Source organism: Mus musculus, chromosome 3 (assembly GCF_000001635.26).
Source record: "Mus musculus strain C57BL/6J chromosome 3, GRCm38.p6 C57BL/6J".
Lineage (NCBI taxonomy): Eukaryota > Metazoa > Chordata > Mammalia > Rodentia > Muridae > Mus > Mus musculus.
In genome coordinates this window covers 30,718,074-30,790,162 of record NC_000069.6, presented here as the reverse complement: position 1 = coordinate 30,790,162, position 72,089 = coordinate 30,718,074, and the positions used below count along the sequence as shown (strand labels likewise).

General features: G+C 43.4%; 1 protein-coding gene and 1 long non-coding RNA gene across 4 annotated transcripts; one reads left to right on the top strand and one right to left on the bottom strand.

The window, feature by feature from the left end:
* Nucleotides 1–22,988: 22,988 nt before the first annotated feature.
* Samd7 (sterile alpha motif domain containing 7) lies at nt 22,989–43,870 on the bottom strand. 3 transcript variants are annotated; one of them, NM_029489.3, is made up of 8 exons: nt 43,776–43,870; nt 38,996–39,118; nt 36,939–37,063; nt 35,822–35,900; nt 33,415–34,025; nt 31,719–31,837; nt 27,914–28,024; nt 22,989–24,916 (listed from the first exon to the last, which is right to left on the bottom strand). In NM_029489.3, the coding sequence occupies exons 2-8, from the start codon at nt 39,091–39,093 to the stop codon at nt 24,722–24,724; spliced, it is 1,338 nt and encodes a 445-aa protein (NP_083765.2). In that variant the 5' UTR covers nt 39,094–39,118; nt 43,776–43,870; the 3' UTR covers nt 22,989–24,721. The 3 variants fall into 3 exon arrangements, 2 of the variants coding, with proteins under 2 accessions (NP_083765.2, XP_017175280.1); NR_028060.1 differs by lacking the exon at nt 36,939–37,063; XM_017319791.1 differs by lacking the exon at nt 43,776–43,870 and having other exon boundaries at nt 38,996–39,179.
* Gm33590 lies at nt 33,419–37,854 on the top strand. Its single transcript, XR_389645.3, has 4 exons — nt 33,419–33,544; nt 34,462–34,617; nt 35,295–35,359; nt 37,172–37,854. It is a non-coding gene; the product is annotated as a predicted gene, 33590 (long non-coding RNA).
* Nucleotides 43,871–72,089: the final 28,219 nt, after the last annotated feature.

Sequence of the window (72,089 nt, the reverse complement as noted above, 5' to 3'; positions counted from 1 at the left end):
TAGCCCTGGCTGTCCTGGAGCTCAGCTCTGTAGACCAGGCTGGCCTTGAACTCACAGAGATCTACCTGCCTCTGCTCCCAAGGGCTGGAATTAAAGGCATGCACCACCACCCAGAGGACACTGAACTGTTTTTATAGGACAGTTGATCTGTAAATGAAAACACTATTTCATTTAGTAGAGATGGAGTGCTTACTAAACTCAAAAGGTTAGAGGTTAGTCCACTATATGTTGAAGAATGTAAATTCCTTTGTGACTCTAGAGGAACAAATCAATTAAACATATATTAAAGGTGAATTTATTATACTAAGTTACATAATAACCTGGGTTGTCCAACAATGGCTGCCTCCCACTGGAGAAGATGAGAACCCTGGTAGTTGCTCTTTCCACGAGTTTGGGTAGCTAAACACTCCAGTCTGGTACTGAAGTCCTGGAGGATTCTGAGAGGTGTGTTGGTATACCTAGAAGAATCTGTACCCTGATATCAGTGAAGGAATGCTGCAGCTGCAGAAGCATCAACAGGGTAGATGAACTTCCCAGTGATAGTGACAGAAAGCAGGCAAGAGCAAAAGCTTCCTTCTGCCTTGTTCTGTACGGGCCGCCACAGAAAGGTCCCACTGACACTTAGGATAGAGCCTCTCTTTCGGATAACCTGATGAAGACAATTCCTGACAGGTGTCCAGTGCTTTACCTTCTAGTTGATTCCAGATTCAGCCAAGTAGAATATCAAGATTAACTGTCACGAGCTCCTTCTCAAACTACAGCTCATTACCTTCAGAAGAGATTTAATGATTTAATTTACTGTCTCATGATCTCCTTGCCATTCCCTCTGGACCACCGTTTGGTTTTCTTTCTCTCTCTCCTATCCTTATTTCACTTCTTAAGCTCAGTGTCTTTGTTCAGCTTGCATCATATTTAGTATTGGACAATATCCATATCTTCTCCATCTTGGCCTTTATGATATACTATGTCTTCAATCCATCCTCCCCACCCTCCTCTTTATTACCAAATCTTTGTTCAAAGACTTCTGTAGGCAACACTGTAGTGTCTTTGGAAAGTGATACTTATATTTCAGTTGTAGAAATTAATTTTTAAAAAGCATTTGAAGGGTCAATTTAGATGAAACAGAGTACAAGAATTAAGTTGATGGGGCAAAATTTGTGAGGGCAAATATAGATGACAGAGGTTTGAACACTGAACACTCATTTTTAGTGGTGGTCTGAAGAAAAGACTCTCTTTCTCCTTTACTCCCCACTACATAGCTTTAGTTTTGTTAGCTACAATATTGACTTGGTCACACTAGAAACCTTGAAAGTATCCCAACCACGCCTTCCTGTCAGCCGTTCACCAGCCAGCGATTACACAGCTGAGATGTTTGGAATTCTTCCCTTCCTTATCATTGTCTTCATCAGGTTTTAGTTACTCACTGAACAATTACTGTGACAGCCTCCCAATTGTCCTCAGCTACCCTCTCTGCACACCGAACTATCTTATCCTCTGGGTAGCCACTCCCTGTGGCTCCCTACTGTGCATAGCAGCATGAATAATGCCAATATTTTTACATGTAACCTAAGAGTTCAAGTTCTGGATCCCTCTTTGATTTATTACTCGTATAAAATGGCTAAGTGCCTGTTTGTGCTGTTGGTGGTGGTAGTGAGGAATTTCTCTGAGCCATTTCTTGTCCTGGCCTTGCAGTCTCATTCCTGTTTGGCTGCTATTTCTCTCCTAAATGAAGCATTGAGATGTGTGTGTGTGTATACATGTTTTTTTCCCTAAACCAAAACTACAAGAGACTTGAATGCAAGTTTTTTGGTTTTTGGTTTTTTGTTTTTTTAGATGAAACTTATTCATTGTTTTTTTTAAAATTTATTTATTTATTTTTATTATATATAAGTACACTGTAGCTGTCTTCAGACACTCCAGAAGAGGGAGTCAGATCTCATTATGGATGGTTGTGAGCATGTGGTTGCTGGGATTTGAACTTCGGACCTTCGGAAGAGCAGTCGGGTGCTCTTACCCACTGAGCCATCTCTCCAGCCCTATTCATTGTTTGTTAAGGGGTTGTTGCAGTGTTTTCCTAGGCACCGAGGAATATAATAATCACTCAGAAAGACTATCCCTGCCCTCATGGAACTTATATTTTAGGGAGAAGAACAGATAAAGACAGGAAACAAGTCGTGAAGTTTGTCAAAAGCCTTACAAAAGAAATGCAGAAGCGTGTAAGAGCTGCTTGCAGGCGAAGGAGAGTAGGGTTTAACTGAAAGAGCAGTCCTGCTGTTCCTTTGACCAGATCAAGACATGAAAGAGAAAGGCCAGGCAGTGCCCAAAGAAACTGTAACTACAGACAGAATGAATAGTACTTGTAAAAAGTGGCCCAGTCAGGTTGTATTTGAGCAATAATAAGGAGATAGGCTGCTGAAGTAGATCTAAAAGAAGGGCAGAGTCAGGGACCAAGGTTGAAGGAGATGGAGTTAGATTTACAGGATTTTGAAGACAGCTTTAATATGGGGGTTCACTCTAAGTAAAATGGGGCTGTCAGTCTACTTGTCAATGTGGGGTATGGCAGAGGGATGAAACGGTCTTTATTTTTCTAAGATTCTAGTTGTAATAAGGTAGAGCACGGGAGCAGATGCAGGGATTGAAGGAAGAAACTTCAGTTTAGAGGTTATTGCACCAAATATGTGAGAGATGAGGTCTTAAGTTGTGGGGTTTCTACAGACTCGGTAGAAAAATGCTTGGAGCCGGGCGTGGTGGCGCACGCCTTTAATCCCAGCACTTGGGAGGCAGAGACAGGAGGATTTCTGAGTTCAAGGCCTGCTTGGTCTACAAAGTGAGTTCCAGGACAGCCAGGGCTATACAGAGAAACCCTGTCTCAAAACAAACAAACAAACAAACAAACACAAAAAACAACAAAACAAAAAAGAAAAATGCTTGGGTTATAGGTTATGAACATGAGGGAAAGAGGAAAATCAAAGTGTCTCTAAAGTGTAATGACTCTTGTCGGATGCATCCAATAGCTTTTCTGAGCTATGCTAGAGTAACCTTCCTCTTTGTAAAACCTAAGATTTTTGACTTGATTAGAAGAATGAGCTTGCAACTTAGTAAAGTGGGAAAGATAAGACTGGAAGAGGTTTCCCGCGGGAAGGATGGGAATGAGGTATTGAGAATGTGGGAACTGGTGTTGAGAATGTGGTGCTGATGTGGAGAAGTCTAGTGAATATCTAAGTGGATATGTGGATGTTCAGCTAGCTATATGAGAAATGGAGAGACTATATCACCCAATAGTACCATGTTGGTATAAGGAGCATTTTAACCTGAAATGATTACAAAAACAGACACTGGAAGAGTTCTCTGACCTTCTATTATCTATCTATACGATCAGGACAAACATGTGCTTTGCTAGTGCTTCCTTCCCTTTCCCTGTAACAGGAAAGGGAAACACTCCTTATCTAACTGATGATGGAAAGAGCTCTGAGATGAATCTACACAACCTCTTTTTAGTAAGGACAATCTACAGCCATATGTATCTACCTCCATAGGTTTGTTGTTGTTGTTTGGTTTTTGCTTTTCCCCCTTTTTGGCCATTTTCTACAATTCTATCATTCTTTGTTAAAATGATAAATAAAATCTCCAAGTGTAATTACTATTTTGAGTTGTTGAGTGTTGTACTGTTTTCCTCCTTTTGGGTGTGGGGTATGCTGGGAACTGAATGGTGATCTTTCACTTCTTTTCTATTAACCTTTCATAATTGATTAATACAATTGTCTGCAAATCTCGGGTTGTTTTGTTTTGTTTTGCTTTGTTTTGCTAAAGGTCCTCATTATAGAACCAGAATGGCTGGTAGGCATGATTCTGAGGGTCATTTGCCCAGCCTACTGTGGGCAGTGCCATTCCTGGGCAGGTGATCCTGGGACATAAAATAAAGCAAGCTGACAGGGCATGGTGGCACACTTTTAACCCCACCACTGGAGGGACAGCGGCTGGAGGATCTCTGGGAGTTAGAGGCCATCCTGGTAAGTTCTGGACAGCCAGAGCTACATAGTGAGACTTTGTCATGAGAGAGAGGGGAGGGGGAGGGGGAGGGGGAGGGGGAGGGAGAGGGAGAGCGCAAGCTGAGCACATCAGTAAGTAGAATTCCTCTTCTGCCCCTGCTTCAGTTCCTGCCTCTGTGCTGTTGTGTTGAGTTCCTGCCATGGCTTTCCTTGATGAGGGGCTGAAACTTGTAAGTAAAATAAACTTTTTTCTCCCCAAGTTGCTTTTGGTCAGAATGGTTTAAAAAAACAACACAGAAGCAACACCCCCCCCAAATTGATATATGTTGTTAATAAAGTAATACTGCTGTCAAAACAAAAATAATATAAATTACAACAGCCTATTTTTGAAATTTTAATAATTAAAAAGAATTAATTCTTTGGATTCCTAATAAAAATGATAGTCAGGCATGGTGGTGCATGCCTTTAATCTCAGCACTAAGGAGGCAGAGGCAGAGGCAGATAAATCCCTGAGGTCAAGGCCAGCCTAGTCTACATAATTCCAGGGCAGCCAGGCGCACACAGAAACCCTGTCACAAAAACAATAAACAAAATGACAGAAACCAAAACCCCATAAAATCAAATAAATATGATGAAAAATACCACTGAAAAATTGTAATAACTAGCACAACTGTCCTCTGAGAGCTCAACCAGTAGTCAATGGGAACAGATGCAGAACTCACAGCCAAACTTAGGATGAGCTTGGAGAGTCTTGTAGAAGATTGGGAGGAAGAACTGAGGGACCCAAAGGCAATAGGGACTCCACAAGAAGACCTACAGAGTCAACTAACTTGGACCATTGGGGGCTCTGAGACTGAATCACTAACCAAAGAGCAAGCATGGTCTGGACGCTAAGTACCCCCACCCTGCATTTATGTAGCAGATGTGCAGCTTGGTCTTCATGCAGGTCCCCCAACAACTGGAGTAGAGGCTGTTCCAGAATCTGTTGCTTGCCTATGGATCTCATTCCTCTAACTGGGCTGGCTGCCTTGCTGGCCTCAGTGGGAGAGAATGCACCTAGTTTTTCAGTGACTTGATGTGTAAGGTTTGGACAATATCCAGGGGAGAGGGGTGAATGGGGGGAAGGGCTGTGTGTGTGGGAGACCATGAGGAGGGGAGGTGCTTCAATTGAGATATAAAGTGAATAAATAAATTAGTGAAAAATGTAGTAAACACATTTTATGCTGAACATTCATAAAATCATTTTGTCCTCTTGGCTGAAATAGTAATTGTTTCGTTGTTTGGAATAAAAAACTTAATGATATTTTCATTTGCATATAGATTTCTTTTGTTTTTTAAGTTTTTACTCCATATTTGTCAAGGTTCAGTAAAGAAAGAGAAACTAACATATGAATTTAATAAGAAAGAGTTGTAATTAAGGGAATTAGGTATTTTCAGAACCATTTAGAGGTTGGAGGAGTGGGCTGGGCCCGCTTGGATGGCTGTCAGGTCCTGAGGTGAGGCGTGAGTTCAACCCAGCAACACTGCTGGAGAGGCTGTGTTACCAGGCACTTACCAGGAAGGGAAATTTGTTTCTAGCACTTTTTTGTTTGTTTGTTTGTTTTCAAGACAGGGTTTCTCTGTATAGCCCTGGCTGTCCTGGCTGGCCTCAAACTCAGAAATCCGTCTGCCTCTGCCTCCCAAGTGCTGGGATCAAAGGCGTGTGCCACCACGCCCAGCGCTTCTAGCACTTTTGAGAATGCTCTTTCTCCACAAAGGTAAGAAAATGGACCGTGCTCCCTATATGGGTAGTCATGCATTTAATCAGATCGAGAAGTATAAAGGCAGCCGAGGAAATGAAGTGAGGCTTTGCACCTTCTGGTGTGTGCTGCTCAGAGGACGATGTGGCACGTACCCAATGCCACTATCTTCTAGGGTGATCGTCCCCTCCTAGGGATACATCGGAAATCACAGAGCACACTGTATCCTCCTGTAATGTGCATGTTCTTGACCATGCATTTTTGATATTTTTCTTTCCTGTCCTACTTGTCATCTGGCTCAGCTAAGTAAATACTTGTCGGGGAATGAAAAATGATAGGAATAGCCTCTGGCACTTAACTCAATTTTTTTCTTAGAAAACAGAAATAATTCTGTGGGGATGCTTTCAGTAATGCCCAAGGCTCTATAGTCCGTGTGACTCCTTCTGGCATTAAACGAGAACCATCTTAAGAGATTCCTCTAGGTTCGGCTAAAGAAACACTTCACTGTGCTAAAATCCTAGAGTCCAGGAATGAGTCACTTTTGCTTGATTCCACCTATCCCCCATCCCCACCCCCCACCCCCCCCCCACCGGGTGCAAACCTACCTGAGATCAGAGACCTGTGGAGAGTCAAACTCCCAACTCTACTCCTTACTCAGCAACTTAAGAGAAGAGGCAAGGTTTGGAAATCACCAGTCACAAAAGTGTCTTTGAAAATAAAAGCCAACTGGTGCTCATAGGTTAGCAGAATCTAGAACTTGATTTCTGTGCAAACTGAACATCTACAGTAATATGGGGAGACAGATGGGAGAAGATCAACTGGCACAGAGTTCTTAGGAGATGCGGGGACTGAGAGAACCAATGAGTCTACAGCCAGATGTCACATCTAGATTAGCATTGTCACCTTTCATTGTCCTTGACTTCTGCCTAGGTGCTGATGTTCACTGGCTGTATAGTAATGTCATCACAGGAGTTAAGAGGAACAGCACAGAAAACCACACAAGTATTTTATCTAGTTACCTAATTTGCTGTAGGCTGTTATAATTGGTAATTATTAATCTACCCTCACATTAAGTTATTAGTTATTCATGTGTTCCCCTGAAGGGTCTATTTAGGAAAATGTTAAAATAGAATTTCTTCTATTCTTTTTATAGAATTTATTTTTATGTGTATGGGTGTTTTGCCTGCATGCATGTCTTTACACCACAAGTGTGTGTGGGACCTGTGAAAGCCAGAAGAGAGGATTGGAAGCCCTGAAAATGGAGTTACAGGTGCTTGTGAGCTACCATGTGGATGCCAGGAATTGAATCTCACTCTTAAAGACCATCTCTCCAGCTCTGTGTCTTGTATTCTTACATGCATGTTACAGTTTTGCTTCCTGTTGCTCCATTCTCTCTCTCTCTCTCTCTCTCTCTCTCTCTCTCTCTCTCTCTCTCTCTCTCTCTTTTCTTTCTTTTTGTAGTTAACCCATATATTACCTCTAGGTTCCCCTTCCCCTGGTAAATGAAAACCCAATGCATTTGAAATGTTATACCTGGGAACCAAAACTCAAGTCCTCCTCAAGAGCAATAAATGCTCCTAATTGCTCAGCCATTTCTCTAGCCCCATACTTTTTTGTAATTCTTAAGGAAAGGGACTTGGGATCTTGATGTTTGCATCAGCCAAATGATAGTTTCTCCCCAGATACTCTTTCTAGGAATTAATAGTTTGAAGGATAGTATACTTAGCACTCAGTAGTTACAAGCAGGGATCTATTCTATTTACTTTGTACCAGGACAGACCAGGATTGCTAAAATACTTTCATACACAGTTGTTATCTTGACTTTCAGTTTTAGGTAATCAAATAAATGCTGAAAGTCCAGAATATGCTTTTAAAAATTTCCATATATTTTAACCTATGATTAATCAAAGGAAATGATTGCTTGTCTAGTCTAAGCACAAACTTCCAAAGGAGGGAAGCAACCATCAGTCCTACCCAGCTATGATGTTTGTGAACCACAATGACCAGTATGGCACAACAATCCTACAGGTGCAATCCTGGCATGCACATCGGCTGTAACCAACAACTTTCTAATTGGACTTAAGGCTCATTCTACAGGAGGAAAATTATGCCTGGCACTGGAAGCAGGCCAACTGCACAGGACCAATGAAGCCATGCGTCTTGAAGGAGAACCTACAACTATCATTTTACGAAGCCAGCAAGATCCTTGACTGTATTATAAATATTTGTCCTTATACCTACAGACAAGTACAGTCCTCACCCATTACCAAGGAAGCCCTCTTTGCAACAGATGGAGACCATTACAGAAACCACAACCAATCAAAATACAGAGTTGTGGAGCCCAGGCTCCAGGAGTGCATCTACAATACAACTCCCGAACTAAGTCTCAGGGACCATTAGGAAAGAGGGGAAGACTGTAAGAGCTGGGGGCGAGGAGGGGGGTTGAAATAAGGTTGTGTTTCCTAAGAACGTCAGAAATTTATACCCATAAAATCTCACCAACATGACTGCCTAAACATGAGCTGAGCAAGGACAACAACGTGGACATGGGACACGGACATGGGAAAGTGCATAGGGAAAGCCCTGCATGCCTCAACCCTGAGCAAAGAACTAGGCAGCTAAGGAATGCTGGTCGAGCTGGAGAAACAGTCTTCCCCAGGAAAAAGGCATGCCAGCTGGCTGTCCAACACCAAATGGTCAACACTGAAAACAGGCGTCCAAGTAACATTATACAGACTGGGAAATTTGTATCTGTGTATTTAGGAATACATATGTATTTACATATTGCCAAATCCACTATGGTATTGGTAGGGACAGACTGACGTGGTTCCTGCCCCTGGGAAGCAGGTATAAACCTCCATGAGTGTCGATGGCTGCTGTGGGCATAAGGCTTCTTTATATATATAATGTTCAGATTTTCATGTTCCTCCCAGGAATATTCTCCCTGTTAATGTTAATGATTCCATGATAATCAGAGACAGCACAAGTCTGGGAGCTGAAGGTGTGTCCAATGTCTCAGTAAATATTGGGACCTTTAGGACGGCCCTTATAGCTGTGGAGAAGAACTCTAAAAACACAAGTTTGAAATATATAATTTTTCAACTATGCAAAAATATAAGGATGCAATATGAATTGTATAAGGAGCTTCACAGATCTAAAGGACCAGAGACAGCTGGCACTATGAGCCAGCTGGTCAGAAAGATACAAAGTCAGATACAAATGCAGGCAGATTCCTGAGTTCAAAGTCAGTCTGGGCCAGAGTGGGCAAGGGCAAATTTAGGTCCAGGTGTGGTGGGAATGGTGATTGCAGGCTGGGGTCCCACCCAGCATCTTATTGTCTGTGCTTGTATTTGCTCACTCTCCCTACGAGTCAAGGGCTAAGGTATGGAATGCTGATTTGTGGGGTGGTCAAGAGGGGGCATAGAATAAATAACTGAATTGATCTGTAAATAAAAAACAGGGTTTTGGTCTGTAGGAGATGAGCTCGCACAAATCGACAGCACTTTTTTTTTTTTTTTAAAGGATTTTTCTCTATAGAGAACTAAACTGTCTGAAGATCTCTGGAGAATGAACACAGGTTGTTGGTATTCTGTCTGGACTCCACTCCCAGTTACCAGGCAGCAGCCAGGTAGGCCTGGCCCACTTTAAAAGGGGCTGCTTGTCCCTCCCCCTCCCCCTCCCCCTCTCCCCCTCCCCCTCTCCCTCTTGTTCTCTTACTCCTGCTTCTCTACCTTGCCTTTTGCCCCATTCCCTTCCTTGCACTCTCCATGTGGTCATGGCCGCCTCTGCTTCTCTACTCTCTCCTTCTCTCTGCCTTTCTCTGTGTCTACTACTCTCTTAACTCCCCTCCCCTCCCCTAAATAAACTCTATTCTATATTATACCCTTGTGTGGCTGGTCCCTCAGGGGGAAGGGATGCCTTGGCATGGGCCCGCTGAGGCACCCCTTCCCCTACACCCCCACAGAACATAGTCTTATACCCCTTTATCTTTTTATGATCACAACACAGGTCTGCTAGAATTTTTTCTAGCAGGCTACTTAGAGAGCTGGCACAGCTCTTCTAGAGTGTTTCTAGGTGCTATCCAGAGAAGGATGTCTGAAGAGCGAGCACAGCTCTTTACAATTTTTTTTCCCCTGGAAAACCCAAGACTGACTTCTAGAACTTTTTCTAGAAATCCAAGAATTTTTCATAGCAGCTTTTCTGAGTTTGGTCAGAAAACTTATGAGCTATTCAGAGAGCTTTTAGAATTTTTACTAGCAGGGAGAGATGTCTCAATCAGAGAGAGCTGTCTTGAGCAGATTGCTAGGGGTCTCAACCAGAGAAATTTTTAGAATAGCAAGATAAAGCTGTCCAGAGCAGTGCAGAATGGGAGAGAGAGAGAAAGAGAGAGAGAGAGAGAGAGAGAGAGAACACAAACTGAAAAGCTGTCTCCAGCAGACTACAGAGCCAAGAGCTATCTACAGAGCGCTATCTCGGGAGCCATCTTGAGCAGAACATAGGCCATCAGCTTGGACCCACAAATTGACTTTGAGTCACTTGTTTTTGACACTCCCAAATACCCCTTCTCTCAGAACCCAGACATAGCCAAGGCTGGTCCTTGGCAACATATGACTATATAACAACAATTAATGAAAAGAGAAGCCATGAATTTGAAAGAGAGCAAGAAGGGATATATAGGAGGGTTTGGGGAGAGGCAATGAAAAGGCATAATTATATTATCTCCAAAAATAAATAATGAAAATATTTTTAAAGAGTGAAGGCATTTTTCTTTTCTTTTTTTTTTTTTTTTTTGGAAGGACAAAGTTAATTCTTTTTTTTTTTTTTAATTTTTTATTAGGTATTTTCCTCATTTACATTTCCAATGCTATTCCAAAAGTCCCCCATACCCACCCACCCCCACTCCCCTACCCACTCACTCCCCCTTTTTGGCCCTGGCGTTCCCCTGTACTGAGGCATATAAAGTTTGCAAGTCCAATGGGCCTCTCTTTCCAGTGATGGCCGACTAGGCCATCTTCTGATACATATGCAGCTAGAGACAAGAGCTCTGGGGTACTGGTTAGTTCATATTGTTGTTCCACCTATAGGGTTGCAGACCCCTTCAGCTCCTTGGGTACTTTCTCTAGCTCCTCCATTGGGGGACATTTTTCTTAATTAATATGCATTCAAACTCTATATAAAGCAGTATTGTAGTAAGTGAGTGTTCAGCTGCATGTCCTCCCTCCCTCCCTCCCTCCCTCCCTCCCTTCCTCCCTTCCTTTCTTCCTTCCTTCTTTTCTGTCTCCCTCCCCCCCCCCCCTTTTGAGGCTCTCACTTTGAAGAGCTGTCTGAGCTGCAACCCTGTGTTAATCAAACTGGCTTCCAGCTCAGAGATCTGTCTCTGCCTCCCCAGTAGTGGGATTAAAGATGTTCACCATCACATCTGGGTCAGCTGCAATTTTTTTTTTTAAATTAAATTTTAATCACTTCCAATTTTCCCACTTGAAATCTTTTCAGCCTTATTTAGAACGCTGGAAAGTTGCGAAGATGGTGTGACGCGTTTCCATATGCTCCTTAGCTTTGAAAACCTGGTTTTTATAGATTCAAACAGCTTCCAGCATTTCTAAACTAGAAACTATCCTCACCGCAGCATTACTAAATAATCCGCATGCCTCCCGAAAACTTAGCTGTCCTCCCAAGGTCCTTCCTGCAGCTCCTCAGTGGCATGCTGTCATCCTGGCTCCTTGGTCCCCATCACACTTCACGTTGACTTGATCTAGAGATGGCAACCTGGGAGCAGTTGTGAATGAGAGTTGACATGGCGACCTTTGTACTGAGCTTCTCACGTCACCTAGCTTGCACTGTCTCCTTTGGTAGCATCCATGCTGGAGTGATTTTTGTCCCCCATTTTGGATGGGGTCTGGAAAAGAGCTTATGTGGGTATTATGGGGAGAACACAGGAAGCCTTCCTTCACATTTTTGGTAGCTATTGATACAACAGATTTCACAATATATTGATGCAATAAATGTTTATCTCGCCAAGGAAAAGCCACAGCACCCAGTGTGGACTGTGAACAGCATATTGGACACGGATATGAAAGCAAGAAGCACTTTGCCTCAGCATAGCTCTCTGGCAGTTCATATGCCCCTTAGTTGAAAGAATTGTGTATGGATGTTTTAGTAGTTTAGCTCCAAGCAACCTTGTAGTAGGGCTCTGTGCTACGGAGGCTAGGTGCACACTGGAGGGCGTGTCCTTCTCAATGTGAAAGATTAGCTGTTTTGATGACTAGCCCCGAGGGTGACACTTCTGGGCCAACTCTACCAGCACAACACAGGATGCTAGGTCAGTCTCCATTCCATGGGTCCTCAGAGGGAGCTACAGGCGTGGGACAGCTTCTGTTTTTGATGTATTCCTCTGTTAGAATAACTACCTTTGAGGTTGCAGAGACCCAATCCATCTACTAGAAAAGCAAATAATGACCACAACTGACATTTTAGCTCCCTGAAGATTCTAGCAGTTTTCCAGAAATAGGGACACCAGTAAAAAATAAAATAAAGTAATGTAAGGTAAAAATGAAAACAAACTCAAAACATAGCTGGCCTTTTACATATAGCTAAACAAGAGGAATGAAGTGCTATTGAGAATTGAACATCAATACCATGCAGAACTTTTTAAAAGTAGGGGCCTCTGTAAGCTAGAATGGCTCCAAATATTAAGTTTTCACGTATTCAAACTGATACCCATTACAACCATAACAAGAAGTGAAGAACGGCCAGTGAGAAATTGCCAGTTAACTCATCTGGACCTTTCCATCAAACCAACTGAATATATTTTCATTGCAGGCCTCTATCTTCTGCTTGTAAAGCTCGCTCTCTGACCTGATGCAGCAGAGGTAACCCTCTTCTGGTGCTGGGTGCTGCTCAATCTATGAATTGTTCTGTGCTCAGATAAACCCCTTAATATTTTTTTAAAACATTTATTTATTATATGAGTTCACTGTAGCTGTCTGTCTTCAGACACACCAGAAGAGGGCGTCAGATCTCATTACAGATGGTTGTGAGCCACCACGTGGTTGCTGGGATTTGAACTCAGGACCTCTGTAAGAGCAGTCGGTGCCCTTAACCACTGAGCCATCTCTCCAGCCCCACCCCTTAATATTTTAATAACCCTATGTGTAACTTAAATGGTGAGTGGGAATGGCACACACAAATGCATATGCACACGCATGTACATACACATTGTATACAGATATAAAAATAAAATTAGAAAAAAAAATCATGTTCTTACTGAGAATGAGTATGTGTGTGTGCATGTGTGTATGTGTGTGTGTGTGTGCTCCTTTATGTGTGTGTGCAGGAGCATATATACCATGGGAAACTGTGGAGGTGAGAGGACAGTCATCTTGGGTGTCCGTCCATGCTTTCTGCTGTACTTGAGACGGAGCCTCCTTGCTACCTCCCACTGTATGTGCTGAGTAAGCTGTCCCACACGCTTCTCATCTTCCTGTAGGGGTGCTGGGATCACAGAAGCTCACACTATGCAGCTAGGTTTAGGTGGTGGTTTCTTGGGATTTGAACTCAGGTCCTTACGTTTGCACCACAGGCACTTCTACCCACTGGATCATTTATCAGTTCTTAAAGTGTGCTGCAGGGAGATATCTCATTTTTGAGCCAGCCTGGTTTACAGAGTAAGTTCAAGTCAAAGCTAATTAGTGAGACCCTGTTAATAATCATCATCATAAAAGATGTATGGTTTGGAGTTTAAATTTCCTCCACAGGTCCACACGGTAAAGGCTTGGTCCCCGGGTGGTAGCATTAGGAGATGCTGTGGACCTTAAGGGATGGAACTAGTGACAAGTGTTTAGGTCATAGGGTCATGCTTTTCAAGGGGATCATGGGATCCATGTCTGTATCACTCTCATGTATTCTCTCTCTGTCTCCGTCTCTCTCTCTGTGTCTCTTTATCTCTCTGTCCTCTTTTTTCCCTCTCCTACAGTTTGAGACTTGACTGATCACTCTAATGCAGGTTGCTTCCCCCATCACTGACATTCCCATCAGAGTCAAGCCAGTGGCCCTCATGCTCTATCACAGACTTTGAATGTCCAAATCAGAGAATTAAATAACCCCCACAAGTACCCCTCATCAGGTGTTTCAGCGTAGAAAGCTGAAGAAAGAGCCCACGCCCACTTTTGTCCAGAAGGTTTGGCACAGCAGCAGAGCAGGGTTGGGATTCAGGCTCTGTGTCTATTTTCAGAGCCTTGTGATCACATGTCCTGATGTTTTTAGGTGGGAACTTCATGTGCAGTGTAACAGCCAGTGCTACTGAAGGCCAGAGAACACCTCTATTCACCAAGGTGGGGACTGTGGGAACTGCAGGTCTCAGAGGATGAGCATCTATCTGTATGGTGGCTGCAGAAGCGATAGGTGAGCCAGCAGCCTGGCCTCACCCTCTGGAATGAAGGGCGGCACTTCTTGTGAGGCCTGGCACTGGGGTCAAAATGTTCCAGGCCAGAGCAATGAGTAAGAATGGGGCACGTCACCCTACATGGGAACAAATAAGCCCGTCTATATGGCATTTGGGATAGTGGGTGCTCCAAAGATAAGCTTGTAATTGAGTGGGTCAGCGTCCTGGGAGTAGGATTGGCTTATCTTGACTCCTTTGGTTCCTCTTGAGCACATTCAATCTACCCTCCAGTCAACGGAGGTGGGCCGAGGAGATGCATCAGCCTGGTCCATACCATGCTGGAGACATTATTTTATTTTGTTGTTAATTTTTAAAATTAATTTTTAATTGAAAACTCTTTTTCATACAATGTGTTTTATTCTATTTCTCCCTCCCCCAATTCCTTCCACATTCTCAGTGCCTCCCTATCAACCCAACTTATGTTGTCTGTCTGTCTGTTTGTCTGTCTATAAAAAAAAACAATAAATACAAAATCAAAATCACCATCATGAGGGTGGGGGTGTGTGTGGAGACCACGAAGCAAAATGAGACAGAACATCTATAAAAAGGCTACTGAGTTGATTTTGTGTTGAGCAGCTACTCTGAGGCATATGCCTTTCCCCGGTTTGGGGTTAATGTACCCATTGAGACTCTGTTGGAGAAACCTGATTTCCCTATGCCAGCGGGTAGAGTATCAAACCCAGGTTGCTTCTTTGTCCATTTCCCTTCTCAGTTCTGGGACCCCACCTGGCTTGAACTTGTTCAGGTCTTATGCTTTGTCCACAGTCTCTGTGAGCTGATGTGTGTGTCATTCTTGTCTCTGGAAGACACTGTTTCCCTGGAGTCAACATCTCCTCTGGCTCTTACATCCTTTCTGCTTCTTCTTCCACCATAGCTCCCAGATCCCTGAGGGAGAGGCTTAATGAAGGCACCCTGTTTAGGTCTGGGTGCTTGCTCCAAAGTCTCTCTGCATGGTGTCCAGTGGTGGGTCTCTGTGGAAGACCCACATTGTGGAAAACATCCATTTCTAAATGTTCTCACAGCATCTGTGCAGGGTTTCAAATGTCTCCGAGCTTGGTAGGCAGCAGTGAGAGTGGGCACTGGTGTTCCGGTTACATCCCTCGCTCCAGAGGCTCCAGCTGACAGCATTTTCTCACTCAGATCTGTTCTGGTGTTGGGATTTCTTTTGCTTCAGTTACTGGGTTCTTCTGCAAAGTCATTGCTCACAAACAAGATCTTTTCTCTGCTTATAACCCAGAACACCGGGCGTGCTGCAGAAAGAGCATGCTACTATGTAAAGCTGAGATACAACACTCCTTCAGTTCTAATAGCCTTGAGGAGGCCGCCTGAACTACTATATTAGCCTGGAGGCAGGTGTCTACATACATCTTTCTGTTACATGTCTCACTAAGCTACTCATTACTAAGCCTTTCTAGCTGCAGTCTGAGGCAGGGTTCCAGCAGCATACAAACGGCACAAACTTTCCCGGGTGTTGGGAAGATCAAGGGAAACATCAAGATGTAGCTGTGGTTGGGAGTTTTGTCAGACCTAGGTCTGAAAGGATATGGAGAGGAGCCCGCTTATGAGAATCCAGGACTTGGGGTGGGGGTGGGGAATGTGGCTGTCAGTATGGGAGATGAACCCTTGGCTGAGCTGTGTGCTCCATGACGGATGAAGAGTGGGATGAAGGAATCAATGCTTCTATCCTCTTCCTCATTCCTTGATCTGGTGCTGGTTCCTACAGCAGAACCTGACTGGCATATGGGGAAAGGGAGGCTGTCTGATGGAATCTAGTGAAATCAGCCTTATGAGCAGTCAACATGATGGACAGAGGACAGGGAAGGATCATGGGCAACACTCTTCCCTACTCTAGATCCTACCACATTGTTTTACAAAGGGGTGTGGGATATTAGATAAGTTGTATACAGACTTTTATGGTCTTTATAACATACAGTGAGCGCCTTTCCCTGTCCAGCTGTTCAGTCCCACTTATTGAGTATTTCTCTATTTTTAAAAGATAATTTGACAAAGTACAAAGAGTTTAGGAGTCAGTTGCTGATCTCAATGGGTAACAACCAAGAGGTTGAGAGTTGATATCTCAAAAGAGCAATCTTCTTAAAGTTACTGCACTTCATGACATCTACCAAGACTCAGTTCTCTTTCCTGTGCCAACGTTTGTCAGGGTTCTAGAAAATTCATATTATCACTATCCTAATTAAAAAAAATAAAACCCTAATTTGTGATCTAAGGTGCTGGTAACTAATATCTCATGAGAAGTAACCCAATTAAAGTATTCATTTGGTACAGTTCTTAGGATGCGGGCAGGGGTAGAATGTTTGCCTAGCCTTTGTCAGGTCTTGGATTCATCTCCTATACTGGAAAAAAAAAAGACACCACAAAAGAAAATAAACAACACCAAAGGATGCTCTCTGAGAAGCAGGGAATGTTTGGAATATGTCTGTGAATGTCAGAGTTGGTGGAAATAAAATCTTAATAATATTCGTATCTTAATGTCTTCAGTGCATGAACAATTAATTATCAGGCCTGGATAATTACTGTTTTTTATACTTTTCCAGGACAGACAAACATGTCTTAGTCCTGGTTAGAACCACTCTTCAGAGCGGCTGATGTCTGTCTCACATCTGTGCAAAAGAGTAAATAAATGTTGACTGGATCATTCTGTTTCCTATGCTTTGGGGATTTATTTATCTGCTCAATTAAATGAATGGTTTTGTGACAAGCCCAGCCAGCCAGCTTGACCACAGAGGGAAGAATAGGTATTATTATTCTGTTAAACAGTGGTGTCGGTGTCAGTGCCACAGCAATGAACTGTGGTCATCATTTTACCCATGAGGAAAGAAGCAACTGTGGGGAAAGGCCTTTTGCTGCTTTGCAGAAACCACCCCTTCTTCTTCTTCTTCTTCCTCTTCTTCCTCCTCTATTGGCTGACCTGCATACAAGTCTGAAGAGAAAGATATTACTAGGGACACCAGTTGAAGTCTTAGACATTTCAGAGAACTGTTGTCGACTGCTACTTTTCAACTCAGCCTGGTGCTTTCTGTAAACACCATAATCTGTTTCACAGGTGAGAGCTGGAACAAAGCCCCATTATCGAAGCACAAGGCACAGCCTCTGAACCGGCTCCAGCAAACACTGTGTGCCCTGTGCAGAACTGGTGAACTCACTCACACAGATGTCAAGGAACAAGATGATCCCTGAGCAAATCATCAGCCTGGCCCATGTACACGGACAGAGATTTCTGCAGTGTGCACAGTTTCCAAGGTTCAGAGAGAACCTGGGTGTTCTAGTCAGGGTTCCAAAGTGCTAGAGGTACAGTCCATCTTGGGAGGGAAACAGATTTCTGGCTCATAACACAAGAGTCAATTCTGCCTTGTAGCTACTACTCAAAGGATTCTTTTCTTTTTTCCTAATTTACTTACGTATTCACTTCACATCCTGATCGAAGCCCCCTCCCTCTTCTCCTCCCAGTCCCATCCTCATCTCCCTCCTACCCCTCCCCTTCTCTGAAAAGGGAAGGATGCCCATGAGTACCAACCCTTCATGACACATCAAGTCATAGCAGGACTAGGCACATCTCCCAATGAGGCCAGACAAGGCAGCCTAGCAAGGGGCAAGGGATCCAGTGGGAGGTAACAGAATTAGAATCCACCCCTGCTCCACTAATTAGGGAAGCCACATGGAAACTATGCTATACAGCTGCTACATATGTGTAGGGGGCCTAGGCCCAGCCCGTGTGCTTTTTGGTTGGTGGTTCAGTCTCTGTGAGCCACCATGTGCCTGTGTTAGTTGACTCTGAAGATTATCTTATGGTGGCCTTGACCTCCTGGCTCCCACTCTTTCAACAAGACTCTGCAAACTCTTCCTAAGTTTGGCTGTGGGTCTCTGCATCTGTTTCCATCAGCTGCTGGATGAAGCCTCTCAGAGGACAGTTATGCAGTTATGCTAGGCTCCTATTAGCAGAGTTTCATTAATGGTTCTCAGGCTGGCCTTGAACTCACAGAGATCGATCTGCCTCTGGATCCTGAGTTTGCTGGAATTAAAGGTGTGCACCTCTATCACCTATCTATGCAAACAATTCTTAATTAAATAGAATTATAACACCATGGAAGAAAAACCCAGAAAGATAAGACGGAGAATTCAAAGACCAAGGTAAGTCAACAGAAGCAGAATGTTGGATTTAGTTACAAAAGAAAGGCCACTTTATACCCTATGATAAATAAAAGTTCATAGGTTGTGTATCTTAGTGTGTGAAAAGTAAAGGGATCCTGTGTGCTTAAGTCCATTTGCACATATTTCTCCAGCTGCTGGAGCTGTAAGTAAAAGCCTTACTGAGATGGCCACTATAGAAAAGCTGAACCATCTAAAGAAAGCATGGGTATCCTACTCTTATAGAGCACTCTGAATCTAGAACATGGAGGTGCAATGAAGCCATTCTGCTGTTAAGAAGGGGACAGACATCTATTGTGGTAGCTACTATTCCAGGCATTTGTTCCACTCCCGCGTTGCTTTTAAGTATCTACTAGGGGTTTCTACCTTACTTCAGACCATATTGTTCTCAGATAAAAGACAAAGAAACCTCTAGATTTACAATAAACTTAAAATCACCAGATGCTATTTTGTCTACTTCCTTGTGGTGATCCTAGAGATATCACTTGCTTTGTTCTGTCTGGGCTGCAACTACTCCATAGGCCAGCCCTCATGACCATGTGTTCACGACCTATGTATCCTATGTATCCTATGGCTATTTTCTTCTTCCTTCTCTCTTGCTCTCATTCATGCTCACTACCTGACACCCCAAGTCTGGGAACCCTTGTCTTGCCTCTCACCTGCCCAGCTATAGACTGTCAGCAACTTTTGTTAACCAATCAGGGATAATCTGGGAGCAAGGTTTACACAACAAAGGTTAGTGTACATGAAAACTTGTACACCAACTGCTCATTTTAGGGCAAGCAGATCTTGGGATACTGAATTTAGTATTTGAATACATAGCGACAGACCAAATTGCAATAGACATTCCGCCACAGAATAAGATTGTCAAGATTTCTAAGAATCTCACTAGGCAAAGCTATTTGGACAGTGTCTGCTTGCTTGGGAAATAAAGACAGAATCAATACTCTAAATGAGGAGACCTGCAAGAATTCCTCAGGAAGATGTGGCGGCACCAGAAAGCAAGAATGGATGACAGGCTACCAGTTATCCACTGGCATACAATCAAAAGCCCCCCTGCCTTTGGCTATGAGCCGGGGCAGGGGACAGGGACAGAATGAACTCTATAGGTAAGGGTGACCTCTGTTCTTTTTTCCTGTTGGTGATTGGAATCAGCTTAAGGGACTTACTATTACTTAGGTGATAGGTACTGTAGTTGCCTGGCTCTGCTGTTGCAACGGGTGGTCCAGGGGAGCAGAAGTCAGCAAGGGCCCAAATTCTTTTGTGTTTCTTTTATTTGGTTCTTTCTTTCACAGCTCTCTTTATTTGCAGGCATCTGGTCAGGCTAGAGATGGGCTGGAGATACTCATTCTGAAGAGAAAAACTTCCTGGGAGCTTTTGTTTCTAGAAAACTCTGGTGCACAGACTGCTTTACTCAGAGGTTTCTTTCTCTGACCTAGACCCATGAGTACCGGGCAGACAACACTCAGGGTCACACGTGTAACCCCCAGTGGAGGGCAGACGGTGAGGAAGGAACAAGATCCCTGGTGGCTATGAGGGCAGGCCTCCAGATCGGATTGCCCACAGATAGCTGCTGATTCCAGGGCAAGGGTGAGAGCGGGGCATGAGGCTTACTCTCTTGTGCTTCACACGCAAGCTTTTAGTTGGGAGGTGGAAGGATGTAAGTTGAGAAGTAGGGTTTTTAGATTCTTAAAACAACTGCCTTGCTACCTTTTCTGTAACTTCTCACCTTTTCTGAAGTGAAAACACGATATTTCTCTATATAGGACCGTGACTGTGAATGAAAAAAAAAAAAAAAGTGTATAGAAGCCCCGAGTCTTCAAAGGTGCCTGAGATTGCTAGATACATTTTATTAGCTGTTAAACAACTGAGAATGGGCTGACAGAATAGATAAAGAAAGGATTTGAGCTGATACTCTTTTCCTTAAATTTGGTTTAGCTAAACACACACACACACACACACACACACACACACACACACACACACACAAACACTATTCCCATTTATAACAAATGCTGTGATACATGAATCTCCTGGACCACGAGCTCCTTGAAGGTAGGATCCACTTCTTCCTCGTTCATTCTTGGCCTAAAGCACTGAGCCTGACCCACATTGTCTAAGTCTTTAAGTCTCTACTGCACAGAGGGATTAAAGGCCGGCAATAGTAATGGTTTCCCAGTTATTTTTTTTTGAGAGTGTTGAAAAGAGACTTGATACTATGCATGTGTTAAAAAGGATACATTGAAGTAGTTACTACAGAATGTTTAATTTTAGCAAAACAGTCTGAAGTACTAACATTTGAGTGTCTTGAGGATGCTAAGTAAGTGCTCTACCACGAAATTACATCCCATACCCTGACCAATCAACTTAATTTGATAACTGTTTTGGGAAAAGGTATCAGTAATATTTCCCTCTAATAATTCGAAAACAAACAGAAACTTATACATTGTATAAGTTATAAATACATTGTAATTTGTTTTCCTGCTTTTCTACCAAGGACAAAGGGCTAATTTGAGACTAAATAATAAGACTTTTTTTTTTTTTTTTTTTTAAGCAGTGAAAAGATGCTTGAAGCTCTTGCCTTGTTATGTTTGATGAGAGTATCTTCTTAACGCTGGGCATAAACTAATCATTAATTAAGTTTAACCATCAGTTTAGTACACTTAAAAAATTGAAACTATCAAAATAAAAACCTCCTGAAAACGAGCCAAAGATTCTAAATGTACTAAAAAATAATTTCTTGGAACTGTACACACAATCTATAAGCACATTAAAAACTGAGACCCAGTGGAGTTCACACGAATCACCTCCTTTACTCGTGTGATTAGCTTCTCACAGCCACACAATGACATCTCCTGGGTATCAGCAGACACATCCATCAAGGCCTTTTACGTGTGTAAAGAGGGATCCATCTTCCAGAGAGGAGGCTGGACAAGTACAGTGAATGACTACAACTCTCTTTAAACAAAACTTTCTCACATTCTGTGATGAAACAGCAATTGAGAAAGATCTGGGAGTGATTGCACGAACCTGTAATCCCAGAACTTGAGAGAACGCCTTACCAGATGGAGATGCAAGGTTGGAACCAGCCTGGCCTACATGGGAAGACCAGATCTTATTTAGCTCTCATGCTTTTAGAAGGATTTACTTGACTCCTCTGAGCAAAAATATTTCATAAGTAATAACATCCTGTTTATCAGATAATTCTTTTAGTGGTTGGTTTTCAAACAAAGGAGGTTTTCTATAGTTGTGATTTATCTTTGATTATTTGCTTATACAGAGTAAAGTTTGATCAAGGCTAATGGAGCAGTTAAGGAGTTAAAACTTTTCCCCAGGAGATGATGGCTCAGCAGGTACAGACACTGGCCACCTGACTGACTGACTGAGTGTGATCTCCAAGATCACATGGCTAAAGGAAGACAATTGATTCTTGCAAGTTGCCCTCTGACCTTCACTTACACACCTCGATGAAGAAACAGACAGACAGAAATGTCATACAATATTGAAAATTTAAAAATCTGAGCGATAACTGTGGTGGTTTAAATAAGAGTGGCCCTGGAGGCTCATGTACTTGATTGCTTAGTCACCAGGGAGTGACACTTTTAAAAGAGGATTAGGAGGTGAGGCCTTGTCAGAGAAAGTGTGTCACTAGGGGTGGGTTTCAAAAGCTTAAGCCAAGGCCTCCGGTCTCTTTTCCTGCTGCCTGTGAATCCAGTCGTAGAACTCTCAACCGCTTCTCTAGCACCATCCTGCTATGCCTGCTGCCATGCTCCATGCTATGATGATAAGACACTAAACTTCTGAAATTGTAAGCCAGCCCCCAATCAAATGCTTTCTTTTGTAAGAGTTGCCTTGGTCATGTTGCCTCTTTGCAGCAACAGACCAGCAATCAAGACAGTCATGTAAGCGAAATCACCCTTCAAAATCATCCCATTCACCAAAGTAGCCCCTTTTGTTAACTCCGTCCCAGCAGGGGCGGCACAGGTGCTTTTGTAGAGGGCAGAAAATCGCTTGCTAGAATGGCAGCTGACAACCATCCATAACTCCAGTTCCAGGGGACCTGATGCCCTCTTCTGACCTCTGTGGGCACCAGGCAATGCACATATGTGTATCCAGACCAGACACTCAGATACGTACAATAAAAATATATGAATCTATTCTTACAAAAATTATAAAGTACCCAAATAGTCTCTAACTGGAGAGCAGAGGGTTTTGTGGGCAAATTATTTCAAGCTCTTCTTTTGGGAGAGAGTCCTCAGCCAGGAGGACTTCCGTTACCATCTCCTGATTCCTTTTTTAAATGTCTGTTCTAAAATGAAGCACAGTGCTCTCTGTGGTGATAGTCTATGGCTGGCACACCAAAGCGTCTCCCTCTCAACAGCACGACACACATCTGCTCAAATCAGTCCGTTGCTTGCTAGCTCAGCAGACTCCTTAGCAGGAGCAAGAGATTATAATGTGGGTTGTAGGAGGTGATCCCTTAACCACCGGAGAATACCAGGTAAACAGCAGGTTTCGTCTCTCACCACAACATCTCCTAACCCACTGTGGGCTTTTCATAGACCTTCTGAAACCTGGGCGCAGTAGGTCGTCTGTCTAGACAGCTCTATACACTGAAGATTAGACGAGTAGAAAAGAGAGAAGAGCCTGAGGTATTTTTCGAGTTACTTTTAATTGAAACCTTGACACATGTTATCTACCAGCATAATGCCCATCTTAAGAAAAATTAATAAAAATTTGAAAGTTGTGGAGATTTTCTGCTTTTTGACTGTCTCTCAACAAAACGATAAAGAGCTTAAGCTAAAATTTTGCAAGTATATTTGATGGTCTGACAGGCTTTTGAACAATTAATTTTAAAAGTTAACATACTAAGTATTAGGTTTAATGATGAGATTTTCAAGCAGAGACTCTTTTGTTGATTCTCCCCCACCGCTTTGCCCTCCCACTCCCGGGACCCCTCGTTTCCACTCCCACCACACATGGCCACAGTCCACAACTGAATTCATCCAAATCTCTGTTTGCTCTTTCCAGTTTCAAAGTCTAAACCCACACTAATACCTGCATGAACACATAAATGACATAGATAAGTTTTATATGAGACCAAACCCTTGTCATGGAAGAAAGAAAAACCAAAAATTACCAAAACAAAACTAAATGAGAACTCTAGAGGAAGGGCTTGGATGCCCACCTTCCAGACCAAACGGGGAGTCAGTACTGTGCTCTCTGTGTCAGTAAGTTAAATCTATGTGTTTCAATTCTCCATGTCTGTGAAAGGACCCCAAAAAGCAGTGACTGGAAACAGCAAGTTTGCGACAACAGTTCTGTGGTCAGGGACTGAACGGAGGCTTGGCAGAGAGCCTGGACTAAGGTCTTGTGAGTTGGCATTAGGCTGTGGACCAAGACTTTCACATACCTGAAAGGCAGGCAAGCTCTGCGGTGTCCACTGTCAAGGTTAGTCACGTGGTGTCACCCAGGGCCTCTTGGAGAGGGAAACTGACGTAGAAATGGGACAGAAGCCACAGCAGGGATCCCTGCCGGGCCTTATGGGTGTGCTTAGGAAGGTGTGTTTCTTTGGTTCAGCACACTGTAGGGGAGGGGTATACAAAGGCAAGCACCCTCGACAATGGGTGGGCTATCTTAAAGGCTTTCTGCTAGGGTTTATTTACTTGAACTGAGAGTGTCACGTGAGACACATTCTCAAGGTTTACAATTCAGACCATTCAAAATAAGACCTCCTATGCTTGCCAGCCAGTCCCCTCTCTGATCATACTGTTGCCAGTGTGTGTGTGTGTGTGTGTGTGTGTGTGTGTGTGTGTGTGTGTCCCTTTGGAGTCATTCTGTCAAATGTTAAGTTGGAAGCCTGGACACAGCCACCTTTATCATCACCTCTCTCTCACTAGTTCCAACTTGTTACACACAGATAACTTTCCCCCTCCCCTCCGGTAAATCCTAACTTCCCCCTTGTAGGCCCCACTGCAGGCTAGACGCTGCTGTGGCTAGGAGATAAGGTGCTGTCTCTCATCAGCTTTGCCCTGCCTCCTCCCATCAGCACCTGCTGCTCCATCAGGGTTGGGCGATGGAAGGAGTGAGTAGAAGGAGGTTCCCTTTCAGTTTCTGCTCTCCACTTCTTCAGAATTTTCTTCACAGAATCATCGGATTGTAGCTTGTAAACGTAGTCTGTAAATTCCCCTCCCCATTCGCATTTTCTCCTCGGGGCAGTTCTTCAGAACCTTGGTGCTTGGTTTGCTTCGGCTTACCAGGAAGCCTGTTGGGTGAGATCCTTCTTCCAAGACATTCTGTGAGCATGGTCTCGCTCTTTTTGTCCACCAGTTGAAGGTCTCACACCCTGCTGGTGACATCTGGAACATCTGTGTCTTTGGGTGTTTTTAATTTCTCATAACGTCTTGCTCAGTTCTTTTAGGACTCAGTAGATCCTGGGGACCAGGAATGCTCAAACCATCACTCCAGGAACTCATGTCCAAAAGAGGGGATGTGTCTGCTGGCTGATCAAATGCTTGCCTTGCATGGGTGGGAAGTGAAGGAAGTTTTTTACAGAACATATTTCCCACATGCTGAGATACCTTTGAAGACAAAATAATTATAGTGATTAAGTCTTTGAATTCTTTTGATAACCCTGCATTAACCACGGGGGTGGGGGAAGCCAGGAGGCTGAGGTAATTTCAGACACGGATGTAGGAGGCCGTGCTTCTAGTATGTGGTAGACCTTGTTGTCTTTCAGAGCCATGTGATGTTTGCAGCTGTAAAATTGGCTATCTGCTGGCTCCACATTTCCACTTCTCCCCTGGTTCCACTGTGGTTCATCTGCTCCTGGGTCAATTCCATTCTCTCTGACCCTTTCACTCTACGAAACCACCACCACCAAAAGCCAACCAGATTTCCTTCTGGACCAGGCCACAATTCTTCAAACAACTCTAGCACATATGTGGTCAGCAGGGAACCACAAATGAGGCTGCTCTGGGTGTCGGTACCTTGACATTAACCATTGAGCTTCTCCTGTAGGGTTCCTTTACCCTTGCCTCAATAATCTTGGCCCTGGATGGAAACCAGGGCACATCTGCATGATTCAAAAATCCAAAGCACTTGTGCTTTGCATGCACACCACACATACACACACATGTGTGTGTGTATATATATATATATATATATATATATATATATATATATATATATATACACAAACACATTATATTTCCAAATCCCTCTCTTTGACTTGTAGGCCTAAATCAGATCCACCCTCTAGGCTTCTGTCCCGATATGGGGGTGGTTCTTTCCTCTTGATCATGTCTACTATCATGGGGACTGCCCTCAATTTCCATCTTAGATACCCAAACCTTCTTATCTTATTCAATGACAATCTCTTGCTTGTTTGCCCTCTGAACTCCCAAGTGGTAACTGGAGCCTTCCAACTCAACGACTTCAGTTCCCAGTGACAAGGACTTCATGCCTGTCTTCTTTGATTGACAGTTACCACTAACTAGGCCTTCTGCAGCCATCTGGTCTTGGTGGCAGATGGCACTTGGAACCTAATAGCTCTACTGGCTTTCAGGGAAGAAAAACTCTTCCACGGGAACCCAGAAACAAGCAACAGAAAGTCAAAGTCAAACAGAACTAACCCAGGAACTGTCTTTGTAAATATGCCAAGAGACATAGTATCCTCACTAAAGAAAAAGAAATCACTTAAAAATAGTTCCATATTGTATCCATGTTAGTTAGTACTTAGTTTTGACAATGTATTCTATTACATAAGATGCTATGTTAACACTTGAAAGGGCAGGGTAAACTTTCTGTAGTATTTTTGCAATGCTACTACTTCTAAAATTATTCTAAAAACAAAACATTTAAAAAAAGAAAACCTGCAACAGAACTTTGGTGAAGACATTAAAGTGTTGAGGTATTTGTAGTAGAAGCATCCTCTTTCTTTTCTATTTTGAGGTTGGCCTTGAACTCACTGTCTTTTTTCTCAGTATTCTAAATCCTGGAATTACAGGTGGGTGCTACCATGCTGTGCCGAACTATTTCCTGGCTGAAGAGATGGCTCAGTGGCTTAGAGTACTTATTGCTCTTCTAGAAGACCTGAATCCAATTCCCAGCACCCACACAAGCAACTCACAAGTGTCTGTAACTTCAGTTCTGGGAGATCTGATGCTCTCTTCTGGTTCCTATGGGTACCACACACACACATGGTACATAGACATACATGCAGAAATAACACCTATTCACATACAATTAAGATGAAAGAATTTCCATATCCTAAAAGTTTTAGACTTATAATAAAAATTATAATGATAGGGTATTCTCTTTTTAAAGTTGTATGTTTGTGTGTGCATGTTTAAGTGTGTGATGGGAAACATGTGGAGGCTAGAGACGTGTGCATGCACACCCACACACCCACACCCACACACAATGTCTTCCCCGTTGCTTTTCACCTTTAGTTTTTTTGTTTGTTTGGTTTTTGTTTGTTTTTAAGGAAAAGCCTCTCACTGAAGCTGCTCTAATTTGGTGAGAACAGGTAGCCAGTGAGTTGTGGGGACCTCTGCCTCTGCAGTACTAGAATTATAGGTACCATCCCCATGTCCAAGGTTTTTGTTTCCCCTTGATTGCCGAGGATCTGAACAAACTTTCTTAGGCTTGTATGGCAGCACTTTACTGACTGAGCCATACACTTAGTCACTTTCCTGACCTTTAGCCATGAAAGGACATTCTGAAGTTCTAGTCCTTACAGACATACATCTGCCTAACGGGTGCAGCCACTGTTACGTGAGTAACTCGGGTTAGGAAGAGAAGAAGGGAGAAAAACCAGAGGCTATAATCCGGTAATGAAGCCATCCAGAAACAGTAGACAGTACTGAAGTTGGCCTTGACAACTCTCAAAAGCCAATTATTACCTCTTTTTTTTTTTCTTTTGGAAATTTGCAAGCTAGTTGTTAAAACAAGCCATCTTTAAAACTTAAATAAACCTAAAATTAAGTAAATTATATTGCTAATGGAAGTAATGCATATTTAGAGTTCACCGATTCTTGCTTTAAACCTGAATTATTTATCATTATTGTTTATTACTATATATTTACTTAGGGATATTTATACCCAAGATACAATATGCCTGTTATATATAGTTTACTCTCCAGACATGAGGCATTGATATGTGTCTCTTCCCAATTCTGAATCCAGTGACATTTAGGAACTTGTCAGGTGCAGTGGGAGTCATTAACACCATGAATGTCACCAAGCAGGTTCTGTTCCCTTTATAAAGAGATAGAGTTGCTGACCATTCACCAGCACACAGCTGCTGTTGCTCCCCTGCCACATGGGGAACTGTGCATACCCCTCATCAAGTGCTTCTCAGTGTCCTCCCTTCTGTCACAGCCCCAATTACAGAGAGGGGAAGGCTATAAGTGGGCCAAATAAGTATTCTATATATCAATATTAATATTATATACATTATTGATATTATATACATTAATATTGTATTGATATATTAATATTATATACCAGATCATATTCCATTCCCTTGGGCTTTTCATCACTGCTATATACTAAATTGTGTGCAGTCACCATACCTGAGACTGAATTTTTAGTGCTGGCCCCAACTTGAGTCCCATGGTGCCTCGAAGATGCTGTTCTGTGAGAAGGGGCAGTGTTTCTCCATCAATCGCATGGTCCTTAAAGACCTGAAGAAACACAAACATCTTTAGCTTGGCCTCTGAGTCTTGTAGCAAAGTCTTTGTTTTATATGCAGATGGTTTGGTGTTGGACTATTTGCATATAAAAGATCACTTGAAGGTGACACAGAGCTAGCTATGTAAACCTTTCTTCCATTGCTGGTTTGTCTGGGCTCCACTGCCTCATTGTCCTTAATAATATTTGGAATGCTCTGTAGTTCTGCTTATTGGACTCACTTCAACCTGGAGTAATTACCCAAGGGCAACGGATGCTGCGGTCCTGAGGGGGTGTGGTGACTGTACATGCTAGGTAAATCAGTAAGTGGGAAAATGCTGGAATAAAGGGACGGTGGGCAGTGCCATACGAGACAGCATCCCTCCCTCACACAGGCAGATGAATGCCTTCTGGCTGCTGGGTTAAGTGTATAGTGAAAAGAGCCACTGGGCCTTTCCGGCAGGGCCAGATGCTACCCAGTGCCATGATGCCTTCCTTCCAGGCTAGGAAGGTTGCTGATGGCTAGAGTTTTCAGACAGGTAAGGCAGTGGATAAGAAGAAATGTTCTGCGATCTGAAGTAGTATAACCTCATCGCGTCCAACTGCAGCCTGCCTCACAAAGCCTTCTGTCCTCACCTCCGAGCATTCTCTTTAAATCTTCTCTACCCTCCTCAGACTTTAGATCTTAGAGGGTTCTTGTTCATTTTCAGACAACCTTCTAATTTAGAAAGAAAGGAAAAGAAAACCATACGCACAGTCCCTGTAAGTCTGAGCAAGGGCCTAAGATTGGGCACTTTGTCCCACTGCCCTGATTAGTAGAAGAGGGCTTGATCTCTGCATGCTTGCTCAGGCTCCTCATCCTTCCTATGACAGGGGTTCACAGTGGGAGCCCTTCCTTCATCTCCAACCTCTCCTCTTTGTTGTCCCGTTAACATCTAAGTGGGTCACTACCATTGGGAAATGCTGATGGGAATGATATCACACTCCCATACCTGCCTCTCCCTCTCTTGCCCTCACAGCCCTATTGATCAAGTGGAGTGGGAAGCTCTTGTGCCCATTCAATCACTTCCTGTCACTCTTCGTTCTCAAGAGTTCTGGGCTCTGCTCCCTGTCATTCTCCTAATCCTGTCTCCTTAGTTCTGTAGGTGCCTGTGCAGAACCAAACTCATCTTCCAGTCCCAGGTCCTTGTATTTGTTCATTTCTGGCCACAGCTGGCAAAGTTGACTAGTCCTTTGTGGAGATGATCACATAGCCCAGTCTGACCCCCACACTGGCTGTGTAGTCAGGGATGACCCTGATGTTCGGACTGCAGTGGGATCATAAGCTTGTGCCACGGAGCTAGTGTTTATGAAGTAGTAGGGCTGGAGCACAGCACTGTGTGCCTCGTAGGACTGAGTAACCCTCCTTATCAGTGCAGATTGGGCCATGTCTGTGATATACAGGTGCCTGTATTTTTTAGCAATTTCAGATATTTCTCAAGATGAATAATTTATCTGCCAAGTTCCTTGAACTGGCTATTAGAGCAAATTGCTGAAGTGTTTCCTGGCCATTCCTATACAGCAAACTTCTCATAGAAGCTCTTTATGACTTTTTTTACTTTTGTGTTTTGATTAGGTTCCTTTCATAGAGAATATAACAAGAACAAATTACAACACAGTAGGAAGTAGCACAGCACTAACAACTTACATATGCTTTAAACAACTGAATCTGTGTATGGCTTGGCTTTCTCAAGGTTTTGTTCTTGGTTTCAGATGGGGTTGTGTGTCCCATTGTGTAGCTGAGTCTGGCCTTGAACTCACAATTCTTCTGCTTCAGCTTCCTAGTGTAGAGATTTCAGGTATGCGCTATCACACTTGATACAAGATAGATTTTTAAGACTTTGTTTGCACAAGGCTGGCAAAGAGGTGGGACAGTGGCTGTAAAGCTGACCAGTTCCAGGAAGTCGAAAAAAAAATATTCAAAGTATGGGGTTGTGAAAAAAAGTCAAGGAGACACTGTTGGCAAAGGTCTCTGTGAGAACTGTGTGTGTACCCAGAATGTACTGGCATCTCCTCATTTCTGCACAGTTATTTCTCAGAGAGGAGCAGTGGGTGCTTAGCAGGGCAGCTGGGCCTTGCAATTGATGTCATCTGCCATAGCCCAAAGGGAGAAGACTTCAACATGTGGCCACCCTAAATGCATGTGAGAAACTTCTAGAAAGGAATGGTAGAATTCCTTGGGCTACTGATAACCTGTTGGTGACAGACAATGAGCTAGCAAAATCTGCCGTGTTAATGTTTATGTGACTTCTGTCTATCCTCAAAGAGACAACTAATATAAGGTATAAGACTCGTGTGATACTGTTGCCAGAGAAGCTGTCTTTCTGATTTGTTTGTTGGGGGCAATGCCTCACTATAGAGCCAGGAATTCCCACAAATTCGTAATCTTCTTGCCCCAACCTCTCAAGGACTGAGATTGCAGCTGTGTGCCATCATTCCAGGTTCCTTGTTTCTGTGTTTGTGCTCCAGTGTATGTGTGTGTGTGTGTGTGTGTGTGTGTGTATGAATGTGTTTATGTGTATGCACACAAAGGTCTGAAGATAACCTTGAATGCAGTTCCTCAGAGACCATTCACCGTGCATTTTTGAGACAGGGTCTCTGACTTGCCTATAACTTGCCAAATAGACTGGTCTGGCTGACCAGCAAGCCCCAAGGATTCATTGTTTCACCAGTAATGAAATTAGAAGCAGGCACTAGAATGCCTAGCTTTGGGGTGTGTGTGTGTGTGTGTGTGTATGTGTGTGTTGTGTGAATGTGTGTGCATGTGTGTGTGTGTACACATGTGACATGGTGAAAGTGTGGAGGCCAGAGGACATCTTATGGGAATCAGTTCTTTCTTTCCTCTGTGTGGGTGTCAGGGATAGAACTCAGATCGCCAGACTTGGTGGCACGCACATACATATCCGTGTGTATGAATGTGACATGTACATCATGCAACGCACATGTAGAGGTCAGAGGACAGCCTCAGGTGCATGTCCTTGACCTCTACCCTTCTTGAGGCAGGGCCTTCTGGTTTAATGGTGCATATGACAGGGTCGCTGGCTCAAGGCATTCTGGGGGATCTCTTGTCTCTCCTTAGGCACACTAGACTCTAGATGCACACTACTGCCTCTGTTTGTGTGTCCTAGAGATCATCTCTCAGGCCTTTAGATTTTTACAGTAAGCTTTTTATACACAGAGCAGCCATTTTCCCCCAGTTCCCCATCTCTCTCTCTCTTTCTCTCTCTTTCTCTCTCTCTCCCTCTCTCTCTCTCTCTCTCTCTCTCTCTCTCTCTCTCTCTCTCTCTCTCTGTGACTTCTGAGAAGTTAATTCAACTCCTTATGCTTGCAAGATAATCTGACCGAGCTGTGTCTGAGCTTCTTTGTTCTTTCTCAGGACAAAGTACACATTTCTGTTATTTAAGTAATGTAGTAAATAGTTCTCATTCTTTCTGGATCTTTAGCCTAGGAGTCAGCTTTCTGATAAGTCTAGACAGGACAGAAAATAAAACTAAATAACAGCTTTCCAGCCTTCCCTGACATCTGTGTCTACCAGTCATAGACACCTCTCCAGTGAGTGACAGTGCCATAAAATTGAATCCTTTCCAAGGGCAAAATGCACGTTGGACAAAGCTCATTATGTATTAAATAGTTGCAAACTTTCATAATTTTGCAAACATATGACCTTACCTGGGCATAGTCTGAGCAGCCTGGAAGGCTTCTGATGAAGTTATACACATCGTCCACGGTCCACTTCTGAATATCAGACAAAGAGCAGTTTTCTCTGAGTGCAACCTGCTCATGTGTTCCTTTAACATGAAAGGAAAATTATCATGTAGTATAAAATTTCCATTTGGAAGGTGCTCAGAAGTCAGGTTTGCATTTAGCTATGTGAACCCACTAATGTCTGTCAGCACAGGGTGCGCCATTTATATAGGCCAATTACTGAACAAACTCCCTGAAGATATTCAGACACACGGAGGGGTGGTTCCTTCCCCTCTCTTAAAGTCTCTTCAGTGATGTAGCTAGAGGTGAACGCAGAGGTTCCAGATTTGCTCTAGGATCTCCGAGGTGCTGATAGAAAGGCTCTGTGAACTTCATCTTCCATATTAGTGCTACAATAGCATGCTATGTGGTCTCCTGAGACCATCATGCTCTGAATGTGAGCCAGGAGCCTCAGGGTGAAGCAGTTGGTATGGTGGCTACTTCAGTGCCCTAATATAGCTGTCAAGATGACACACCCTAGAGTTATCCAAGAAGGGAAACTCATTGACTAAATCAGATTTGTGTGTCAGCAGGTCAGTCGGGACTGTTTTGATTGTCAATGGAAGTGGGAGTGCCTAGCCCATTGTAAGCATTACCATCCCCTAGGTAGGTGGCCTTGAACCTTATAAGAAAGCTAGTTATTATAAACCTTGCTGCCAGATGGCAAACCGTATCCTTCTTTAGCTGTGAAGTGAATTTGCTCCTTGGAGGTGGTGACGAGGGGCATAGCAAGCAGGCACATCTTCAAGTTTCTGCCGAGCTCCTCTAGAAGTACAACATGAATAGACTCTTCTCTTATGCTACGTTAGTCACACTGTTAGTCACTGTTCTATCACAGCATCAGAAAGGAAACTACAACAATCAAGGACACATCACATCTCTGTGTTTTAAGTTTTTTTTTTTTTTCCCAAACAAGTTCCAAGGAGCTATCCAATATGGGATTTTCTCCGAAATACAATAATACTTATAAAGCTGAAAGTTTGTGCTTTTGTTGGTTTTTCTACATTTGGAAACAGGGGAGTTAGAATTTATATTTTAAAATAAAAGGTCTCTTTGTAAAGAAATCACAGTTAATTAAGTTAAAATTTTAATTAAAAATCTCCATACTTTCTCAAACTTACTCTCCCAATCTGTGTTGAGTGGTTTTTATACAGCAGTATCACAGACTAGTGTTTCTCATGTGACTTTTTTGAAACATAATATAATAAAGCGACTCTGAGAAGTCACTTAAAATGGGATTAAGGGAATGGAGGGACAGGAGAAATGATCCAGCACTGGAGAGCTCTGGCTGCATCTTCAGAGGACCTGGGTTTCAATCCCAGCCCCCATGTGGCCACTCAGAACCCCTTGTAACTCCAGTTCCAAATGATCCAGTGAGCCTTTCTGGTCTCTGCAAGAACTGTGCCCACCCGATACCCATACATACGTGCAGGCAAAATACCCATACACATATAATAAAAATATGTAAGTACTTTTTAAAGGATGGAGATGAGAAGGTAGACAAAGGGCCTGAAAATGGGAATGGCGACCAAAAACAAGCATGGCTACCACTTCCTCCACAAGGGGAAGAGGCTGCCACCCTTGAGCTTCTGAGGACCCGCCCACAATCCCAGACACCTACCTGACAGAGGCAGGATGGAGACTGGCCGGAAAACCCCATTCTTTCCATCACAGCCTTCATAGACCTGTTCAGAGGGCTTTCCCTTCCCATCATCCCATGCGTTTGCCTCCAGGGAAGACGGTTTCCTCTGGTGTGTATGGAGTTCTCCGTGGGGGTTGGCGGGAACTGTAGTTGGCTTTCCATCAGCGACCCTTGGCTTCTGCTGGTTGTCTACCTCAATGTCTGGATCCTTGATATACTCTTCCTCCTCATAGGAAAGTGTGGGCATCTGGCTTGAGCTTTTTTCTTCTGCTTGACTTTTGAAACTCTCAGTGTCACTCTCTGGAGGCTTCTGGTAAACTGCACCTCTCCTGAGTCGGTATTTCTGGCCCCAGCACTCTGTAAAGTGGGGTCTAGTTGCTAGCAGAATAGGGTTTCCCTGAAGGTGTCTGAAGGTGCTCCTGTGCAAATGCACATCACTGGCCGGCAGTGTGCTCCTGCCCTGGAAACCCGTGGGGCCACCCAGGCAACTTGACCCATAGAAGAGTGGTATTCCCAGGCCAGAGAGTCCTTTGGGATTAACTCTTTCCATTCTACGTTGCTGGTAAAGAGAATACATTTCCATTTCTGCCCTGAAAATATAGTTTGCACTATCATTAGACAATTATTAGAAATCTATTTTTAGTTATCTATCATCTATCTATCTATCTATCTATCTATCTATCTATCTATCTATCTATCTATCTATCATCTATCTATCATCTATCTATCTATCTATCTATCTATCTATCTATCTATCTATCTATCTATCTATCTATCTATCGTGTGGACAGGCGGGTGCATGAAAGCCATTGTACATTGTGGACATAAGAAGACAATGTGAAGACGTTGGTTTTCTCCTTCCACTTTGTGAGTGCCAGGGATCAAACTCAGGTTGTCAGGCTTAGCAGCAAACACCTTGATTTCCTGAGCCATCCAAGGCTCCCAGAAACACAGTTTTAACAGGCCCCTGTCTTCCTTAAGCCCTGATTACGCTTTTCCTATCCTTACACTGGAATGTGGACTTAGGAAGAGGACCTGAAAGTAGAGGACTGGGATGCGTGTCCCAGTGCACGTCAGAGACCTGCGTCAGGACAGTTGCCTGTTGTTCACAGAGTGGCTTTAGCAGGGATGGGGATGATACAGCTCTGAGTGGTTTCCTGCCAGACACCGAACTTCATACAGGTATTTAATTCCTCAGCACAATGATAGTCAGCGGGACTCAAGCTAAATTAGTGCTTGTCTTGGTGGGGCTAAGTCAATGCGCGTAGATGGACAGAAAGGAAGGCAGCCTTGCTTTCTTACTTCACTTTTCCTATGGGCCATCACCTGGACCCTGAGAGTTCTGTGGTGGGAAAACATAAGCCATGTCTTTCCTCTCCCTGAGGTAAAAATTGTTTATTATGAATGCACCTTATTTGCTGCTGGCCACTAAAGCGGAAGACCACTGCTGGGATGATAGGAGACTTCCCGGGCTAGGGTGACACACTCTGATGTGGACTTGGTGAGCTTCACTCCTATCTTCACGCAGAGCTGAAGCCACTGAAGCAAGGAATGCCAATGGAAATCTCAGAGGATTCACAGCTAGCAGTTTTCTTATGGGTCAATGGAAATCTATTGATGGTGCAGGTCTATCCACTGTTGGTGGTGTGGGCATGGGGAGCTACATGTGTGTGTTCTATGTGTTGTGAACCTGTGCACATGCATGCAGAGACTATAGGTGTCTCATCTCTTTCTCTCTATCTTATTGCCTCATGGCAGTCTTTTACTCAACCCTTGTTGGCTCACCTGTTTTTGGCTAGGCTGGCGGGACAGCCAGTCCCAGCAAGCCTTCTGTTGCTGATCCCTGTTTCTGTTCCCAGGATTAAAAGCATGTACGGCCACACCCCGATTTGTATCTGGATCTGACCTCAAGTCAAAGTGTGCAGTAAGCGTTCTTACTAAACTTTAGATTCCCTAGACACCACTGTCTTTTTTTTTTTTTTTTTTTGAAACAGGGTTTCTCTGTATAGCCCTGGCTATCCTGGAACTCACTTTGTAGACCAGGCTGGCCTCAAACTCAGAAATCCGCCTGCCTCTGCCTCCCAAGTGCTGGGATTAAAGGCGTGTGCCACCACCGCCTGGCTCACTGTCTGCTTTTTAATCTTTCTTTTACTACTAAAAAGCTTGTATACATGTTTGTAATGTATTCTATAATGTACCTGAAGGACTTTCTGTAAATGATTGAATGATGTGTGTGTATGTGTACATGACATGTGTTATTTATTATGTCCACTACGTACAGCTATTGTATTTATTTGTGTTCATTTAATTTACTTAAAACAAACTCATTTGAACAAATGGTCAGGGGAGTGAATAGAAGACAAACCAAACAATAATGTTAAGTTACCTGGCAGCGTGATGTCTTTCAAACATCTCATTCCTTGTGGTCACTGCCTTTATGGGTTCAGGTGGTAAAATGCCCCAGCCTTGAGAGAAGGAGAGAGAGAGAGAGAGAGAGAGAGAGAGAGAGAGAGAGAGAGAGAGCATTGTATCCCCAAAACAAGTTAGAAGCATGCACTTGAAAATAATAAAAGAATTCAAAACTGAGTCTGCAGAACCCCTTAGGCTGGAGTGGAATGTGGGAAAGGGCCTCATGTCATCGCTGCTAAGAATCTCAGACAGTTTGGTGAGAACCCGGTAAACACCACTAGATCAACAGCAGATAACATTTCATTTTTTTGTTTTTAATTGTCAGTCTCATGACTGGTGCTATTTTCCTGTTATTCTAGAAAGGGGAAGGCAAGGGCCTGTTAAAATCATATTTCTGGGGGCCCCAGGGTAGCTCAGCAAATCAAGGTGCTTCCTGTCAAGCCTAAAACTTGAGTTTGATTGGTCTGCTCTTTCTTGTCCTAATTATCTTCACTTCTAAGGTACAATGCTATGTGTTTGATACGTGCTTACGTTGGAAGAATGGTTAAATCAAGATAATTAACACATCTAACCTCTCCTATCTTTATGGTGTAGACATTTGAAGTCCATCAGAAATTTGTACGTATGTAACACATTATTATAAGTTGTGACCATTATCCTGTAATAAACATCTCCGGAGTGAAATCAGAATAAAAGCCAAATTCTCACTATGGCATATGAGACCACATGTTACTCGTTGGTTTGGCTTGGTTTGGGGCACTGAGAATTGAATCCAGGTCCTCATGGATGCTAATCAGGTACTCTGCTGCAGAGCTGCGCTATGCCCTCATCCCCAGTCATGAACTGCCCCAAGAAGTTAACTCTCAGATCAAGTCTCTTTGAAGCCCCTCAGCTCTTGACACATTGCCAGTCTTCCCTCATTCATGATTAAATTGGTGCCTGGGAGACTCGCACATTGGTAGCACCAGAAGCTCAATCAGGAAACCAAGTGTGCAAAGTGCATAGGCTTAACTCCCACCCGCTTCTCCAGCCCCTGTGACACAGGCACCGTTCACAGGGCTCCACAGCCTGGGTCAAGTGCTCATTGCTCATACCTGAGTAGAAGTGACTGGATAGCGGGTTTGGCATATTTGCATTTGGGAGACCGGAGGATCCAAATTGGGAAGGAACACAAAACTGGCTTGGGTCAGTTGGAGCTATACTGGAAGACAAGACATCTCTAGGAGGGGGAAAAAAAAAGACATAAAATAGGTAGAAAATGGCTGTAATTTTAGGGAGTTTCTATTGCTTAGTGTGATAATCAAAGTTCACTGTTAACTTCATTTAGGATCATCTAGAAGACTGAGGCTTGCTTCTTGACGTGTTCATGAGGGCATTTCAAAAGGGCTGAAAATGTGGCTGGGATCCTACGAGAATCCGATGAAGTCGAACAAGACAGCGAGCTGAAGACCAGCATCCGGCCTTTCCTGGCCCAGGATGACAGGAATTGTTCTGCTGTAGCTCATTTTCCCTGCCCAGATGGACAGATCCTCTGGAAGTGTGGGCTGACACTAATCTGCCCCCATTAAGGTGTTGGCCACAATACACTTAAGGTATTGTGTGTATAAAGTATATACAGCAACACAAAAGTAACTAATTCACTTATGTGCTGGGTTTTTAATAGTCACTTGGGACTCCATTGAAACTAAAGAGCAAAAGAAATAATACAACTGAAGCCTCACTGGCTATACAGAGATATGGTGAGACAGATTAGGAGAGGGCCCAGCAAGCAAGACAGCTTAGGGCTATCTGGGGGAAAGACCCATTCACGTCAGTGCCATGGTCAGAACATTTACAATGGGCATTATGCTCTGACCACACATTCTGGTCTTGTTTAGTGATCCTCTGTCCTTATTTAATGATTCTTTGGTGGCATTTGCCATCTAGGATAAATGCTTGGCCACCTCTGGGCAAGTTGTTTGTTTTGCAAATTACAACAGTCTTTCTGATTTGTTGTTTAAATTCCATGAACGAGGACAATTAGTGCATTTTATTTTCTCTGTAGAATGTCAAAGTATTCTAAAGAAGGGAAGGTAGAATATTGCCAGGATGTGCGACCAAAATACTTTCACTGCTCTTGAAAGAATTTTTTGACAAGCATGCCAGGAATTCAGATATTATAGATTTAGTTAAGATAGAACCTTAATCTGATAGGATTTGTTCTCTCTTAAGATGAGGAGCAGACTCTGGAGGACGCCTGCATATGCACACAGAGGGCCCCCTGCATATGCACACAGAGGGCCCCCTGCATATGCACATAGAGGACAGGCCATGTGAGGACATGGTAAGGAGTTAGAATCCTTAAGCGAGGAAGTAGGACTCACCAGAAGTGAACTGGGCAGTACCGTGATTTTGGACTTGTATTTTACAGAACTGAGGACCTTTTATCTTTACTTAAAAATATGTTTATGGATGTCTTACCTAATGTATGTTTGTGCACCATGTGTGTGCAGTGTCAGGAAGGTCAGAAAGGGGTGTTGGATCTGCTGGGACTGGAGTTACAGGCAATTGTGAGGATCTGTCATGAGTACTGGGAATTGAACCTGGTCCTCTAGAAAGATCAGCCATAGCCGGTCGTGGTGGCGCACGCCTTTAATCCCAGCACTTGGGAGGCAGAGGCCGGCGGATTTCTGAGTTCGAGGCCAGCCTGGTCTACAAAATGAGTTCCAGGACAGCTAGGGCTACACAGAGAAACTCTGTCTCGAAAAACCAAAAAAAAAAAAAAAAAAAGAGAGAGAGAGAGAAAGATCAGCCAGTGCTTTTGACCACTGAGCCATCTCTTCAGCCTGGAATTTCTGTTATTTAAACCACGTTGTCTTCTGCATTTTATTGGGGTAGCCTTAGAAGATTAATCCAGCAGGTTTTACACTTGATAATGCCTGTCACATTCCAAGTAAATGCGATTTCCTCATGAGCTAGTAGGCCAAACAGTCTATCAAGGGAAAGCAGTGCCTTACACCCGAAGGTAAGACCAGCAGAGTACCATGAGTCACGGCACCACAACCCACTGAGATAACTCAATGCTCTTTATCATCTAAGGCTAACACCATCCCAAGCTCTAGTGAAGACTTATCCTCTCTTCTCATTGGACTATTAGATTGGAGAGAAATACCTGTCCACAATTGGAGGCCCAAATGGCGAGGGAACCATTGGGACCTTCTGCTGTCCTGATGTCAGTAAAGAGCTCACAGACATCATTGGGTTTGTCATCAGGTTTCTTGACTCCGATGGAACTCTAAAAAGAAACAGACAGGTATATTAACAAATAGCCCAGTGGAAAACATTTTCCTGTGTGTGTGTGTGTGTGTGTGTGTGTGTGTGTGTGTGTGTGCCTGTTTAGGTAAAGCACATGGGTGTTGTTCCTCAAGGGCTGTCTGCCTTGTGTTTTGGGGACCTGGGGCTGGCCAATGATGCCCAGGGATCTCCCTGTTTTTGTTGTTCCAGAGCTGGGACCACAATCACACATATTATACCTGTTTTGTTTGTGTGTGTGTTCTGGGGATTGAACTCATGTCTGCATGCCTGCATGCCTGCACTTTTGTGAATTGTTTTAATTCTTCCTAAACATAATGACAACCTCGTGGTACTTTCAGAACACTTGGAAAGATTAATTACACTAAGTTTTCAGATATACAATTATACAAAACCTCCTCCAGGGGAAGTACCTTATACTCTCTATAGAACTCATTTTATGGGACCTGGAGAAATGACTCAGAGGTTAAAAGCACTGACTGCCCTCCCAAAGGTTCTGAGTTCAATTTCCAGCACCCACATGGTGGCTCACAACCATCTGTAATGGGATCCGATGCCCTCTTCTGGTGTGTCTGAGGACAGCTCCAGTGTACCTATATACATTAAATAAATAAATCTTAAAAAAAAAGAAAAAGAACTCATTTTATAAGTGTGTCCCTGGAATTTGTTTCAGCCCACAGAGTAATGCCACATGGCCTCACAGCAATAAGAACACTGAAGCAGTCCTGGAATCTTCCAGGGCCACCAGCTCCTTTTTCACAAGTGATTTACTTACTTACTATTTCCAAAGGTGGAAATGCACAAACCCTTCCATGTGTTCAGTCTTTGGGAAACTATTCCTATATAGTGGATAAGATTAAAACAGACAATGAGGGAAGAGAATCCTCTTAATGACTAAAGCGATATCTAATTAGGGTGGATGTGGGCTGATTGCATATGATAGTTTAATTAGAACAAGAGACCAAGTCATGTTCATGTGCATTAAAACATGTCTGATTATGTTACCCTCAGCACCCAATGATTGGAACGGATCTGTGGTTAAAAGAATGCTGGGTACCTTATAGTTTCTCAGTAAATGTTGGTGCCCTTGGAATAATTTTAAATATTAAACCACCCTAGATAACAGGTCATTTTCCCCTTCTCTTTCGTTCTCAATTGTCATCTTAAAAATCTAAGACAAAAAAGAAAGGAGTGAGATTTCCCCAGCATCCATGAGCCCTGGGTTCAATCCCTGCCATGGAAAGAAAAAAGGAAAGCAGGAAGTTCACTGATTTTCGTGGAGAGATTTGTTTTTCTTTTTCATTTTTTTCCCTTTCTTGTATGTCATTTGGTATGATTTTTTTTTAAATAGGTATAAGTTCATTTGGATGGTCTGAAAACTAAAAATGTAACAGTACTTAACAATGTTGTGGCTTCTTTAATTTCCTTTTCACTTATGAATCCAATCAGCTGAGAAATTCAAGTACATGGGCAACCCATCACTGGCTGGGGCTATTTGTTTGTTTTTCTAAATTGAAAATAGATCGTTCTCTCATACAGTCCCAACTACAGTTCCCCCCCCCCCTCCACTCCTCCCAGCTCTGCCCACCTCCCCTCTCCCTCAGACCCACTTCCTCTTTGTTTCCCTAAAGTTTTTTCTGATTGGTTATTTCTGATGTGTTTCTGTAATTGACTCCCTAGGTTTCCTGCTGACTTTCACATGTGCACTGTAGCACTCGTGTGCTTCCCACCCATCAGGCACCCACAATAACACAAAAAGAAAAGCCTTGTCATCTCTCATGATATTCCTCCAGCCATGTGTATGCCTCAAACTGTTACTTATGCACGTGGATTTGGTTTTCTGGAGCAACTTTATGTGTACAAGAGATTGAGTGAACACAGAGTTCTATACCTTCTCCTCCCTACACTCAAACACAGACAACATTCTGTTCTAGATGTGTATTTGTTGATCAATGAGCCAACAAAGCCCGGAGTTTACCTTACAGTTCACTCTTGTATTATATTCTATGACTTTTGGCAAAAATGTAAAGACATATAACCACCATTATGATATCTCACAGGATACTGGCACTGCCCCAAATCAAATAACGCTGTAATACAAATACAGCCAGAACATTTTCAAGAAAGAGTTTCTAGGGCTCCTTTATTCCCCAGATAGATATCAAAAAGTCCAAATCCATATTGTCCCCAGACAGCCACTCTGGATGGTACTAATCCCTATGATCAACATAGGAGCTTTTAAATATTAGATATTGTATTTTCTGGGTATTCTCTTTTATTTTGCACATTTGTTGACAGACTCTGAGCCAGGCAACTCTGCTGCAGTCATTGAAGCTCTTGAGAAAAGCTGTAGACCGACCAGGTGGTACGTCTCAGTGTAGAGTGTGTCTGGTAATCTCAAAACAGAGAGGGCTCTGTGCTGAGGTCTGCAGTTGGGTGGATTTCTCTGACCCAGAGCTCTAATCCTGGATGGCCAGCACATTAGCAGGATGAAGATGCCTTAATCGCTGCCTTCAGACGCTTACCCTTAGCAAACCCCTCCCAAGGCACACACGCACACACACGACTTAGCTAGTGCTCATTCTGTCTCCACTGATCAGGGCAGCAGTAGTAAGACAAGTACTTTGTGAACTGAACCCTTGCTAAATCAGCAGATCCTTTCCTGAATGCTGTCCAGTGCGCAGCGGCCAGGCGCAATTTGATTGTATTCATCTTCCATTGGCCAAACTGTAATTGTTCACTAAATTCTGAGGTTTGAGTTGCCCACATCTAGGATCTGAGTGTGTGTTTAGTGGTTTGTGTGTGTGCACACTCGTGCATGTGTGTGTTTCTGTGTGTATAGTGTGCATGTGTGTGCAGATGTTGGGTGCTGCTTTTCTTGATTACTCTCCACTTATTTTTTGAGACAGGATCTGTCACTGAAGCAAACACAGAATCAATGAGCTTCAAGGATCCTTGCATCTCTGCCATCAGTGCTGGGGTTACAAGCATGTGCCACAACATGGTTTATTTCATGGGTGCTGGAGGTCTGAATTTATGTCCTCAACCTTAAACAGAGTCTCTTTACTGACTGAGCTGTCTCCCCAGCACCTAGAAAAACTTTTCACCACTGGTTTGAAATATATCACTAATACTCCACTTTAAAAGATAACAATAGATCTTTCCTCTGATATCCTAACACAGCGTAAAGAGAGAAACAAAGGCAGCTGATCCTCAGACACTCAGCATGGCTCTCAAGTGAATCTCCCCTTTGCCAAGCATACACTGTAGCTCTTTCCTTATTTCCCTTTGAATTCCTCTCACCTCCCATGCCCTGGGAAGTGTTGCGGAAGACAGATGGCTGCATGCACGCTCCCCTTCTCTTCTGCTTCTTCTCACTCTAGAAAGCTCTTTGACATTAGAAACAACCGTGCCTTCTTGAAATGTCAAATTCCATAATTATTATAATGAAAAAAGATAAATCTTTATCATCACTAAGTGGGTAGAAATTATATATGTTCTGCTTGGATTCAACATAATCTAGGTGCCGTGAAGCAAAGTTCATTGTGTGTAAGTTTGTATGCATACTAATATGAAATTATAAAAGTACTCTCATGATGGGCTTCAATATCAGGTATTTTAGCTAAAAAATAAACTAAGAATTATCAGCATAAATTTTTTTCTTAGTTATCATCGATTGCTCCATAGTATCTTTTTCTAAAAATTTCTAATCTGATAGTGTATGCTTCACACAACATAATTTTATAAATTTAGTTAATTATAGTAGTGGAGGCCATTAAAATAATATAAAGCTGGGTGTGGTGGCACATGCCTGAAATCTCTAACTTTGGGACGGAGGCAGGAAGATCGTGAGTTCGAGCCTATCCTAGAACACATATCACAACAGTATCACAATGAAACAAAACAGCCTTCCCAAGTATCTGTAGGCAAACAATGGTAGTGGGGAGCATGTTCTTCAGCAACATAGCCTCTGGTAAATTGCCCACACTCCTGCAGACAACTCCTCATTCATGTTCCTGCAAGCACCCAAGCACGCTGTCTCACACACAAGATACACAGCAAACACCCAAGCACGCTGTCTCACACACGAGATACACAGAAGTGGACAGGCACTGTTGGGGAAGAAGGGTTCACAGGAGTGGGAAGAGCACGAGAGAGGGCGATGGGGTGAATACGGTCACAGTACATGTGAGGATTTCACAGTGACTCTCATTATTACACACAATATACTCTGACAAACCAAAAGTGGGTAGTAAGCAAATAACAGTTCACATGAAGAGAAGCTCTATTTGAAGGTGATAAGATACTTAAACTTATAAGCCAGTTTGAACTGATCTTACTTAAAAAACAAACAAACACTTATCTGGTAGGAATGGAATAGAATCTTTACCTGTCGAAAAATTCAGCTAAATCGTTACTTATGAGCTGCAGTGCTGGTAGTACAGCCCCAATGAAACTTATAGGCGTAACCAACTTCTATGATAACAATGCCCTTTTACTTTTTTTTAACGTGTGACATTTTGCTAAGCATCGTTAGTTTGAATGAGACAAGAGGTAGACCTGTAAGATGTGTGCACGTACATCCTCTCTAAGGGTTGGTTTGCACCGCCCACTGAGGATCACCAGAGCCTCTGTCCTACCTTCTGTTGCAGCAGCTTCTCAGGTGCTCGGTGGATGCCCTTGCTGACAGCTCTTTCTTAACGAAGGTAAACCTTCCCTTAAATACGAATCCAACTAAGTTGCTTAATTCTGTTTCCCAGCAGCAACCCTGCCCTCGGACATCCTCCACAGATAGGCTAAAAGATGTTAAGCCCAAGGAAAGTGCAGTAGGGGACACATAAACCTGTCTCAGAGTTTAGCCTTTAGCATAATCCTTCCTTAGCCTTTAAGATGCTTTGTGGGGCATTCATCTAATACCACTGCTCAGCTTCACAGAAGAGGAAAACAGCTGAGGATAAGTAGCACAATCATTTCTCAGTTTGTATTTCCACGGGGGTCGAGTGGGAGCGCTTCTCTTGCAGATGGAAAAGGGAAGTTGTTTTCTATAGAGCAGCATGATTTAATTTTAAGCATTTAAAAAAGATGAACTTTCTAGAACCAACAGCTGCTTCCAATTTTTTTTTCTTTGTGGACAGTAAGAAAACCCTTCATGCTCTAGGTGAGAATGGGCACTCTATAGGGAAAAGAGGACAGAACTTAAAAACATGTCCTGTTTCATTTGCTTCAGACACATTTACAGCCTTGATAAGGAATAACTGCAGTTCATGTACAGTCAAAGGAACGGTTGAACTAAAGGTAATAGTTTGTTCTGATAACATACCATATATTATAGAGTATAATATATAGCTTGTACTAAACTAGGGCAAAGCACAAAATTAGAGTTTAAAATTAAAGTTGTGTAAATGTAACTTTTACTGTCTTGTAACTGTTGTCTCTGAGGTTCACTGCCTCAGTCTGCTAACCTAGGCCTAGTCCTGGAAGCTCCTAGCCTCCGTAAAATCTAACCTAGGCTTACTGCTGAATAAGGTCACTCTAGTTCTTTCTGAAACTTTGGCTAGCTGGTTCAACTCAGCTGTTCTGGCTCAAACTCCTCTCCAAGCTGACTGATTCAAACTGGCTTCTCTCAGCTTCTAACTCAATTGCTCTGCTTGGCTTCAAATTAACTCTGGCAATCTGTTCTGACGTTCTGGCTCCTTCTCGTTCTCTGGCTTGTTATGCTTTCATCTGTTTCTAGCTTGCTCTCTCTTTAACTTGTGTCTGTAAGACACTCCTGGGAAAACTGCCTCCCTCCTTCTGACTGTGATGCTCTCTCTTGTGTTGCCTCTCTTTCCTCTCTCTTCTCCTGAGAGTTGGGCATATCCTAGTCTGTCATATCTTTCTTTGATTCTTCACATTGTGTGCCTCTCAATTAGGCATTACTTTCAAACATGATCTGCAAACTAACTCTACCTTCATCGTTAGGGTTAAAGGTGTGTACTAGGGCATCTCTGCATCCCAGCCAGATCACACAGACCTAGATCTTTTGATGTGATCAGAGCAGCTATGTTGCTGGATTAAAATTCCTCTACAGAGTTATCCATATAATGCTTTAGTTTCCAGTATGAAGTCAGGTGCTCCTCTGTCGCAGGGATTTCATATTAACTATTGTGTTTACTATAGGCCATTGCTCCTAAAGCAGTGCTCAGCAGTGGGGACACAAAGGACACAGCTGTATTGCCTGGATAAGTCACTGAGACCTGGTTTCTTCATTTCAGAAATGTCACACAGAAAGTCTTTTTGAGAAATGCAGGCAGTGGTGTGAACAATTACTTAGCACCGTTCCTTCTAGTCCAAATTCTATGGACCATTACCTTATTATCACATTATCATAACTATTGTCATAGGTAACTGGTTTTATTTTATTTTTTAAAAGGTAGTGTGTATGTATGTGTATGTTGTGTATGAGTGTATATATGTGGTGTGTCTGTGTATGTGTTGTGTATATATGTGTATATGTCTTTATGTGTATGTTGTGTGTGTGTGTGTGATGTATCTATATGTATGCGATCTTGTGTGTGGAGGTCAATGGTCATCTTCAGGTGTTGTTCTTCAGGATTTACTTTTGATGAGACAGGTTCTCTCACTGGCTGGAACTCATCAAGTAGGCTAGGCTGATTGGTCAATGAGCTCCAGGCCTCCTCCTGTTTTAACTTCCTCAGTTCTGGGATCACAAGTGGGTATTCACCAGGTCCAACTGCTTCCTCTTCCTCTTCCTCCTCCTCCTCTTCTTTATATTTACTAACATTTTCATATAACATATTTTGATCATATTCTTTACCACCCCTAGCCCCTTCCAGATCCTTCCCACCTCCTTTCCCATCCAACTTCACGTTCTCTCCCTCTTCCTCCCTCTCTTTCAAAAAAACTTCAAGAAAAAAACAACAATCCCCCCACAAAACAAAATCAAAGTAGACAAAAACATTTTTAAAAGGTAAATAAGACAAAAAAATATCAAAACAAAATGCACAAAAGAGTCGCTGGGCCCATTTTGTGCTGGACAGCTAGGCCTAGGTTCTTTCTTTCTTTTTTTTTTTTTTTTAGTTTTGTTTTTTGTTTGTTTGTTTGTTTTTTAGGTATTTTCTTCATTTACATTTCAAATGCTATCCCAAAAGTCCCCAATACCCTCCCCCCCCCCCACTCCCCTACCCACCCACTCCCACTTCTTGGTCCTGGAGTTCCCCTGTACTGAGGCATATAAAGTTTGCAAGACCAAGGGGCCTCTCTTCCCAGTGATGGCCGACTAGGCCATCTTTTGATACATATGCAGCTAGAGACACGAGCTCCGGGGTACTGGTTAGTTCATAGTGTTGTTCCACCTATAGGATTGCAGATCCCTTTAGATCTTTGGGTATTTTCTCTAGCTCCTCCATTGGGAGCCCTGTGTTCCATCCAATAGCTGACTGTGAGCATCCACTTCTGTGTTTTAGGCCCAGATTCTTAAAGCTGACTCTGCATATGAACTCAGGATCTCCCACCCTTTGTAAGCTAGCAATTTACTAATGAGCCATCCGCCCCTCCCCGCCCCCAGCCCAGCTAATGCCTTTAAACGTTGCAAATAGAAGATTCAGACAAGAATTTTATACCCTTCAACTGCAGTTTTCTGTTGGCGATCCATAAAATAAACATTTCTTTGCCCGTATTACTGAGAGTAATTTCTAAAATAATAAAGTCACAATAGGATGGCAGTGATCACACAAGTCATGTAAGTAGCAAGTCACTCTCTTTGCCCCAGCGGTAGGAAGCCCAAGACCAAACTATAAATTGTCTGTGGCCTCATCTTACCCCCGAGATCCCGCTTGCGGGTGTTCCGTCTCTCACCTCCCCAACAGCTCCCACTCATGAGGTGGCTGAGTCTGGTAAGGAAGGAGCTCTGGCAGGCGAAACAGAAGAAGTGAGCAAGACAGAAGCTTCCAGAGAGACCAGAGTTCTGATGATCTGTGGCTCACTTCTGCCTAGTGTAGACCAATCTGCTATGCTGTAGTGTGAAGTACAAATTCTCCTACTCTCGTTGCAGGGTAGCTACACCCCAGCCTCCCTAGTCCAGTCACTGCAGCCTCTCCCATAATCTCCTCCCTACAGAGTGCTGAAGAGATAGGTCTCCAAGAGCTATGATTGCTACTGAGTGTGGGGAGTTCACAGAGCTCTGGCTGTTTAAGGGATTGCCGCAGGGAATTAAAGCTCCCCAGGGAGGGAGGGGGTGGGTAAGGAAGAGCACAAGTAAAGGCCTTGCTAATCATTTGGGGTACACATTAGCTTGCACCCCAGCTGTGGTGGTGTGTTAAGGCTATGGAGGGCTAGGAGGTGGGTCTGGCTTATCAGAAATAGGTCACGGTTGGTCAAGGCTTGAAGGCTGAGGCTACTTCTTGTTCCAGTCTAGTATACTCTTCTTCCTGCCCGATGCCTTTGTTAGCAAGCCCCTGCCTCACACTGCTGTGACACAGATGGAGCCTCTGCCCCAAGCTCCCATCAGCACACTTGCTCGGCTAAGGTGGACTGAGATCTCTCTGAAACTGTCAGTCAAAGCGTTGCTTTTCTCCCGTGATTGTGTCTGTGAGATAGAGATGGCCAGAGTGACGCACATGTAATTTATGTGGTTTGCTAGAATGTGGCTCAGTTGCTGGAGTGTTTGCCTAGTACCCAGCACTGCATGAACCAGACATGGTAGCCCATGCCTGCAGTGGGATGAGGAACCCAAAGTCGTCTTTGGCTCCCTAGTGAGTCTGAGGTCAGCTTTGAAAGCATGGGACACCGGGCAGTGGTGGCGCACGGCTTTAATCCCAGCACTTGGGAGGCAGAGGCAGGTGGATTTCTGAGTTTGAGGCCAGCCTGGTCTACAGAGTGAGTTCCAGGTCAGTCAGGGCTATACCTGTCTCGAAACACTCCCCCTACCCCACCGCAAAACAAGGAGGAGGAGGAGGAGGAGGAGGAGGAGGAGGAGGAGGAGGAGAAGAAGAAGAAGAAGAAGAAGAAGCAGAAGAAGAAGAAGAAGAAGAAGAAGAAGAAGAAGAAGAAGAAGCAGAAGAAGAAGAAGAAGAAGAAGAAGAAGAAGAAGAAGAAGAAGAAGAAGAAGAAGGAGAAAGCATGAGACTTTATTTCGAAAGAAAGAAATAAAGAAAGAGAGAAAGAAAGAAAGATTATACAGTAGCAAAGAATGGGTTGGGAGAAGGGCCACTAGATACCGTTGAGGGGCTGTACCTTGTCCCTTGACTCTCCTGGCACTGGTTCCATTCATCACAACGAGGTGCTTCTCAATGTCATGTCCCCTCCCCTGTTTTATGTGGTCCCGAAAGTAGATAGCTCTTGGCCACAGTGTTATTTTTGCCTCAGCCTTGGAGGCCCACCTTAGCAAGTGTCCCAGAAGCATTCTGTTCCTTTTATGCAACCTGGGGGTGTGGAGGCGCTTCTAGGTCTCTGGCGCCCAGAGTAACTCTGGGAAGCTAAACCAGGCTGGCTGCCTGCCTAGATACAGCAAGCCAAGGCTGCTCAGGCTGCTCCAGGCCAGTGCTTCCAGGAAACCTCAGGAGATGTGGGCCAAGAGCCAGTCAGGGCTAAAGGAGCGGATGCCCTGCCCTGCACCCCAGAACACCCTTGGGTGGATGGGGGTGCGGGGGAAGGTAGGGGGTCAAAGGTGACTGTTACTTTGCTCCCCTGGGTCAGACTTAACGGAACTGTCAGATCCCCTAGTGCTGGCTCCTGACCTGTTAACCAGTGGGGACATCTGGAGCTAGGTTTCCCAGTCTTTGTCCATCAAATCTAATTTTAAGGACAAATGCCCAGCTAGGCAGTTGAAGAAAAGAAACCTAAGGTCAAAGTCAGTTTCCCCTACCCATAGCCTCTTTCAATGACTGGAGTTGCCCCACTGTCCTTACTGTGACAATGACCTTCAGACCCCACCTCTGAACTATCAGAAGAAAGGCTGATAATTCACTTACATCATAGCTGTGTAAAAATAAAGAGTTAGCTTTAAATTTTGGTTACGGTTAATATTCTTGCATGGGTGGCTTTCTGTAGCTGTGGTTAAGGGCTTGCTGAAAATGGAGAAATACTTTCGGCCTTGTGGAGTCTGTTGTCCTGATACCAACACTTCTGACCACACATGCATCTGAAATTGATTTTCATAATACTGCTGAATATCCCATTTCCTGAATAAGCCTGTAGATATTGAAATACAATATACTAGATCTATTTATTTATTTATTGCAGACTATGATTATTTCATGATTTAAGCAAAACAGGGAATCTACTTAAATCATGAATTATCCAATGAAGTCCAAGAATGGAATCATGTGAGGTGAATTCTGAGTGCTTGTGAGAAAACTCCAAGAAAACCAGAGTCTCGTGCCCTCAGTTTCTTCACAACACAGAGTTGTTCTTGGAATGAGTGTGCACGCTCCTCCTAGGTGTGTCGGGTAGGCGTGGTTTAATTCAGCTGTTCTCACTCACACACCTCTGTGGAAAATGGTCTTGCCACGTGCGGCTTGTCCTTGTGATTGAACACCTTCGTCATGTGATTCTCCTTAACCCTCAGAGTATAAACTGGCTGTATCCTGAATAAAATTCTCGGCTATTGCAAGAGACTTTAGTTTGCCTCATTTTAAGGCCCTGCTCTCCCAGGTTCATGCTGAACTAGAACGGTAACCAGGTGACTAATTAAAATCTTCAGCTCTGGGCTGGAGCGATGGCTGCTCTTCAAAGCACCTGGATTCACATTGCAGCTCACCACTGTCTGTAGCTCCAGTTTCAGGGTACCTGTCACCCTCACACACACACACACACACACACACACACACACACACACACACAAAGCACAACACCAATGTGCATAAAAAACACCAACAGTTAAAAATTAAAAAAACTCAATCTCAGTAAGATTATGAATTTTAAAATATTTGTAGCAACATATAGTCATAAGATGTAGTACAGTGACTCCAACTATACCATACTGTGTTTAAGCCTGGTGTGGTTGGTATCAGTGCTTGCTCTTAGGGATGATTGCCTTAGAAACAATGAACATGCTTTGCTTCATGCATATGATTACAGTACTGAACTCTTTATGGTTATAACTGCTCTTCCACTGGTCCAGTGTGTGTGTGTGTGTGTGTGTGTGTGTGTGTGTGTGTGCATTAAGCAAGCAGTCTACTGCTGAACTATACCTCCAGACCTTGGCTTTATCCTTTGCTTTGTAAAAAAGACAGTAAGCATAAAGGTCTCTGTTATCTTTTCTTTAACCTCCTTAATTTTAACTTGTTCTACTTTTCTTAATAGCCTCATTAAGAACAATCACCGAGAAAGCTGTGGCTGAGAATAATAAAAAAAAATCATACAATAATTTGCAACAAAGTACTTAGAATATCAATTAATTTAAAAAATAGTGCTTAAAAAAATGGCAATCTCACCGTTGTAGCCCAGGCTGGCTCCAATTCAGGCATGACCTTATAAATATCTCTCCCATGGTGGGATGCTGATTGTCTCCATCTTTTACAGGCCTACAAGACACGTCCCAGAGTCCTTTCCACCTTACCTTACATCCTGTCTCTGATGTTGTTTCTTCTCCCTTTTTCATGGGGTTCCTTGAGCCATGGAGAAAATGATGTAGATGTCCCCCTGGGACATCAAGGACTGGATATCAAGTCACCTGATCTCTGCATTTTGACCAGTTACGAGTCTTTAAATTAGCCATAACCCATTGTAGAGCAGAAGTCCTGGCCTAGGCTGGGCACAGCCCTTAACTATGGGTATAAACAAACATTTAGGAGGTAGATTGATACCATGTTCATTTAGGAAAATGATAGTAGATTCCCCTGTGACTGAGGCCCTCCCCAGCCACGGACTTTTGATAAAGTATACAGTGCCACATATGAGTTCCCTGCAGTGATGTAGGCCTCACATCTTGCCCTAGAGTAGTGAGTTTCTGCATATCTTCATGACACTACTGAACCAGAGGGCACATGTTGCCTGGCTGGTTGGCATTGTATCTTACAGGGTTCACAGCTGGATAAGAACACTGAGGACGTTTGTCCCCCCAACAGCCTGAATACACATTCTGCCACTGTGTAGTCAGCAGGGAGGACATTTCCAGATCAATTCCAGCTTAATTTTTCTATGTCAGTTGCTATCAGGTCTTATACCATCACCATCACCACCACCACCACCATCAACATCATCACCACCATCATCATCACTATTACTATTATTATTATTTAGTCTGGTGCTGGGGATTCAACACAGGGTCTCACAAAACATGCGAAACCTGCACTCAACCACTGGGACTTAGCACTGGCTGCTTTGACAGTTTCTTTAGAGATAGTTTTCATTGACCCTTCTCTTATTAGGTGTTTGACTAGGGGTGAGCTTCAGTGAACTTCACAGGCTTGCTGTGGAGGTCAATGGGACAGAAGATCTGCAGAACATTAAAGATTTTCGAGGAGGCACTCTGTAAATACAAAATAATATATAGTAAAGTTGATTTACTCGTGAAACAAAATTACAGCATAAAATACCTCCCAGCCAATTTGTATCCCGGCTTCTGGAACTGAACAGACACGTTTTGTTGTGTGGATATTAACTGTAACAGAGTTTATTCCCCACCCCCCCAGGAAAAATCCCTTTTCATTTCTCTAAATAATAAAAAGCATTTTGGGCAGATTAGAAAACATGGGGACTGTGGACGCTGAGCCTTCGTGGCTCCACAGAGCAAGCTCCTTTCTCAGTGTCATGGTGACTTATGAGCTACAGATTTTTACAGCCATTAGAACATTGGCCAAATTAAGCTGGAATTACCTTAGTTGACTGCTATTAGCAGGAGCTCCAGGATCCAGTCAGTGCCCAAAATAAATCCATGTAACGACAGACATCAACAGTTGTACAAAGCAGGCTTTTAAGGATTGGTTTCTGGAAACTGGGTAGTGTTTACTGAGACAAAAGGCCTATCATTAATAGATATTTAACCAGCTAAATAGATTAAGCTCTTTTCGGTGATCAGACCATGATTACAGAAGTAGCTTAACAACATGAATAGCAGTGTGTGTGTGTGTGTGTGTGTGTTTTTTTTTTTTTTCTTGACTTGAAATCTTCTCACTGGTACAGAGCTTTTGCAGCATATGAATATTATCCTGTTTGCACCCACGGCACCCAGTGTCTGTTAGGAAACAGCCATAGCTTCTGACCAGATCCTGAAGAGGGGCAGTGGTTATATTTCCTGCATGGTGGGTCACTGAAGAGACCTCAGATGATTCCTGGGGTCTCTGCTCCTTCTGTGATCTCCCTGGCTTCTGGCTCGAGCTGTATCCTGTTTCAAGCCAACCTCAGATACCAATACTGTACGGCCAGATGGCGGCCACTATGATGAGGGCCCATGCCATGAGCTATCTAGTTGTTGTTTTTTTCTTTTTCTTTTTTAATTGCAGTGAAATACCAGAGTATTTGCTGGCTTACCCAATTTTAAGTGTGTATGTAACTCAGGAGCAAGTCCATTTACATTGCTGGAGATAGCTGGCCTTTGATCTTACTCTTGCCAAACTGAAACCCCAAGTGTGTTAAATTCTCTCCTGTCCTGGACAACTGAAGTTGTGCTTTTTATCTCTAGAAATCTGACTAATCCAGGCAGCACGTACAAACTCAACTGTGCAGTGTTGTTCCTCCTGTGACTGCTTATTGCATTCAGTGTGAGGTCCTCACGGTTCATCCACACTGGACCAGAGTCAGATTTCTTCTTTTTAAGGCTGAATTCCATTATGTACCTTTGCCCTGTTTCATAGTCACTCTGCTTTGTTTCTTTGTTTCTTTCTTTGTTCTTTGTTTCTTTCTAAATGGGTGTTCAGATCGCCTGAACATGGAGGCACACACATTTCTTGACTCCTCAGGAGTGGAATATGAGAATTCTATTTTTGCTTTTTGAGGAGCTGCCACGCTGCTTCCCACAGCAGCTGTGTTCTCTTTATATCCCCTACGGCAAGACTATGCACAGGCTTCGGTTTCCCGCATCCCTGCCAGCGCTTGTGATTTCTTCAGTAACAGTGATTCTCCTGTGTGTGAGCCCATGGTTCCTTACGCCCTTGATTTGCATTCCGCTATGCTGTCCAGTAAACACCCAGTGGCTTGCTGAGGGTTTTACAGTTCAGCTGGAAACATTTCCTTCACCTGTCTTGCTTCGCTCTGGGTCAGGTTGCTTGACTCTGGTTGTTGATTTGGAAGCTGGATATTAACCCCTTGTCAGAGATACAATTTTCAAATATTTTCTGCCACCCCGTGGAAGACCCTCTCATACTGATGATTGTGTCCTTAGAAGATTTAATTTTTAATAAAATCCAATTTACTTTACTTTTTTGCCTTTGCCTTTGGAGTCATATAAGGAATAATTTCCAGATCTAATGTCATAAACCATTCCCTCATATCTTCTTCTAGCAATTTTATAGTCTTAGCTCATATTTATATCCACTTTTAATTCTATATGGTTTAGATAAAGTGCCCAATTGTACTTTTGTTTGTGCACATTCAGCTTTTTCCAGTGTGACAGAGGGATGTACAGCGGGACACACTGTGATATTCCCCAGCTTCCATGAGGAGAGGTTTTCTATGTTTTGGTTTTTTGTTTGTTTTGTTTTGTTTGTGTGTGTGTTTTAGTTTAGTGGGGGACGTTGCAAGACCAAAGTGTGGATATGAGGGGACGAGGAAATGAGCGGGACTGAGGTGCATGATGGGAAAATCACAAAGAATCAACAAAAAGTTTTAAAAAAAATTAAAGTTGAGTCTCATTCAAAAGAATAATCAAAAGCCAAAAATTGGAAGTTAATAAATTGAGCCCTAGGTATGAAAATTACATTCTACTAGTGTCTTCTTTTGGGTTTCATTGCTGTGAAGAGACACTATGACCAAGGCAGCTCTTATAAAGGACAACTTTGAATTGGAGCTGGCTTACAGTTTCAGAGGTTCAGTCCATTATCATCATGGCAGGAAGCATGGTGGCACGCAAGCAGACATGGTGCTGGAGGAGCTGCGAGTTCTGCATCTTGATCCAAAAGCAGCCAGGAAGATGGTCTCTGACATACTAGGCAGAGTTTGAGTCTCAGGAGTTCTCAAAGCCAGCCTACACAGTAACACACTTCCTCCAACAAGGCCACACCTCCCATAGTACCACCTCCCATGGGTCAAGCATATTCAAATCACCACAAGTAGACACACATTTTATCCTTTCTGTAACAATGATACCATTTAAAAAAGAAAATATGTTGGGCAGAAAACCAACTTACAGCTTCCTGCTTCGAAGTATGCTTGTTGCTCAAGGTGTCAGTAGATATGGAAGAAGAAGGGACACTTTGGCTGGCTCTGGAGGCCTGTGTGACAGGGTCAGCTGATCTGTGCAAAAGACCTACCTACACGGTAGATCCACAGAACTGGACAAGCTGACAGCAGAGAGCCAGCCTCCTCTGGACATGCTACCAGGACCAAACGGCTCTTCCCTGAGGTATACAGGCAAGATTTAATATTGGACACAAAAGAATCTCTCCACCAACAATCTGAGGGGTACATAATAGTCACTTCTACCAGACTATCGAGAGTGGCCCACACATCCTGGTATCTAACTCCACAGCAGAACTCTGGCTGCTTTGGAAGCTTGTTGATTCTCTTTGAACCTGTTGGAAGATTTTCTGTTCAAATGACATATTCCCAAGATAGCCATGAGGAATGAGTCTGGAGGAGTTGTCCATTTATGGTTTGAATGTAACACACCTAGTGGAGTCTATGGGAAAGTTTGTTAAGTGTAAGGATTTAGTACCAGGTGTTGCAGTAAATCTCTCTAACCCAAATATGCCCTGGCAATGAAAACACAACTCAATTAATATGAACACATGTTGTGAGCCTAGATTGGACAGATCTACTGCTACACTCCCACCTTGTCCATCTATGAGACCACTTAGAACTTGCGGTTTCTCCAGGCCATATGCTTCTGCTCTGTGCTTTTCTTCTTCCTCCTCCTCTGCGGCCTGTCCCTCTTCCATTTTCTCCTTCTCCCTCTCTCAACCTTCTGTTCTACCTTCCCTTTATCTGCCCAATCATCAGCTCTCTTTCATTTTACAAATTAAGGTTCGAAGTAGGTTTACAGGAAATCACCTGAGTGCGGACTCATTCCTTGTTTGAAGCCCCTCACAGGAGAACGGAATTAACATCAAATATAATTAGCCCCAAGGCTATCAACAACAGGAGTTGTCCATTTATAATTTAATGTAGCACACCTAGTGGAGTCTATGGGAAAGTTTGTTAAGTGTAAGGAGTTAGTATTAGGGGGCACGGGCTGGCATAAAGGAACAAATAATTATACTCACAGCTATGCCCATAGCCTCAATTTCTTGTGTCTCCCAACTTAGAATGTTTACAGACATACGTGACTAACTAAATACTAACCCAACTAAATACTACAGTAATTTTGGGGTGCAAAACACTACAACGACTTTGGAGTAAAAAAGAATTCCACGTTGCATGTGGTATTTACTGTGTATTCGTATTGTTCAACTGGTTCATTTTGCTGAACCATGTGGATAGGCTTTGGTTGGATATTAGTTCTGATTTTATTTGAATTTGTTTCAAGAACATATAGTATGATGTTATGAACAGGTAAAGATGTTTGAAGTTTTGCACTAATAAATGGCCTGCTGTTAGAGTATGCTACTTGAATCTCAAATAAGGAATTACTATTAATAGGCTAATGTTTTAGGGTCACAGAAAAAATAGGAAGAAGGGAAATAAATCTTCAAGGTACTTCTGCCTACCTCTCATGTAACTATCCTTGCCACCAACATCGCTCCCAGAGTGGTACCTTGTTACCTATGCAGTGATAATCTTACATCCACACAACAGTCTCCCCCAAAGCCCAGGTGGCCACTCTTGGTGAACAATTTGCAGGTTTGGACAAATGGGTGGTAGCATGTATGCAGCATAGCACACAGACAGCATCTGCAGTGCCCTTCTATACAATGCAGTCACAGACAGCATCTGCAGTGCCCTTCTACACAATGCAGTCACAGACAGCATCTGCAGTGCCCCTCTACACAATGCAGTCACAGACAGCATCTGCAGTGCCCTTCTCCACAATGCAGTCACAGACAGCATCTGCAGTGCCCTTCTCCACAGTGCAGTCACAGACAGCATCTGCAGTGCCCTTCTATACAATGCAGTCACAGACAGCATCTGCAGTGCCCTTCTCCACAATGCAGTCACAGACAGCATCTGCAGTGCCCTTCTCCACAGTGCAGTCACAGACAGTATCTGCAGTGCCCTTCTCCACAATGCAGTCACAGACAGCATCTGCAGTGCCCTTCTATACAATGCAGTCACAGACAGCATCTGCAGTGCCCTTCTCCACAATGCAGTCACAGACAGACAGCATCTGCAGTGCCCTTCTATACAATGCAGTCACAGACAGCATCTGCAGTGCCCTTCTCCACAATGCAGTCACAGACAGCATCTGCAGTGCCCTTCTCCACAATGCAGTCACAGACAGACAGCATCTGCAGTGCCCTTCTCCACAGTGCAGTCACAGACAGCATCTGCAGTGCCCTTCTCCATAGTGCAGTCACAGACAGCATCTGCAGTGCCCTTCTCCACAATGCAGTCACAGACAGACAGCATCTGCAGTGCCCTTCTGCACAATGCAGTCACAGACAGCATCTGCAGTGCCCTTCTCCACAATGCAGTCACAGACAGCATCTGCAGTGCCATTCTCCACAGTGCAGTCACAGACAGCATCTGCAGTGCCCTTCTCCACAATGCAGTCACAGACAGCATCTGCAGTGCCCTTCTCCACAGTGCAGTCACAGACAGCATCTGCAGTGCCCTTCTCCACAATGAAATAACAGACAGCATCTGCAGTGCCCTTCTCCACAGTGCAGTCACAGACAGCATCTGCAGTGCCCTTCTCCACAGTGCAGTCACAGACAGCATCTGCAGTGCCCTTCTCCACAATGCAGTCACAGACAGCATCTGCAGTGCCCTTCTCCATAGTGCAGTCACAGACAGCATCTGCAGTGCCCTTCTCCACAATGCAGTCACAGACAGCATCTGCAGTGCCATTCTCCACAATGCAGTCACAGACAGTATCTGCAGTGCCCTTTTATACAATGCAGTCACAGACAGCATCTGAAGTGCCCTTTTCCACAATGCTATCATAGAGAACATTTGTAATGTCCTTCAGGTTACATTCTCCCCGCCCAAAATTCCTCTTCAGGATGTCAAACAGGTGATAAAGGTTAGTAGTGGGAACTGGTCTTTAGAGTCTCACCTCGTTGAGAAGCATCCCTGTGGGAGGAAGCCCAACCTGAAATCCCCGGCTTTCATCTTGAAGCTTGCTTTTTATCTTGAAGCTTGGTTTTCTGCAATGGTTTTGTTGTCGGCGATAATCAGTCTTCCTGCCTGAAGTGCATTTGCATTCATGGGAACAGTATCTGTGCTCTCTTGACTCTACAAGTGGCAGTCCGAGTACCAGACACCTTCAAGTTGCATAGCAACAGTGGCAACGTGGATGCTGAGGTAACTACACAATAAAACTGTCCAGCAAAGAACCAGAGAGCTTGCTTACATGTGCCATATACGGTAGTTTTGTTATTTTGTCTTTTTTATTTTTTTTCCAGAGCTGGGGACCGAACCTCAAGCACTCTACCACTGAGCTAAATCCCCAACCCCTGGTCTTTTTGTTATTTTGTCTTTTTTTTTTTTTTTTTTTTCATACACGGTAGTTTTAAAGGCACTCATCAAGATATTATCTGGATGACCAAAGAAATTATGTTTTTTAATTGAGTCCCAGAAACTGGAGTTGAGTCTTCTTTACTGTTACCTCTTCCACGTCATATGAGAGTTATGTCCACATCAGAGTTATGTCCGGAGCCCGGTAAGATGGCTCGGTGTGTAAAGGAACTTGCTGCCAAACCTGAACACCTGGGTCTGATCCCTGAGACCTACGTGGTGGAAGAAGAGAACTGACTCCCGCCAACAGTCCTTTGACCTCTATACATGTGCAAATACACAAAAGAACATGCACACACTAAATTGTAATATTGTTTTCTGAAAAAATAAAATGGACCAATAAAGGCCTTACTTCCCGCACACATCGTGGCCCTTCCAAAGAGCCATAAAGGGTAATGTTATGTTTCCCATTTTTGCCTCTACTCCTGTGTATTGGTTACTTACTTACCTCACTCCCGTGAGAAAAACACTTGAGGAAAGCATCTTCAGGGAGGAGAGGTCTGTTTTGACTCGGCTTTAGAAAATGCACAGTGAATTCATGAAATTCTTAGGCAAATGCATGGACCTGGAGGATATCATCCTGAGTGAGGTAACCCAATCACAAAAGAACACACATGGTAAGCACTCACTGATGAGTGGATATTAGCCCAGAAACTCAGAATACCCAAGATACAATTTGCAATACACATGAAACTCAAGAAGAAGGAAGACCAAAGTGTGGATACTTTGGTCCTTCTTAGAAGAGGGAACAAAATACCCATGGAAGGAGTTACAGAGACAAAGTTCAGAGCAGAGACTAAAGGATGGCCATCCAGAGACTGCCCCACCCAGGGATCCATCCCACATACAACCACCAAACCCAGATAACTATTGCAGATGCCAACAAGAGCTTGTTGACAGGAGCCTGATATAGCTGTCTCCTGAGAGGCTATGCCAGTGCCTGACTAATACAGAAGTGGATGCTCACAGTCATCCATTAGATGAACCACAGGGTCACCAATGAAGGAGCTAGAGAAAGTACCCAAGGAGCTGAAGGGGTTTGCAGCCCCATAGGCGGAACAACAATATGAACTAACCAGTAACCCCAGAGCTCCATGGGACTAAGCCACCAATCAAAGAAAACACATGGAGGGACTCACGGCTCTACATGCATATGTAGCAGAGGATGGCCTAGTCAGTCATCAATGGGAGGAGAAGCCCTTGGTCCTGTGAAAGTTCTATACCCCAAAGTGGGAGTAGGTGGGTTGGGGAGCAGGGGGAGGAGGGGGAGAGGATAGGGGGTTTTCGGAGGGGAAACTAGGAAAGGATATAACATTTGAAATATAAATAAAGAAAATATCTAATAAAAAGTTTTAAAAAAAAGAAAAGAAAAAGAAAATGCAATCCACCATGGTGAGGATGGCGTGGCTGCAGCGTGTGATAGAAATGGTCATGTATCCACAGCCGGGAACCCCAGAGAGAGAAATGCTCCTTTTTTTTTTTTTTAAGTCTTTCAACATTTTTATTTTTATTTTTTTCCATTTTTATTAGGTATTTAGCTCATTTACATTTCCAATGCTATACCAAAAGTCCCCCATACCCACCCAAATGCTCCTTTGTAAGCAGTTTAAAATTCAAACCTATGAAGTGGTAGATCTTCCCTTGCAGAAGGCATGAGCGCTCTTGGCTACATACTGGAGAAACGGATGCTAATTATGCAGGGTTGTCTCCTCAGTAGAGGACACCAATCCCAGCTTTCCACCCAGCAGGCTGGGAGTGAATGTTGTTAATGACCTGGTGACTTTTGCTATCTGTAGAGCCAGACCTCACCTAGATCCCCCAGAATGTTTATCCCAGACTCATCAATGGAAGCCATCCTCAGGGGAAATGTCACATGTACTTTATAACCTGCTGAGCTCTTTGAGGCATTCCAAGACCTGGCCCTCCATCGGAGGAAAAGCCCTCTGTCCTTCCAGCCACAGTTTCTGACAGATAGCTCTAGTGTAGAGCCTTAGCTATATTTGTTGAAATTGTTGAGCTACTTGTATTATGTTGAACAGTTGAAGGTTGAAGAGAGAGTAACTAGGAAATGTAATAGCTGAACGATACACCTTTATCTTCCAAATGCTGAAGATACTCAGCAGACCTGTTCTAGCCTTTGGGGGAAGCACTGGCAGTTTTCCATAGGCTGATGTTGACCTGAACATGTGAATATGAGTTTGGAAAGAGGAAATTCTTTGTTCATGAACAAAAGACAGATAAGATCAAAGGAGTTATCCTTACTCCTTCAACAGAAAGAGGGCTACTTGGATTTAATGTAGTAATAGTAATGATGATAGTTAGTGTTTACTGGCTGCTTAGTCTAATTTACCCCATACCAAACTAGCCAGAAGTTGACAGGTCTGGAAGAGTACAGCGAGGTCTTTGTTTGCCTAGTCTCAGACTCGAAAACAGCAAGGATACTGGTGATGTGAGCATAAGTCTCCTATAACCAAGGGCTACTGAACACTGCCTTACAGCTGAATTGTGGGAAATCCTGACTCCTACCGAGTCTATCAGAGATCCCATTTGAGAAGAGCCCCCAACTCCTCAGAAAAATCGAACAATAAACTTCAGTAACCGCAAGTTCTTCAAATATCAAGATGAAGACTCTCAGAGAAAAATGTGCTGGTTTACTTTGAAATAAGAATTGTGCCTTGAAGGAGAGATGGGAAACTTAACCAGTGCTAGGAGAGGAATTGAAGGGCAATATAGGATGAATCCTTGTCACTTTCTACCTCTGTGGGCTTTGGAAACCTTTACAATATTCCTGAGAAAAGCGAGTTACCAGGGAACCAAATAGCTTGTAAGACTTGGTCAAAAGACTGGGTATGCTTGCACGGAGAATGTCTTCAGCCTTTTGGAGTATGCTTTGAAGGAAGAGTGACCTGAGAGCACTGTCACGGTGATATGATGGTAATAGCCACAAACTAGGCCACCTAAAGCCAGAGCAGGTGTCATTAATCCTAGCAGTGCTGAGAAAGCGCCAGGAGCAAGGGGGATGGGTTATTTTGGAGACTACTGGCAAACCAGGAGATTTGAGACCTTGTGACCCAGGAACCTGTCTGGAAAGCTAGTGTAGCTGCCCTAAGTAGGTACAGGGAGATCAGCACCGCGGTTGAATCATGTCTCTCCCCATCTGTAAGCTGAAATCCTAACACCTAGCATCTTAGTCTGTGGCTAAGTGTGCTTTAGTGTGTGTTGGGAGATAGTGTGTTGATTGACATGATGCAGTTAAGAGTATTGTGATGTTTAGATTTGTCTACTTGACACAACTTAGCATCACCTGGGAGGGAGTCTCCGTGAGGCCTTGTCTACATTGCGTTGGCCTGTGGGCTTGCTTCTCTGTGGGGGATTGTCTTAACTAAAGTTAATTGATGTGGAACAACTTAGCCCACTGTGGGTAATACCATTCCCTAGAACTGTAAAAGACTGTGTTTAAATATGCCTGAAATAAACTACCAGCTACTGAGTCGTGTTGAAGTGGACTTCTTTCCTCACGAGGTTGGGTCCTCTGCTGTCCATGGTGTTTCTGGAGACCTCCCCCATGGTTTTATATATCATTTCTTTTAAGTGGGAGTTCTAAAGTATAAGACCAGAGAAATTGAGCCGAGCAGAAGGAAGGAAGTACGTGGGTATCCATTCTTGTTGCTTCTGGCTGTGGATGTGACCAGGTGCTGCAAGTTCCTGCAGCCTTGACTTGCCCTCAGCGATGGATCGGAACCTGGAATTATGAGACAAATAAACCTTTCCCTCCTAAGTTGCCTTTTGTCAGGTTAGTTTATCACAACACCAGAAATTAAACTCTGACTATAAAGTTATTAGACTGGGTAGTAATGACTGATGTCTATCAAAATAAAGTTTGGAGACAGATGCATACAAGAGAACGTTGCCACCTGGCTCTGAAGAAGGGACATGCCTATACACCAATGAACACAGAAGACTGTTAGCCAACCTCTACCAGCTACAGTCCCCGGGGCACATTTCCTTCCTTCCCAGGCCACAGAAGGAACCAACCCCGATTATGAATTGTAAGCTTCTAGAAAGACACAATAAGCCCTCGTTTTATAAGCCACTGATTCGCCATACTTCGTTACAGTTGCCAAAAGTTCTCACAGCATAAGGTCCTGGGGTGCTTTATTGATAATATTAATATACCAGTTGGATAACATCTCCCATGACTGTGACAAGGCCTTTTAAATGAATATTCAGTGTCTGATCTATGTTCTGGCTCACAGACCTCCAGTCTAGTCCAAAAGATAAAATCCATTCAGTGAGAGATGTTGTCTTTAAAATTAGATAGAAAGCCACAGAAGACTTCTTCTTCTTCTTCTTCTTCTTCTTCTTCTTCTTCTTCTTCTTCTTCTTCTTCTTCTTCTTCTTCTTCTTCTTCTTCTCCTCCTCCTCCTCCTCCTCCTCCTCCTCCTCCTCCTCCTCCTCCTCCTCCTCCTCCTTCTTCTTCTTCTTCTTTCTTCTCCTTCTCCTTCTCCTTCTCCTTCTCCTTTGCTTTGCCCAGGACATCCATTGTAGAAAGGAAAATTGAACAGTACTGAGTGCTTTTGGTTAAATACTGTTCCAGAATGGTGAGGTGCTATGTGTGTGACATTCTGACATTTGGTGAGGCTATAGCTGGCTTCTCTAATAAGTGTATGTATGTAGGCGTACTGACCTGGACTTGTGTGCACATGCGGGTTTATGTGTTAAGTGCGGTTATGCATGTCATAGTGCACATGTGGAGGTCAGAGGACAACTTTCAGAAGTCATTTCTCCCTTCCACTGTGGGTTCTAGGGTCAGCTGAGGTCAGCAGGCTGGCCTTGCAAGTGAGGTGCCTACTGAGTCATTTCTCTTCTGTTGACATTTCCTCAGATATGAAATCACAGCAGAGGCTCATAGGTCCTTTCAACCTAGTTTTTGTTCTGTCTCTGGCAGAGAGCCTCTGAGGAGTATATTTCCTGGTGTGTGGTTTAGGAAGCTTGCTACTGGGTATTAGCCATTAAATACGTTTTTAATAGCCAATTTTTTTCTGCTCATTGTTCATGTCACTGTGTTACATAGGACATTGTCATACATATGTACATGTGCTGCACATTGGTCATATCCCCCCATAGATGCTCCCCTCCAGCCTTCTCCTCCCACTACTGATCTGTCTTTTTTTCTACTTTCTTGCTATATATGCTGATATGATTTCCTGTAGCTATGTAAACTCTGAGAATCCTGAGTGAGATAAAAAAAATATGCTACTATTTGTCTCTCTCTCTCTCTTTTTTTGAGACTGGCTTAACTTAATTAATACTATTATCTCTAGTTGTATTGCTTTCCTACCAGTGACATAACGTTTTCTGCATTATGGCTGGAAAACATCGGTAGTGTATATGCTCCACATTCTTGTTATCCACTCCCCTGTTGCTAGACACTGGCCGGTTCCATAACTGGGCTATTGTGGGTAAGCTACAGTGAAGGCTGATGTTCAAGTGTTCCTGGTGTGTGTTAGGTGCATGGCCAGCTGTGGCATTGTTGTGTCATATGGTAGGTCTGACTCCAGGTTTTTGAGAAAACTCCGTGCTGATTTCTGCAGTTGCCAGGCAAGTTCACATTCCCATCTGTAGCACATAAGGGTCCCTTTTTGTCAACCTCCCTGACAGCACTGGCTGCCGTTTTCTTGGTGGCTGCTATTCTGATTGAGGTGAGGTGGAATCTCAGTGTAGATCTTATTTGCATTTCTCTGACAGCTAGTGGGGTTGAATGTTTTTGGCTATTTGTATTTCATCCTATGAGAACTGTCTGTTAGTTGCATTAGTCCATTTATTCATTGTTTGTTTGTTTGTTTGTTTGTTTCTTGCTGAAAACTCTACTTTTCTTATGGATAATTTCAAACACATACTAAAGGAAACAAATTACAGCCATGAAGTGGAATGTAAAAAAATTATGTTGCTACACCAATCACAAACCCAGGTACACTCTTGTCTCTTTTATAAATCTGCCTTTGTCTCCTGACACCATGGATTATATAGAAGCAAATGCCAGTCAAAATAGCATTTCATGCAGATATTTTAGAATGAGTGTCTTATAAGTGTGATATTCATATACAAAAAGCCCCACACTATCATAAAACCATGCCAATCTAAAGTCCTCTCAACACCTCGTCAGCTTCAAATCACCCTGCTTCTCAGATTTTATTTTGTTTTACTTTTTTAAACTTATTTTTTATTAGGTATTTTCTTCATTTACATTTCAAAGCTATCCCAAAAGTCCCCCATACCCCACTCCCCACTCCCCTATCCACCCACTCCCACTTCTTGGCCCTGGCATTCCCCTGTACTGGGGCATATAAAGTTTGCAAGACCAAGGGGCCTCTCTTCCCAATGATGGACAACTAAGCCATCTTCTGATACATATGCAGCTAGAGACACTTTGTTTTACTTTTAAAGACTTATTTGTATTTATGTGTGTGTATGGCTTTGTGAATATACACAGCCATTTGCAGGGGAGAGGGTGTCAGGCGCTGCCAGAGGAGGGCGCTGTATCCTCAGAGTTGGAGTTAACAGGTGCTCGTGACCCCAGTGTGGATGCTGGGAGCTAAACTTAAGTCCCTTGCAAGAGCAGCCTATCGCTCCTAACCACTGAGCCGTCTCTCCAGCTCCTCGTATTGTTTTTAATAAAACTGGTTTGTTTGGATGAGGATCCCACAAAAATGTCTGTGATTTACCGTTGGTGTATGTTTCTTGAGTTTCTTTTAAACCCTTGTGTTTTGTTTTTTTCCTTTTCTCTTTCTTCCTCTTTTTCCTTGAAATGCAGTTAAAGCAGGTCATCTTTCCAACGAGTCTTCTGAAGTCCGATTTTACTTGTGGTAGCCCCGTGATGTTCTGAACACATGCCTCAGGCCCTTACATTTTCCCCAGACCTAGCTAATAGATTTCCGTGCTTGATCTGATTAGTTTGGATCTTACTTCATTTGAGAGACCGATATTTCAGGCTTCAGTACCCATGTCTGTGGGGAAAGAGAAACCGCTCTGGTATTCATAGCTGTCCGCATCCCCTTCTGCTGCTAACCTCTGTAAATAGCATATGTCTGGCTCTGGCTAACGCCAGAGGAGCTGGCCTTGAGTAGATGGCTTAAGGGTTAAGAGGTCCTGAGTTCAATTTCCAGCAACCACATGGTGGCTCATAGCCATTTGTAAAGGGATCTGATGCCCTCTTCTGGTGTGTCTGACGACAGCTACAGTGTACTCATGTACCTAAAATAAATAATTCTTTAAAAATTAAAAAGACAATCTCATGAACGTAGATACACTGTAAGCTTGTGCAATCCATATATGCTCTTAACCCTTAACCCTCTTTCTGGTCTCAGTCCCAGGCCACACTTTAAACAGTTGGACAGAGACAGGAGACTGCAAGTCTGGCCACTTGGGCTGATGGGAGATGGACACAGAAAGGGTATTGACAGAATTATCTCTGAAACACCAGAGGCGTTTTCCGAGTAGTTTTCACTGGCTCCTTCTGACTTAATGGCCATTGGGGAGTTAAAGGTGACTGTGACCCTGAGGAGCCTTTCTTGGGCTACTGCTTAGAGTCATGCTCTTTGATATGGAGATGGCCCTGATGGCTGGCTGTAAGTCAGGGCTGTCTCTTTTTGTTAAGGGAATGGAGCCTCATCATAGGTCAGTCTAGGAGAACAAACATTAGAGGAACTTTCTCGTTAACCCTAAACTTCAATGATATTACAGAATTGTCTTTTTTATACAGATTTCTAAAGCGCCTGGGCAATGCAACGCGGTCTCCAGTCCTGTTGGAGGCAGGACTCCTTTAGCCGCATTCTCCTTTGCGTAACTCTCTTAAGTAGACCCTTCATAGCATCAACTTTACTGCCTTAGGCTTCTATATCACCCATTCTTCTAGAGGCGGTGTGATTTAAAGGAGCTGGGTGTGTCATCCACCCATCACAAAGCCAGAGCGAGGGACATCCTGCTGAGGCCACAGCTCATCAGACCCAGTTACTTCTCAGACCACCCCCTCTCCTTCCCCACCCCTGTCTTCCAGTACCATCAGCACATATATTTGATGATTGTATTCCCAGTACCAGATACTCAGCCAATCTCAGCACAGCACACAGAAAAGTCTCATTTTCATATTAAAGAGTTGGTTCACTGATGACAAATTGATTTATTGTCAAAATTTCATTATACATTCATGTATTTTTATCTGATAGCGTTTAATTAGTCTTTGGCCATTTGAAGCTGTTTCAAATTGGGTTTTTCCCAAAGAAGCTCTTTAAAGTTCTTTTGTGGAGAAGGACACTAGATGGTCAGCTCATAGACCAGTAGGATACAAATGTTTAATTAAAAAAATTCCTAAAAGAAAACATTTTTCTTTTTGGACTGAGAATACAGATGAGTTGCAGAGAGTTCTTGCCTAGCATGTTTGAGGCCCTAAGTTCAATTCCCAACACTGTGAACTATGCATGCACATTTCACACACACACATACACACACACACACACACACACACACACACACACACATTTGAAGAATGAATCTCTTCATTATATCTACATGAATACATTTATATATTCATAAATCACAGTCTACCCTGTGACTTACTATGTTATGCACATTCTGAACTATCCCGAAAGATTTTAAGTTATGAGGTCAAGATTAAATCATGTTTTAAAAATAGCCGTTTCTTCTGAGGACACTGGGGCCTTCGCTCTCCCTCCGCAGTAGTGCAGAAAGAAAAATCTCGGCCATGGGGGGCAGCTCCACCCACCTTTGCCTGGTGAGAGGCCAGTTGTCATAAAAGGGACCAGACTGCCAGCCTCCTCTGGAGCCTGGAGCTCTCAGCTGTCTCTCCTGCCAAGAGACAGCTGAGATCCCTAAAGCATCCTGGCCCCCTACCAGCCTCTATAAACATCCGGCAACTTAGTGAGCAGGCCTGATATGAATTGCTGCTCTAAGGCCCCCTGTGGCTGGCTTCACATGTGTGGGACCAGAATATTGCCTCTCTCTGAGAAGGAAACATTTGAAATTGGACAAGTTTGACCTCTTTAAAATGAATTAAGACAGAAAGTCACCAAGAGAAGACAATTCTTCTTTCTATGTTGGTGACTGATGCTGAGGAAGAAACGAATGGGGTCAGCAAGATGGCTCAGTAAGCTAAAGCACTTGTCACCAAGCCTTCCTGGCCTGAGTTCAATTCCCAGGTCTCACATGATGAAAGGAGAGAGCTGACTCCTGCAAGTTGCCCTCTGACCTCCATACGTGAGCACCCCACCCCCCACCCCCGTGCACACACACACACACACTCTGCACAAATAAGATGAACAAAGTTCAGAGGATGACAAAGGAAGGGTCTGTGTAAGAAATCTGGTTGAGGAAAAATGTCCAGATACCACAAGATTTAGTTCCACAGAGGTAGCATATTCTTCTATGCACGTCTGTGTTCATCAATTTAGACCATCATGGAAGAGGGTGGAGGGATGACTTAAGAGCACTGGCTGTTCTTCAAGAGGACTTGGGTTGCATTCCCATCAACCATGCGGTAGTTTTGTAATTACCATTTGCAACTCCAGTCCCAGGGGATTCAATGCCCTCTTCTGGCCTCTGTGGGCCCTACATGCATGTGGCACACCAACATAATGCAGGCAGAACTCCCATCCATGTAAAATAAAAATGAAGGAAAAGAATGAGTAAAAGTGAGAGAAAATGTTAAATTGTTGTAATATCCATCTAAACTGGAACTGTTCAAAGACTCTTGAGTGGTGTTTAAGAGCATGACCATTAGATGCATTATTAGATGCATCTCAGAGTCTTGGATCTGGCCCTGAGGGACAGCTCCACCGTGCTATCTATGCAAGGTGCAAAGCCTGCTCTCCTGAGTGTCACAGCTGGTGAGGGGGAAGGGCTAGCTCATCCTAGCTCATGACCAAGTGGGCAGCTTTCCCAACTACCAAAAGTGGCAAGGTGTAGTGTTGTGGTTGGGCCTGGTGCTGTTTTGATGCTAATTCCGTTCCTCTGGGAGGGGTTGCAGACAAGGAATGAGTCACACATACTCAGGTGACTTCTTGTGAACCAATCCCCTAATGAATAAAGGAGCCAATCATTGGGTGAGTAGGAGGGACTTCCAGGTTGGATGGAGGACGAGAGGATGCAGGAGAGAATGAGGTCCTTTTGGGATGGGGATAGTGTGAGGACAAGATGTCGCTGAGTGTCTCCCGGTTGCAATGGTGGGCCTACCCCAAGATTTATATCATCTGTGAATGGTTGAGACATGTGAAAGGGCCAGTCCAGCTGACCCAAAGCTGCAGGATCTCCATGACACGGGGCAACAACAGGATAACTGGGAGGAGACCCAATGAGGATCCAATATCGATGTTGTCACAGAAGACAGAGATCTCAAACCAGACCAAAGACTCATTGCAATGAATATTTGCAAGTAAAGATGTGTGGACAGAGGAACACACTGTGGGACACACTGTGACACTCTACAACTTCCATGATGAGATGTTTTCTATGCTTTGTTTTGTTTGCTGGTGTGGTTTATTGCAGGTGGATGCAAGGGCTAAGGGAAGATGTGAGGGGATGGGGAGGTGAGCAGGACTGGGGTTCATGATACAAAACTCACAAAGAATCAATAAACAGTTCTTTATAAAGGAGGCAGCAGTTTTAACTGGCTCGTCACCTGAGGTTTGGGCTGATGTTGTCACTCCTTTGAGCTCATTCTTTGACTTCCACGGGCATGTGAAAACATACTTTATCTTTCTGGGTTTGGTTTATTATGCTTGAGTTACAGTTCCATGTATTTTTCTACAGACCATGATTTCATTTTTCATTGTGGCTGGATAAAATTGCATTTCATATATACCATAGTATATATTTCATATATACCATAGTATATATTTCATATATACCATAGTATATATTTCATATATACCATGCTGATACTGCCTTTAAGATTCGTTTATCTTAATACCCATGGAAGGAGTTACAGAGACAAAGTTCAGAGCTGAGACAGAAGGAAGGACCATTCAGACACTGCCCCATCCGGGGATCCACCACATAAACAACCACCAAAACCAGTCATTATTGCAGATGCCAACAAGATTTTGCTGACAGGACCCTGATATAGCTATCTCTTGTGAGGCTATGCCAGTGCCTGACAAATACAGAAGTGGATGTTCACAGTCATCTATTGGGTGGAACACAGGTCCCCCAATGGAGGAGCTAGAGAAAGTGCCCAAAAGGGTCTGCAATCCTATAGGAAGAACAACAATATGAACTAACCAGTACTCCCAGAGCTTGTGTCTCAAACTGCATATGTAGCAGAGGATGGCCTAGTCAGCCATCAATGGGAGGAGAGGCCCTTGGTCTTGCGAAGATTATATGTCCCAGTACAGGGGAATGCCAGGGCCAGGAAGCGGGAGTGGGTGGGTTGGGGAGCAGGGCAGCGGGAGGGTATAGGGGCTTTTGGAAAGGAAACTAGGAAAGAGGATAGCATTTGAAATGTAAATGAAGAAAATATCTAATAAAAAAGATGTGTTTGTTTTATGACTATTATATCTAAAATGAATGGAGCAATAAATATAGGCAGCCTAGGAAATTTTTTTTCCTCAGCTCTCAAGGTATTTCTTTGAAGGCAAGAATACGATTGTCTATTATCTATGTATCTATGTATCTATGTATCTGTGTATCTATCTACCTATCTACCATCTATCTACCTATCATCTATGTATCTATGTTTTTATGTATTGATGCAACTACCTATGTAACTGTCTATGAATGTATGTATGAATGTATGTATGTATGTATGTATCTAGACACAGGGGGATTTATTAGAATGTCTTACATGCTGTGGTTTAGCTACTCCAATAATGGCTTTCCAGCACTTGTTCAGTCCACAAGTTTGAATGTCTCAGCTGGTCTTCAGAATCCTGAAGAAGTAGGTTCCAACATCAGTGAGGAAATGGACTTGCTAACAAGAGCAAGTGTAAGCAGGCAAAGGGAAAGCAAGCTTCCTTCTTCCATGTCCTTTACCTATGCCACCAGCAGCAACAGGTGTGGGCCAGATTAGAGGTGTATCTTCCTACCTGAAAAGTTCCAAATTAGAAGTGGGTCTTCTCACTTCAAACAATTTAATTAAGAAAGAAAATCCCTCATAGATGTACCCAGCTACTTGGATGTTAATTAATTCCAGATGTAGTTGAGTTGACAACCAAGAATAGGCATCACACACATATTGAGAAACCATGAACAGCTTTTGATACAAGTTGTGTTCTGGCTCTGAGAACGACTGTATTACAAGGTAAATGAGCAGGAACATTGGCACCAACATGGCTCATGACAAAGGAACTAAATCCATTCTTGTGAAACAATGACTAGATGGCCGGTCTGCTTGGGTAAGCGAATTCTGTTTTAGTCCCAGAGCTCATGCTTGTAGAGATATATCCAGTAAAGCCCTATGCTTAGAACTTCCAAGAAAAAATATCAGTAGAGAGCATGAAAATAAATGCTAGATGACAGCAACACATCGAAGAAGCCACATGCTTGCTTCAGGAGGTGGAAACTCAAGCCAGCAGTTGTACAATTACGAGAACTTCTCACTGTCCCTACCTTACAGCTTCCTGGGCAGGAGGCTAAGACCCCAACTTTTACTGAATACCAATTGTTTTAGTTAGGGTTTTATTGCTGTGAACAGACACCATGACCAAGGCAAGTCTTATAAAGGACAACATTTAACTGGGGCTGGCTAACAGCTTCAGAGGTTCAGTTCATTATCATTAAGGTGAGAGCATAGTAGCACCCAGATAGGCATGGTGCAGGCAGAGCTGAGGGTTCTACATCTTCATCTGAAGGTTGCTAGTGGAAGACTGACTTCTAGTCAGCTAGGGTGAGGGTCTTAAGCCTATGCCCACAGTGACACACCTACTTCAACAAGGCCACACCTCCTAATTAGTACCACTCCCTGGGCCAAGCATATTCAAACCATCACACTAGTGCCTATGGTTATTTATTATCTACATTGTCCTTATGATTTTTGACCTTGCCGGCTTTGATGAGTTAAATGTTCATAGAAGTGGCAGATGTCATTCCCAGGCAGAAGCACCTAAGAAGCCAGTGTGCAATTCTCTAAGCCATCTTTGCTCACTGCAATACTTGTGGCCATGGGTGTTGAGTTAGAGGCAATGGGATTAGAACAAACAGGCAGGCTATGTTTATTCTAATTATGCTCAATAAGGTGTTGGCCTTGGGCAAGGCACTGTTAGAGATTGGGGTACATCTCTCAAGCAAAGGCTCTGCGGTACAGACTTTCCTGCCTGGCATGACGGAACACAGAGGTGTTATAATTGAAGGAGCTTCCAGGCTAAGTTAGTTCTGAGGAGTGGAGGCTTGTGGTAAATGTGAGGCAGGAAAGACAAGAGGAAGTGAGAGAATTGTTCATCAGAAACAGGGAACAGGCATTTATGGCTCTTCTAACTCCTCCAGCAACCGTGACCCCCTGCCATTCTTAGACAGTAGATGAAGTTCTTCTTCAAAAGTCAGGATGCATTCCAGAGAGATTAAGTAGAAAAAAGATGTCATGGGTTTCATGGGTTGACTGTAGGCTCTGTAACTAATAGCTTTTGGAGAAATGGCTTCTAAGTTTTATTTCCAGGAAGTACTCCCAAAGCCTTCCTACATATCTGGGTTGGCAGCAAGGGGAGAAAGACATTACCTGTTTAAACTAGAATCAGCTACCACACCTGTGGAGTGATGACCAAAGAAACCAGAAGAATATTCTCCTCAATTGCTGACTCAAGACTTGAACAAATGCAAGCAATCAGCCCAAAGTAAGCCGCATTAGCACCTGATGAGTGCAAATGCTACTTTTACATGTTACTTAATAGCTCCATTAGTTATTAATATGACCTGGCCAGCTGCCCAATAACCGAGGCAGAGTCCTATGGATTTTAAAATCAGCTCTAGCACAGTTTTTGCATGAATTATACCCAATCTACTTTTCTATATACTAGACTGTTAATTCCTTAGCTGTGCCCCCAAGTACTTGCTATCTCTGAGTCTTGCCTGTGTTATTTCTGCTCCAGCAATCTGTCCTCAGGGGACATTTCACTAGGCCATGAGCTCCTAGTCCATCATGTTTAATGGAGACCTCCTGTTCTCTCATCTTCTTT

Excerpts from the sequence above, each read along its gene's own strand:
- Samd7 (NM_029489.3), bottom strand. The coding sequence starts at position 39,093 with ATGACAAACCCAATGATGTCTGTGAGCTCTTTACTGACATCAGGACAG. Across the intron at positions 34,026-35,821 it reads GAAAGACATCACGCTGCCAG|GGCAGAAATGGAAATGTATT; the intron begins GTAACTTAACAT and ends CTATATTTTCAG. Across the intron at positions 31,838-33,414 it reads CTCCATCCTGCCTCTGTCAG|GAACACATGAGCAGGTTGCA; the intron begins GTAGGTGTCTGG and ends TTCATGTTAAAG.